A 72,089-nucleotide genomic window follows, 5' to 3' on the forward strand; every position below is an offset into this window, starting at 1 on the left:
ATTGTTAAAGACTATGGCACACAATAAACCGTTAATAGCCGGGAATTAAAGAAAATTTGTGTACAAGGGGGCACCCGTTGAGGGGTCTCACATGATTAATCTTGTCAGGGCTCTCACACAACAGCAATCAGTTGAGGCCGGTAAGAAGCTAAAAGATTGGGATGTGTTCACAGGGGCAATGGCCGAAATCAACGTACCGGGCACCTTGCTAGCCAATGCTGGTAACTGAGAGCTACTAAAACTCAAGTCTGCCCCACTGTGGTGTGCAGCGTCTGTCAAAACTTTAAAACCCCATGTGCCACCCCCTTTTCAACCAATGGTGTTGTTATAGGGTGGATGTCCCTCCTTCCCCCACAGAGCAGTAGTGTGATAGAGAGGTTTAACCAAACTATTAAAACAAAAATGTGGAGGTACCTGACACACAAAAACACCTTTCGATATATCGATCTGTCTGATCTTATTTACTTTTATAATCATAGTTACCACATGACTATTAAAGGACCCACGGCTTCTGTTACAACTGATAACTCCCTTGAGATGTGGAGAACCGTCTATGGCGAACACTTTAAGCGAAAACCGTCAAAGTTTTCATTTAATGTAGGTGATCATGTGCGGGTGTCCAAAATAAAAGGGAATGTTTGAGAAGGGGTATGAACAGACCTTCACAGATGAAATTTTCATTGTCAAAGAGCGGACCCCGGCTCTGAGACTATTACAAACTGCAGGACTACGCAGGTGATGACATTAAGGGCTCTTTCTACGCAGAACAGCTACAGAAGATAAACCCCAATTCTGAGAGCGTCTATCGCATCCAAAAGATTAAAGCAGCCAGGGGGCGTGAAAAAAACAAACAGATTTTGGTAAAGTGGCGCAAATAGAGCAATAAATTCAATAGTTGGGTAAAGGCTTCCGAGGTCAGAGAAATATATAGGTGCTGAAAAATGAACCCCGATGTCTTCTAGGTTACGCTGGCCAGTAATTCATCCTCAAAGATGTTTCCAAAGAACACCAGCGTGTGCTTCACAGAGCATCTGGCAAAGGCGATTGACCTGGACAGGAGCTGGGAAGTGGGTCTGGTCGAGCTGCACTATCCGCATACGCTAAACATGTTTGATCAAAATGAAGATTTTCTGTCCATATAGTCTAATCGCTGATGAACATGTACCTTACCTAGAGGGTACTACTGCAACATCGATCAGCTCATACATGAAATGAAACGTGCTGTGGAAAAAGTTCTGTTAAACCTCTCTATTACACTAACCTTCACATCACTGGCCATAATGAATTGTTCAATATTCTCACATTTGAGAAAATTTTGGAAGGTCCTGTTAAGAAATTATTTTCTGTCATCAGTTTGTAGCATTTTAGGAGTACGATCCTCTTGAAATATATTTCGGAAATCACTTGTCACGACACCTCCAGACTTTTCAGTGGCACAGCCCAGGCATATTTAGACAACATGTCTATATGTGAGGAGATGTAACAGAAACCATCATTGAACTCACTGTAGTCTCTCATGTTCACCAAGTCGGCCTGCCACTGCCAGTCCATTTCAGGTACCAGCGTCCTGCTTCTCTTAAAGCTCACACGTGCTGGCTTGTGTAGAATATAAGCCAGCTGGCCGGACAACCAGTCTGACACACAGCCGCGGCTGGCGCTCACACCCCAGGAAGTTGTGGCCCTCACCAGACTCCCCACCCTGCCGTAACTTAGTTGGCAAGACCTGGGTTCGAGCCTTTACAGTGAGGCACAAACTAGGGCGGGAGCGGCAAGTGCACAAGCCCTAGAACCTGAATCCATTACAATAACAAAAGGACAGAATTAAATGGGGTTAATTTCGAAATCGCAAATATGAGATACCATAGCGCGTTTTTTTTCCACTTCCTGGCGGAAACGGGCTTCCGTAGTTTTGTGTATTCTTGATGCATCACAAGGAGGTACAGATGCAGCCATTCAAAGTGCACGGTACAGACACGTACCGGAAGTAATTGGCTACGGCGTCGCGCATCGTGACGCATGATGATGCGGGGTACTGCGGTATGTGATTGGTTGACCGACAGGGGCACTCGTAGTCCGTTGGTCTGTCGTAGAAAGACTTACAGTACAGTAAACGTCTTTACTGTGCCCGTTGTAGATATTGAATTTTACCACTGAAGGGAAATCTTAGTAGCTGAGCATAAAAAGAATAGGAGCTCAGTCAATTCTTATGGAATGTGTTTTCTTTCTTCTTTTTTTCAGCATGGAATAAACCTGTTACTTGATTCATATGGATGCCTGGTTCCGCCGGGGATTCAAAACATTTTTTATTTAATTTTTTTAATCGGGTATCAAAGGGAATAGGCAGTATAACCCTGTTCATGCACAAACTGTGGCATGTTACATTGATTTGGGTGTCTCCTCTTGCCAGAGAGCTCTAAATTGCATTTTGAGCGCAGTTGTTGACTTTTTTTAAAATTGCATTTTGGGCACGGACAGCACATACAATGGTTAATGAACTGCGCCAAGAAATTTAAAATAGTATTCTTTAGGTGTGAGGGTAGGAGTGGACCGCAGCAGGCTTAATCAGCAAACCAGGAAAACAAAGAACAGGACAGGTGAGACGTGTATCCAGAAAGCGAGTGATCAGAAAAAGGAAATGGTGTTACGCCCAGGTTTTCAACCCAATTGTTTTAACTTGCTAATGCATCAGACACATTTCCTGGCATATTGTGTTTTAAATAAAATAGGAGTGTCTTTCCCTGGCATTAGCTCATCGGTATGGTGTAAGTTTTATCTGTACCATATCATACAGTATATAGGTACAGAATTCAAGCTGCACCACTGTATCGCTTTGGTAAGGAGACGGACAATGACCAAAATCACGAAGACTCTCTCACACCAAATAATGAAGATGAAAAGAAACGGGAAGTCAACACGGGACATTGTACAGCAGTTGGCTTCGATGGACATCTTCGTTTCTGAAAGCACAGTGAGACGGCATTATAAAGGGGAGAGGAGGCAAAGAGAATCTAAACCGAGGACGATTCAAAGGTAAATAAATTTCTAAAAATACCTTTCTTGCATGTAAATACAACTACGCACATTATTTTTAAAACTAACTGTTGATCTCTTTTTTTTCAAGTCCTATTGTGCGAGTTATCGACAAACTGACCGATGAAAATGATGAGCTACCGGCGATGCAAGTCCAAAGACGGCTCTGGGCTGACCTTGGTGCAACCATTAGCCCGACATCGATAAGAAGAGTACGCAGGAGGCTTGGATGGAGATACAGAAAAACCAACACATGCCCCATGATAAGACTAAAAAACAAAGAGGAAAGACTCAAGCAAGCGCTCCAATGGATTGAACAGGGGGAGGCATTTCAGGATGTACTTTTTACCGACGAAACAGTGGCTCTGGAACAGTTTTCAACAATGGCATTTTGCAAAAAGGGGAGACATGTGGACAAGCCAAAGCCCAAACATCCACTGAAGGTTCACGTCTGGGGGGGTATATCTAGAAGAGGCCCGGGACCACTTCTTATTTTCGAAGGAATTATGGACCGTGTATTCTTCGAGGAAGTCGTGGTCACACACCATGCCGCCCCATATATCAGGGAGCAGTTTGGATCAAGGCACCGTCTCTTTCAAGACAACGATCCGAAACACACAGCAGCAAGGGCGAGGCTTATAGCAGCAGGAGTGAACTGGGTGAAAACTCCAGCCGAATCACCAGATCTAAATCCGATAGAGATGGTTTGGCATTCGTTGAAAGACTACGTTCGGAAAACTGCTAAGCCCGTCACAAAGCAGGAACTGATCGATGCGATCTATAAATTCTGTGAGGAAGAACTGACCGAACAAAATTGTAACAATTTTATTAACAGGCTGTTTCGTGTTCTTCCTAGGATTGTTGACCAGGGCGGAGGACATTCGGGAATGTAAGTCTGAGAAAGAGTCTCACATTTGTGGACAGTCTGTCCACAAACAAAACATGTAAAAAAAATGTAAAAAAAACAATTACTTTTTGTCAATGAAAACCGGTGTGTGTGTGTCTCTCTCTGCTGGATGTCCCTCTCACTCTCTGCTGAATGAATAAATGCATTTTATTAAAAACGCATTTGCGTTTGTCTGGTATTTACTTTGGTCCCTTTTAACTGTTTTTCCATCTACTTTATTGCCTTGAGATGCCACTTTTAAAGGTGATATGTAAAATAAAGTTTTTTATTGTTATAGAGAAACATGATCAGGTTTTCCCTGGTTCAGAAAAAAGACGATTAAAATTTGTAATCTTTGCACTTGTATGTCATCGGAAAATACAATCAGTTTCTGCTTTGTGTTAGGATGGTTTGGTGAGAAGGTGAGAAAGTGGTGAGAAAGCTGTGCTCCTCAAAGCGCTTTACAGGATAAAAACAATAACAACAATAGTGGCTGGGCAAACGATTTTTTTTTATCGAAATACAAAATGAGATACTGTATAATGATGTGCATGAACAAAGTTATACTGCAATTTTCCTTAGATACGCGATTAAAAAAAATATTTTTTTTGAATCCCCGGTGGAACACATTCCATAAGAATCAGCGCTTTACAACCCTTACAGCGTGCGACTGGAAAAGAATTTGTGATCGGATCAACGAAATGCTTTGTAGAAGGAGGCGCTCTTTTCCTCTAGTCTAACCACAAACAAAACATTCCTGTTAGACAAGAGGAATTGGAAAAAAAGCAATTTTGTCAATGGAAACTGGTGTGTGTGTCTCTCTGCTGAATGAATAAAAGCATTTTATTAAAAACGCGTTTGCCTGGTATTTACTTTGGTCCCTTTTAACTGTTTTTCGATCTACTGTATTGCTTTGAGATGCCACTTTTAAAGGTGATATGTAAAATAAAGTTTTTTATTATTGTTATAGAGAAACATGATCAGATTTTCCCTGGTTCAGAAAAAAAGATCTAAAGTGCTACACATAACTTTCTTAATTCGATGTATTTAAAGCAGTGAACTACTGTAGGTGTAACATACCATTCAGACATACAATCGAGAATAGTTTTGTGGTGTTTGTTTAGATGAAACGTATAACGTAACAAAATTAAAGACGATTAAAATCTGTAATCTTTCCACTTGTACTGTATGTCATCGGAAAGTTTCTGCTTCGTGTAAGGATGGTATCAAAAAGCAATCTTAAGTGGTGAGAAAGCTGTGCTCAATGTATTTAAGGGACTTAAAAGTAAAAGGAGATGCTTCATATTGCTTGACTAATTTTAAAAACTAAGTTTTAAATGCAGACGCTCCCTCGGTGCCGCGCCGGGTGTAAATATCAAAATATACATTCGCCCCAGGCAGAGGCCGAAGAGCGCCCGGCTGGGGTGCGTGGGGAAGAGCATTACAGGAATGAAAGGTGGGGTATAGGAAGGCGTTCAGTCTGGGCAGGTATAGATAACACTTTTCTAAAACGTACTTGAAAAATAAAAATGATTACAATCTAATCCTTCCACGTTTGATCCCAAAATCCCAAGAGATATAAATCTAAACGGGTAGAAAGTTATGCTGAAAGTTTATTAAGATACTTAGAAGACAAAAATACTGTATCAATTTATGTTGCATTAGCCTGATTATGATAAAAAAAACACATAATTAAACACACGTTTGCGATTTAAATCAATATAAATGTTTATATTGTAACACATACTGTCCAGCCTCCATTTCTCTATAAAAATTTACTCTATTACACACACACACAATAGAACCAGGAAGCAGAAGCAGGGACCGTTGTCAGAAGGCAAGAAGGTGACTATTCATTGTTATCAAAAATGACTTAGAATCGATCATGTTGTGATATTTTGAAATAAAAAAGTCAATTGACTGTCCATACTATCACTATTCTATTTTTTCGAAGAAATGTTTAAGAGAAAAGTCCAGCACCAGCTGGATTTGAACACACAACCCGTGAGTTGGTAATCGGGCACGTAGACCAGTAGGCTACAAGGGAAGTCACATGAAGAGAGAGGCGAAACAGCCCTACACAGCCCTGTCGCAGTACACGAATATAATCATATCATTATTCAATTTTTTAGATACGCGATTCCATATTATATTAGCAGAAAAGCTTAAAACTACCACTTTTTCACATGCTATTTCACATGCTAGTTAAATACTTGGATGCTTAAAATCGTTAGGGAGAAATGGAATACCAGTGTGTATTTTTCCCGATTCCTGGAATCTGACTGGCTGACACCCTTCTGAAGTGATTCCATAAAATCTGGTATACGGAAAAGAAAGCGTTGATACATACAAGTATCTTTTAATACAGTCTTTGCTGTGCTCTTGAGGATCATTGTGATATTTTGAGCTCTAGTTGAATGATAGGTGTCGCATTTTAAATCATTTTCGTAATTAGAAATTATGAAACGCCCTGTTAAAAGCAAGGGAGTTTTTATGCCCGTTGAAGTAAAACTAAATGCCTGACAAAGTATGGCTTGGACAGATTCCAAGTGCTTGTACAAATGTGCTAAAGAAATTATACTTTGAGCATACAGCTTGTCCAAAGTCATTCATTATTAATACTATTAGTAATATCTTCAGTAAAGGCTTTGATGCATACATATTTCTGATAAAGGTAGGTTGTGTACTTTTGTCCAACTGAGCAATCTTGCTTTCATGAAATATACCAACATTTTAATGACTGATGATTTTTACAAGGTGACGCGGATAGTTTCCGGCATGGCATCAAATGACGCGATTAACCACGTGATACTGCGTGACACCGCGACACGCCCACCGGGGTATGCTGCGGAATACCCCACCCATTTTGAATGGCTGCATCTGTACTCTTCTCTTTACCGCACGTATGGAGTTTGGGTCTGATCGAGCTCGTTACTCGTCACTCACGCAATCTACTACTTTCATCTAATATAGCCCTTTATTTGGCTTTTAACTCCACCTGTTACCCCTCACACTCAATGTTTCAGAAAAAGGGTTTTAATTTAAACTTTGCCCAGCAGTGTTTGAGCAGACAGAAGAAATAGAAGCGCCATTCGCGCCAGTTTAGCATAGTAACCACTAACTCCAATAATCCACTTATAATAATAATAATAATAATAATAATAATAATAATAATAATAATAATAATAATAGAATCCCAGCTTCTGCATAAAAAAAACTATTGATATAGTGCATCCCCAACACTGGCTGGAGACGCTGTGTGTGTCCGGGCTTAGCGGTTATATAGGACAGGACTCGGCGAGCTGCAGGTGAAACTCATTGCTCTGCGCTCCCCGTGCGGAATGCGCGTCTCCTCCCTCCAGACTCGTCACACCGCCTTCTACAGCGGGGAAAAAAAAACTTCCCTTTACTGTCTTAATACATCCCTCTTAAATCCCAGGAACACAGAAACTGCGGGGCGTTTCTGTGAGTCAGTACTGGGTTTCTCTGTTCGAGATTACAAGCGGAAACAATTAAAGCGCTGAAAGCAGGAAGTTATTTCTGCTCGTAGGCATAAACGTGTAAAAATACATTTTCTGATTCCTAAAACCTAATAAAATCCATGTAAGTCTCCCTTTTGTTCCCAATGCACATAACTGAATATAAACCAGTCAAGTTCAGGTACTTTACTGATAGTTCAGGTACTGATGTATATGAATACACTAGTTCTGGCGCAGCTGTTACAACAAAGATACTTACGAACTATTTTTTTCATACGAGCTCTTGCCGTTTTAAAATTGAATATTTTTTCATTTCGCTAAATCACACGAAACACCAACAACACTCATCATAAGCATCTGACCAATCACATTCCTGAATTTTAAAAGTATTTAGTATTTATTTTTAACTTGTTTTATTTTTAAAAAAATGTATACACCTGTTTTACATATCCTTGCCATTTTTGGCATATTGTAAGTGGATTGTAACTTCAAATTGATAATTCCTGATCTTTATAACTGTGTATCATTTCTTTTTACCTTGTTTTAATATGTTTTAATTATTTTTGCATTTTATAGAAATTTTAAAATAGGACTATCAATGCTCCTGACTTCTAAAACCTGTATTTATTCTGACATTTTTCTCTCCAACTGCAGATGAGGAGGGATGCATTTGATTTTAAATTGGTTGATTTTAGGGGAAAATGTACATTAATTTCTTTGTACGTATCATCAGTGGGAAACTTGGCATTTTGGGATGAATTGCAATCTTTACTGCAAGACTGATATAGAAATGACGGGAGATTTAAATGACACATTTGATAAATCAGACAGGCACAGTACAACATCTAAAATGGCAGAACCCTCTAAAGTACTGAAATATTTTAGGCACATTCATAATCTACGAGATGTTTGGTGGTTATTGTGTCCTGCTACCCTTTCATATTTTTTAATGTGCATGAATCTGTCCCACTTCTTTTACTAGTTTTTAAGGAAGATTCTGAAATATCTGATTACGAGATCAAGCCAGAAAAAAAATGATGACAATTAGTAAGAAGAAAGATACAATGTATTGACAATGTAATATGCTTTAAAGGATTAAAAGGAAAATAAATACTTTATCTATGCAAACTAATTCAACTGATCTCCTCTTAACACTATAGCCTGAAGAATTGCCAAAGCACAATGTATCACTTTAGGTGACACTAAGGGAAGAGGAACACAACACTCAAAACCACAAACCACTTATTTTCAACAGCAAAAATATGCTTGAAAATATTTGACAAAAAAAAAGAAACCTTACACGCATGGAAACCAATATTTATCTGCTAGGGTAGAATGCAGCAGAGAACAGTAGGGCAGAAGGTTAGTGTAACTCTATAGTGCATCACAGAGGCCGGTCTCTTCCCCTCATTATGCAGGCTGACTTGTTCACAGTTAACTGTCCTCCAGCGATAGTCAGCTGCAATCACTGACATCAGACATGATGTTAATACTCTGACAGCACTTTGGCTGATTTGGTTAATGCGTTTTCCTATTAAACAGGAGATCTTGAGTTCAAATCCCAGTGGTGCCTTTCTTCCTGTCTTGTCTTATAGAATGTATCACTATGGATGATCATGTGCGGCTTGATTTTGTTAAATGCAAGTTTTCATTTTCTTTTTAGAACAACTTGCTTTTCATGAAATTCATACAGCTTGCGAAAGATGAAACACAGATCTTGCTTATCAGTGCAAAACAAATATCACAGGCCGGCAAGAATAAAGTCTTTTTTTTTACAAAAAGCTTGCAAATGGAGAAAAGGGATGCACGTGAGTCTCTGGGAGCTGTTAATTGAAAGGTTAGTGGTTCGAGCCCATTTCTCATTATTCTACTTAATTGGATTTCTTAGTAAAACCTTAACCCACTTGATATTTGCATGAAATGCAGTTTTTTTGTGTGATGAACTACAACAAGTAAACAAGTGAGTACATTAGTCATTATCACTGGGAATGACCAGTCATGGCCAACATTCAAGGGAATCGTATTCAGTCACGGACTTTGACCTTCAAATGGTTGGCGGGAGAATTCATTTATACTCTCGTTGCACCCTTAGTTAAAATATTTAAAATTACAACACAGATTTGTTGGAGAACTTGAAAAGCAAAAAAGACAGTTGGACAGCATGATTATGTTAGGACTGTACATTTGTATTTCAATACTTTTGTATATTTATCTTAATTTTAATATACATGTAACCATAAATGCTGTTCTATATATATATATAAAGATTGTTGTATTTTATAATATTTTAGCAGAGGGCACAAGGGGGTCTATTATACCTTGCGAAACATCCAAGACAACTATAATAGAGGCTCATATTTTAATAAAATTTGCTTTAAAAGAAAACCAAAATTTGTATGAAATCATCCCTCAATATCGACGTTCAGTTGAAGGATTTGAAGAAGCAACAGCGATAGGTGAGTACATTGATTTTGGACCCATGTTTGCATCTGAATAATCTTTCCTCCTGGAAAGAATTAAAAACAGGTCTGTTTTGAGTCTCATGATGATTCTCTTCTGGATCTGAAAAAAAAAAACAGTGCAAATTTGTTTCCGATGTATTTTTCAATTTTATCAGATTTTTTCAGGTGAATGCAGTCGATACGTTCAAGTTTTTATATGATGACAGGACCTACACTTAGGGCTCAGTACTGATAACACTGCTGATATTGATGGAGTAGAAATAAGTGATGTATTGGCAGCTTTATCTGAGGCGAGAAGTCCTAGAACACCTACAAAAATGTTAGGATTCAGAGGAAGAAATATTTTTCTACCTCACCCAATCCTGCTGCATTAACGAGGCTGAAGTTGGCTGCTTATTCGCCAGCTTCTTATTCGCGTTTTTCGTTCCACCTTAAGTGCTGCTGTGATGTTATGCCGCCTTTCGCCTGTAGATGGCTCTCTATAGTCATTTTTAAAAATACTAATCCGAGTTGATTACTGCACATATCCTCAGTAAAGGGGAATATGTAAGTAATGATTATCCAAATTGCATTTTTGTATGAAACACATTTCAGAAAATCGAAAACCAATTTTCAAAACTCACAATAACACAAACTGGCATGTTAGACAACAAGTAAATAAGACAAAGGCAAAACGTGAATTCTCAAAGTCTCAAAATCTTGCATTTTGCAAGAAATGTTATTATAGCAGTTACAATGGGACATTTAGAACATGACATATGAGAATATATGGTTAACGGAGGATGAGCAAAGAGTGATGGCACTTTCTGCTTATTGCTATGACCCTCCCTCCTGATTATAAAATCGTCTCACAATTCTGCCACTGAGGTGTGAGACACAATGTAACAGACTCTCAAAATCCTGAACTTCAGGAAATGTTGCTGTACCATTTTTAAAATATGACCCTCTGAATGTGGCATGAGAGAATTTATAGGGAAAAGCTAATTGCTCTTTTTGTTGTATTGCGATGGCCCCTGTTTAGAAAAAAACATCTCAGAATTCTGACACAAAGGTGTGAGACAGAATGTAACAAATTATGAAAATCATGAAGCATAAGAAAATTTACTGTACCATTTTTTTAATATGACCCTCTGAACATGGCATGTGAGGATTTATAGTCAACAAAATAGCACCCCTTCTGCTGAATTACTTTTTCCCTCCTTCCTCGTTACCAAAACATCTTAGTATTCTGACACTAAGGTAAGAGAGACAAAATCACTCATCACGAACATTTGTAATTTACAAAACTTCACTGTTGCATTTCTGCGTTGTGACATTCTGAACATGGCATGTTAAAGTATATAGAAAACCTAGATCAGAACAGGTTAAATGTAATTCATAGTGATTTATATTTTTTTAATTCTTTCTAAATGAAAAAATATGTTTTTCAGTGATTATGACACTTCAGTATTACATAAAATATGCTTCAATGCCAAAATAAATAATAATGGAAAAAATACCCACAGTGGACATTCATAGTTGTGATTATAGGAATGTTATATATCAGGTGGGTAGCTGTGTCAGCATGCGTAGGCTGCATAGGAAAAAGTAAAGGATTATTCCATGCTGAAAACAGAAGAATGGAAACATAATGTGTTGGCCGTGGAGCCTTCTTCAGGTGTGAGAAAGACAGGGCTGTAAGCAAAGATAATTTCCTTTATCTTTGCTTACTGCAGTTTAAAGACTTTAGGAAGTTTTACGGCTAACAGCTCCACATCAACTTCCTTTTATAACTAACCTCATCAGATCCCTCAACTCCCAACTCTTCCAATTTCTCACTTCAGAGAAGGATAAAAAACTCAATCATCCTCTACAGAGAAAAACCATCAACACCCCTACCACCAATCCTAACCTTGTTTTTACTATACCTTCTGACCTTTCCCTTTCACCCCTTTACATCCTCAGCTAACATATTTTAAAATTACAATAGACTGTATAGTATGTATGTTTAAAATTAAGGTAAATATGTCAAAATATCAAAATCCAACTGCACAGTGCTATCGTAACAATGCTTGTCAAGTTATCAAACAAACCTGCATTGTATTTTTAAAATATTTCAGCAGAGGATTCAACTGGAGTATAAATGAAGATTCGACGATATTTTTTTCTGGGGAGTTGCAATGTTGGGCATTATTGGACATTTCCCGGTGACCCTGACACGTGTTAAACACTCGCATTTCCTGCATATATTAAAATGGTTATGGTTTCGCTGAGAAATGCAATTGACTTAAGACAACGTTTATACTGCAGAAGAATCCCATCCCTGGGTGGACTCGAACCACCAACCTTTCAGTTAAAAGCCAAATGCGCTAACCGATTGCGCCAAGTTTTGGGTTAAACAAAACTCTCTTACCGTTTATTTTGCCAGACGGTAATATTTCTTCTGCACTGATAACCAAGAATTGAATTTCATTTTTCGCAAGCTGTGTGAATTTAATCAAAAACAAGTTTTCCAGAAAGGAAATGAATACATGCATTTAACGAAATCAAGCCCTTTGTGATTGCCCGTAATGATACGTTCTGTACTACAAGATAGGAAGAAAGACACGGCTGGGATTTGAATCCCGGTTCTTTTGTTTAATAGAGAAGCGCTTTAACCAACTAGGCTACGGTGACAGGACAACTATCCCCTTTTACAGCCGCTTGGACACACCGCTCTGAGACATCTGCGTTCAGTAAGCGCTGAACCTGCGCTCAGAGCAACTTGCCTCTTTTACATAGCAGCCCCGACACTGAGAAACGAAGAGAACTGGCTTCTATCTGGCATTCTCATGTCCAATGCGTTTGATATCTCCCAAGGGCGACAGAGTTCTTTTGCGACACTTCTTTTTTATTTCTGTAGCTTTGATAAAAAAACGAGAAATCGTGCAAGGGAAAAATGTCTTTTTTTTCATAGAGAAAACGTGCACCAGGAAATGTTGTGTTGAGAAGAAATGATTTAACATGATACGTGACCTAATTTATCGGAGCAATTGCTCAACCAGCAAGGTCTGGAGAGGTTGGAGAGTCTGGTGGATGTGATAATTATACGGTGTTGTGAAAGAAAACAGTCTTTCTTTGAATTCTCAGTCAATCGGAATTTCAGTGCAAAACATAAACCCCTTGTCTGATTTAAAGAGATTATATTTTAAAACTCATAAAAAATCAGAAAACACATGTTTCTCACTTTGAAATTTTAGACGGAGTGGTGCATTACTAGTAGCGACGCTGAGCACACTATGGGGAAATTCAGGGTATGTGAAATCCCAGCGGTTTAATAAACAACGCGTCTGATTTCGGATCATAAGATTGTAGGTTCGACTTCTACCTGGCTCGTGTAAATTTTATTCAAGCTCCTCAGTAATAGATGTATATTATGTAATGAACCGCACCTGAAAGCAAACGTTGGGTCTGTTTCCTTTGTTTTCCAGCATGAAATAGCAAATCGTTACAAAAAGCACCTGCTAATGTCCAATAACGGTTTTTTTTTTTATTAAATTACATTTTCAGGCTTCAGGCACTTTTTAATAAAACAAAAGTGTCCGGAAACTCATTAACTTTCAGGTTTGCTTGAACCTGTATTAAAAAAAGTTATCTGAAACTTCCGGGATTCCATTATCTGATGTAGCTGTCTCTAAAGTTGGACGTGATGTTAAGCAGATGTGAACTGTGCCTTTTCTCTTAAAAAAAAAACAAGTTCTTTTTTCCCTCTTCACTCCAATGCTGGAGACTGTAAGCCTCTGTGAGCTCTACACTGCGTGTCCTGTACTGCTCTATTTTGTTTAGATTATCTATGTGGTGTACAGATAGAACTCAACTGCATGGTGTGAATTCCGTGTTCAGGACCAGCAGAACCTGAAAAAGTAACAGCTGGCCTCGAAGTGATTTGAACACGCAGCCTTCTGATCTGGAGTCAGACGCGCTACCGTTGCGCCACGAAGTCACGGCTGTCCGTGCCTTTGAATTCCCCAAAGGAGACAAATCAGCTTCACAAAAAAAAATCTCATGTGAAGTGTGCAGCTCTTCCGAAGAGAGTCTCTTCTTACCACATTTTATTCTTCCTGCGCAGCTCTTGTGCAGGTGTTGTTCTCAATTACAGATCCAGGAACACTGATTGTTTTTTCTATTTTTTTAAATTAAGTACCCCATGGTGCAACGGTAGCACGTCTGACTCTAAATCCCCAAGTTCATTTTCAAAGTATATCGGAGTCAACTGATACTGATCAGGTTCTGCTGCTACTGAACCCGCAGTCTTCACCTTAAAGTTCAATTCCCCAAGCCTTTTGACCTTATATGTCCATCCCTTCTCGTCAAAACTCGTATTTTCACAGGGTACCCTTCAGAAATCGCAGTATAGAATGAAAAAACTCCAGTAGATCTCGGCCGCTGTTGGTGATTTTCCTTTTAAAATAAATGAATCTCTGGAAATTTTACGGAGTGTATCACTTTCACTGAGACCTAGAAGTGTTAAGCTGTACATGCGTCTTTGTGGCTCAGTTGTTAACCAAAAGGGTGGTGGTTTGAGCCCTTCCAGGGACGCTACGAGCCTTTTAACGTACACACCCTCCTCACTTCATTTCTCCACGGCCGGTCTTGTACCGCTAACAAATACAGAGCCCGTAGGAGGCAGTAAGCTCGTACTAGACCTCGTGAAACCCGACTGCTGCTAGTTGAATTTGTAATTTAATTTATTTAAACTTTTCTTTTCTGTCACTGACTTTTAGCAGGAAAGTCTACATCATACGTTTTGTGTGCAATTTATAAATGTGGTTCTATATTTTCCTTTTTCGCGTAGGCGCTAGCATTGCAGATTTGAATGCGAAAGTACAAAAAATAGTCATGCTCCACTTTCTTGTGATAACGGTAAGTTTTCGGTCTCTTTGCTTAATCCTTTTCGCTCAAACACTACAACTATCAAATAGGCAAACGTATCAAACTGTTGGCTAATTTATCACAGCCAGTCTGTTTTGCTCCACGATGCGCTGTAGCGAACGTGGGGTTCGTGAGGCAATAACCAAGAGAAAGTTCTTGGGCAGCACACACACAACAACTTATTTACGGAGCTCCTGTAGCCTTTTTTTCAGTGAGCCAGCACTCAGGGAAGATACTTTTACAACCCGTTCGACAAGGGTTAAACACACAAGGGCAGTAAAATGTATGACATCACATGCACAGATCTGAATGAATGTTTAGGCTGTTGGAAAAAAAAAGTAAATACTCAAATAGCCCATTTGTTTTTTGCCATGGTTACAAACCGGGGTAAAGTTAGCTCGAAGTTCGAAAACGATTTTGGCACGCCTGTAGCGCTTTCACGAAACCTCTTAGAGTTGCGAGAATGCTTGTTTTGTGTATAAAATACATTGTGGATGCTTTCTCAGCCTTTACTTTTTCGATTTTATGACATTTTTTTGACCATGCACGAATATTCTTTTGTCCATATCTTCGCAATGGAAGCACAGAACGCCGTCAAACCAAATGCATTTTAAAGACCACGACTTGTGGATATTTCCACAGCCTTTACATCAAACTATCAGTGAGCTAATTATCTTTTTTTAAACCTCCGGTTTTTCATCGATGCGTAATTACGCACGAACTGGAACCCGGGTGACCGCTGTGTGCACACGTTCACAATGCGAGAAATACTGTTCAATACGGCTTCATGCGAAAAACCCGTATATGACCATAGGAAGCAGAACAGCGCAGTCTCCCATTACCCAGACTGTAAGCACGGGAATAAAGCTTTGTTTGATTTCTGAAACCCTTCCTTTACGCCCTGTTTTCATTCAGGTAAGGGTCAACTATATTCACAATACTACTGACAGCAGGAAGATTAAAATATTCTTTTCTCAGCAGCTTATTAAAAACAGCTCCCATGATGTTCAAACCGATTTTTTACACAGAACACTGACACAGCTTTGCATTCTGAATCTCTTTATCTCATGCTTTTATTTAATATGGCACAATGCACTGGGATAGGGGTATTCTGTTCACAAACCAATAGCATTTAAACCACAGCACCCACAATGCAGCAAGTGTTTTGCACACTAAGCAGGTCCTCTGACTTTTCCCAGCTTTGTTTTGGGTTGTGGAACCTTTCTTTATATTTTTTAGGATTTTCTGAAGATAACACTACAGGTAATACACTGGGATAGGTGGGTCATCTTCATGGCTCAATAGCATTTCAAATACAGCACCCACACTGTTGAAACCAAGTGTTTTACACACCAGACAGGCCCCCTAACTTTATATAACCTTGCTGTGGCTGTGGCTCCTTTCTTTATTTTGTAATGAGTTTCTGAAGATTACACTACAGGTAATACACTGGGACAGGTGGGTCGTCTTCATGGCTCAATAGCATTTCAAATACAGCACCCACTCTGCTGAAACCAAGTGTTTTACACACCAGACAGGCCCCAGAACCTCGTACAACCTTACTGTGGCTGTGGCTCCTTTCTTTATTTTGTAATGAGTTTCTGAAGATAACACTACAGGTAATACACTGGGAGATTTCGTGAAAGCGCTACAGGCGTGCCAAAATCGTTTTCAAACTTCGAGCTAACTTTACCCCGGTGAAAAACCCAAAAGTTCGTTTCTACCAGCAAGAGAACTAAAATCTGCAGTGTTCTGCTCGCTTTGAGTCCGTCAAGCACTCATCTCTCGTCGCCATAAATGTTGTGTATCTTAATAAAGAGACGTTTTAATATTATTTTAACTATTTTGTTAACTACACAGATCATGCCCTTACACCTTATATTCCTGCTTTCTACTCTCGTTCTGTTGTCTCGCGATGTCTACTCACTAAACTACATTTAGCATGACTTCTTGTTGCAGTTGAGCTCAAAGCTGGAGATGATCTCCATATTCTACCGCACTAACTAGTCCGAAACGTAGTACACAGTACACACTTTTTAAGTGAAGTCAGGTTGTTAAAAAATTAAACCAGCGCCCTGTCACAGAAACGTACCCCAGTCTCCCGCGCAACAAGCGGGGGTACTCAGCACTATACTGTACTAACGAGGAGCGCTTGTCTGCAGCTGAGCGTCAGCTCTGTTTGCTGTCGGCAGTCATTTCCTCATTTCCAAAGACTTTTTCACCTGCTCTCAACTTTTAAAGACGGTCATAAACGCTCAAGAAGTAATTAATGTCAGTTGGAAGTCTGTTTCTGTTGTCTCAGCTCTTGATAAAGACAAGCCGTGCGTGGGAGACTCCCTCCCTGAAGACGTTTGCCGTCACCCTGCGAGGGAGAAGAGCCATCAATCACCAAAGCAACCACTGAGACAGTTAACATTAAACACGTGAAATGCGAGATGTTGTGATTTTTTCCCCCGCTTAAGGCTTCTATCGTTTCTACTCTAACGAGAAAGACCTCTTTATTAGAAGTGAGATTTTAACAAACGTCTCCAGGGGTAACTGCGACCTGAACGCAACGCCATCTTGCCCGTGGCACTTATAATGAAGTATATATTTTATTTCTTTCTACTCGTTGATAAGAAAAAAAGTGAAATCATGTAATTAGGGATATGTCTTTTTTTCATGGGGAAAACGGGAAAACGAAAACCCGAGCAAATGTAAAGTTTAGAGCAGCGCTCAATAAAAATGATCAGAACCCGAAAGCGCTTCTTATGCGGATCAGTATATTCCGATACCACTGGTTCTGCAGAAGAAATAAGAAAAGCCGAACTCAAAGCAGAAACGTGTTGCCATTACGGGTACTCTGTCTGCAGCTGCTTTAAGATCTACTCACACCGCGATGCCATTAAGGCTACCTAGTTAAAAAAAAACATCGTCACCTTTTTAAACGTGATTATTAGACACCCGTTAAATCTCAACCGAGGTTTCTTGAGAGATCGTTCAGCGAGCGAGTAATAAAAAACTACTTCGCTTCCAACCTCTGCTGTCACTGTAAACTCGGACGTGATGTTCTGCAGATGTGCAGTGTGCCTTTCCTCTTGTCGTATTCAAGAGTACTCACTGTGTGAGCCTCTCACTGCGTGTCCTGTACTCTACTGTGATTTAATTTAGATAATGACGTGGAGTAGAGTGACAAGATCTACTTGAACATTTTCGGTTTGTGAAATGAAACACTAAATACACTACTGTAAATACAAGTAATGGACATTTAAAATAACCACAGTACAGCTAGAAGAGTGAAAGATAAAAGACTATTTAGAATGACATTCACAATAGATTTAAGAATAGCACATCAGCCCGAACAGGGACTTGAACCCTGGGCCCTCAGATTAAAAGTCTGATGCTCTACCGACTGAGCTATCCAGGCTCTGAAAGAAAGGCAACACTGTCGGGATCCTCGCAAGTCACGTGTACCATTCCCAGTAGAATGAGTGAGAAATACAGCATGACATGGGTAGTTAAGGGGCTCCCACAGTCCATCTTTCCTCACATTACTGATTTTTTTCAATAGCATTTTGACCTTTTTTCACATTCAGATTTTTTTCACATTTAATAAAATCTTTTAATCAACAACATTAAAAAGAAAACAAATGGAACATTTTTTGGAACAATAATTAAAAAAAAAACTTTCAATGCCTTGGTTGTATACGTGTGCACACCCTTTATAAAGGGAGTTGCAACAGTGCTGAAATTTAAAGAGCATTTCTGTAGAGAAAACAACCTTGATGTTAAGCTTAGGGAGCCTGTCTTTTAGAAATTCTATTTCTTAACACCTTGCACAGCCTCCCGCCAGACTAACAAATATTGTTTTGGAGAAATTGACTCACACACCGGAAGACACTAACGTTTATTTACGTTAGAGCATGTGAATAACAGTTTAACCGAAAAAGGTTGTAATTGTGATTTTGTTAAAATTCAATAAATCGTCTATCAACAGAATTCATTTAGAAATTGTTTTATTTCATAAACTATAAGACAATTAAGAGAGTTTATAGGTCATATCCGTCGCTTATGTTCTTTTAACTCTAGCGTTCAGGATCCAAACCCAGGTGCGGACGATTGTGTTTCTTGAATCTCTTGTAATAATCAAAAGTCGATGTGTAGTCCTTCAGTACTTTCTCGAGTTGTGCCATGGATATTTTATACGATCAATACTTGTCATGCTCTTTTGCATTTTCCTTAACAAACGGAAAAAGTTCAAGGTGTGTTTACGGCTGTGCTTCACATCTACACGAGAGCAGTACAGGACACGGAGTGAGGAGTTCGTGAAGCTTTCAATTTAGTGCTGAGTTCAGAAGGAGGATTCGCTCGCTGAATGATCAATCAAGAAATCCCGGGTGAGATTCAACAGGTGTTTTCTGCAACAGCCACGACAAGTGTGAAGCAATCTCTGGATTTCCTGACTTTAAACTAAATTATTAGTTCAAATAATTTAGGATTTAACAGAACTTAAAGAGGTACATTTAAAATAGCAGCGCAACCCTGCAGCACGTCGAGTTTAATTGTGTAAACTGCATTTAATTGTGTAAACCTGGCTCTCTCTGAACACGAGCAAAGAGTTCTCACTCAACAGAAGATTGGGATGCGAGTACTCTAATATAAAAGCACCTGGAGATACCAGGGATTGAACCCGAGACCTCATACATGCGAAGCATGCGCTCTACCACTGAGCTACATCCCCGATGACGAAGTTTATGGAACAGACTTAGAGATGTGCAAATGCTCACTGATCACACCACTCACGAAGAATGCCTGCAGTTTCCCACTTTCGCGTTTCTTCTACTACAGAGTAAATTCATAGGAATGAAGAAATAAGGAAGGAAAAATAATCGCATCGAAGCTTCAAGAGACTGGGCACAAATTAATCTGTTATTTTTGTATCCAGTTACATGGGCGACGGTGGTTGATTCCCAGACGGGGGAGTGCTTTTTTTCTACCTCCTTACTCGACTGTCTTTCAATTCTATTTTATTTGAAAGCTTTTTGCATCTTTTAAGTGCTCTTGATTAAACTATCCATAGAAAAACAGCAGTACTGATGATTTAACGCAAAAGGGTGAAACAACGCCCCAACCACAGGAATGGTAACAGGAAGGATCGTGTTCTTATTTAATATGTCCTTTTGAGATGTCTTGTCAATGCTCACAGGCGGTAGAGCTGAATAATTTACTTTTAGTGGTGTTTTTAAACAAAGATGGAACACGTTCTTTCTATACCAGGAGAAAAGGAGCAGACTTTACCTTTAAGTGGCAAAAATGACACCTTATCAAAGCTAATATTAATTAAAATGATATCACAACAAAGGATTTGAGCCTTGAGCTTTCATTGGACGTCTGTGTCTCCATAACTTTGCAGGTGAGAGAGAGGATTGTGATAATTTGTAGGTGCTTCTCGGAAGTGCGTTGGTGGTACAGGCACCTTCCAAATAATTGAGTCAGGTTTGAATCCCAGCCAGTGCAAACCCAAATCTTTTCAAGATAATCTGTGGTCCGCTAACACATCTTTTGAAACACTACAACAGGTAACACCCCGTGTGAAACATCGTGAGCATCTGTTAAACCTCTCTACCTACCCGTTCCTCACAGAGACATGACGAGGGTCTAAAGGGACATTTTGAGCCGTAGAAACATTTTATCATTCTGTACTTTCCTGTGCGGTCAGGCCAGTTCCACTTTAACTGCGCCCGACAACGGAGGTCGTTTTGAAAACAACGAGAGTAAAGGGACACTGCACGTCTGCAGAACATCACGTCCGAGTTTAAGGACAGCAAGAGATTGGAAGCTAGGGAGTTTCGGGTCTGTGTTTTTATTATAGGTTCAAGAAAATCTGAAGACCTTTTCAAGAAGTATTTCAGAATCCCAGTCAAATCCAAACATGCCTTATGAAGCATTTCTAAAACAGGAGAGATCGTTAGGGAATGCGTCTTCCTGTAAAAATAAAATGACTTCAAGGGCACTATAAGCAGAGGTGCTCTACAGGAAAAACTATAGCCAGAGATGCCAAAGAGGTCGAGATTTCACCACATGAGAGAAAGCATCTCAGAAAATGAAGTTGCGGTCGTTTCCACGCGTTATAAAACCACTAGGTCAAACAACAAGAGCTGAAGAGCCGCTGTTGAGAGTAACACGGCCGAGCGCTCTAAGGAGCTGGCTTAAACCTCCAGTCTCTTCAGGAGCATCTGTTGGAGTCGCACTGCTACAGCGCATCTCCTTGTTAAGTATCCCTTTTATTGTTGTTGCTGCCTCCAGGCGATGTAATCCTGTTAATTTGAAGGCGCGGTGGCCAAGTGGTAAGGCGTCGGTCTCGTAAACCAAAGATTGTGGGTTCAATCCCCACCCGTACCTCTTTCGTTTGTCTCCGCTTACCTTTAGTTTCAAAGTCTTCAAAAAAAATGTAGGAGTCTCAATAGTAAGAGAGCATAACTGTCGCCAGTGATTAGTATTCATGCTTATCCTGCCTTGTTTTTTAGTCGACAAAGCTTGTCTCTCTTCACACCCATCTTCCAAATGATCGCCTCAGCATTGGGAAGGAACCTACGCTTGGTACAGTCCCCCACTCCATGGTCTGATCACAAACAGATCTGGTGAGCTGTCAGTCCAGGTTGGAAGTAACGTTCGAAAGCACTAAAAATCTGACTTAGGAACGAGAAGACCATGTTTTTTTATACGAGTAAACGATAAAATAATATACTGCCTGCAAGACTATGTCAAGTTCAAGTTCAAATTCAAGTTAAAAGTTCAAGTTCAAGTTTATTGTCATTATACTCATACGCAGGTATATGGAATAACGAAATGGTATTTAGCTAGCTCTCGGACATAAGTAGTACAAAGAAAAAAACACAACAACAATACAATTGTATAACAAAAGAAAGAGACAACAGCCGATGTGCAAAAAACAACAACAGGCAGTGTGCAAAACAACAAAAAGGTAACAGGTTATGTGCAAAAACATGCATCAAAAGAATGAAATAAAGGGATAGAAATGATGGGGAGTGAGCTTTTGACATGTAAGGGAGAGGTAGATTTTCAATGTGTGTTTGGGTTTTTGGTAAGAAAGAAGGCACCGTGAGGTTCAGATCATAGGTGAGAGGTGAGGAGAGAGTGAGAGAGGCTGGGAGTTTAATAGTTTGATAGTGCGGGGCAAAAACAGTTTCTGAGTCTGGCAGTCCGGACCCGAATGCAACGGTACCATTTTCCATATCGAACTTGAACTTGAACTTTATTGCCATATGTAACCGGTACTGGTACAATGGAATTCTTACTTACAGAAAGTCTTTCGATTATAAAACAAGTGTAAAAAACAAAACAAAGTGCAAACAGTGCATCGACACAATGTACAAACAAACAATAGAAAATGTGCAAGTAAACATGCAGACAGTTTGAATGTAAACAATACAGACGTGTAAACAATGACTGGAGACGTACAATTAATAAATTACAATGAGGTAGATGGTGATGGTGTAGGTGTGGTCCGAGGGGGATGACTAAATGTGTTCGCCAGTCTCACTGCTTGTGGATAGAAGCTATTGAAGAATCTAGTGGTAATTGTCCGTATGCTCTTATATCTCTTGCCTGAGGGCAGTGGGGTGAAGAGCTCATGCCCTGGGTGGTGACTGTCCTCTGTGATGGGCAGAATTCTACCACGGCAGCGGTCCTCATAGAGCTGTTTAATCTCGGTGTTTAATCTTCTGGGCCATATTGACCATTCTCTGCAGTGCCTTTCTTTCTCGCGAAGAGGTGTTGCCATACCACACGGTGATCCCGTTGGTGAGGACGCTCTTGATAGTGCAGCGGTAGAAGTTCACCAACACATGTATTGGCATCCCCCATCGCTTGAGGCACCTCAAGAAATAAAGGCGCTGCTGAGCCTTCTTCATTATAGAGTCAGTGTTCACAGTCCAGGTTAGATCTTTAGAGATGTGAATTCCCAAAAACCTAAAGCTGGTGACTGTTTCCACTTCCGTTCCATCAATACTGAGTGGGCTGTGAGTGTGTGGCCTGTGTCTCCGAAAGTCCTATCATGCTAAACGCCACAAATTGTGTTCGTCCAGTCGTATCAATCATCCTAAAGTTACGGAAAATCGCATGCAACTAGTGCAAGCAGCACCCATTTTTTCAGGATAGGCGAGCGGTTAACAACAGCAAATTCAGATTCGTGTCTTTTAAGCTTTGTGTTTCGCTCTCCAAATAGAGGCACGGGTTCAAATCCCACTCCCGACAGTCAGGCGTTTTACCCTGTCTTTTTTACCTGCCTTTACACTGTTTCAGTCTTGTTGTGCTCGCTGACAATCACAGTACGAGGGAAACGGAGAAACTATTTAGCAAAAACATAACGGACAGAAAAAAGCTTTGTAAACACGTGAATGTGGTTAGCAGCAGTAAGGTATGCATTCAAATGTTTTAGGCTGATTTATAAAAGCAGCAGAATAAAGGTGCAGCCTTTGTGAGAATTCGCGGGTTTTTATGCTGCTTGGACTTCTTTCAAGCCTATGAGGTGACCCCCGTTTTATTTTCATTTTCAAACTTCAGAACCGAATAACAAAAAGGTTTCATGTGTGACAGCATTCGGTTGCAAATACCGTTTCCACGATATATTCAGCGACGGGAATGAAATATTTTAGTGCTGGCTCAAATGCGAGGAATTTCAGAAAAACCCGGAAAAGCAACGCTTGCAGTAAATGACAAATTTAAAGCGTGTAGTCAGCATGAACAGAACAACGCAATGCTCTGTAAAAACGATCTGAAGCAGCAACTCTTTTTTCTCGGGCAGTTCATTCCGATACGATGTTTCCGCAGAATAAATGAAATGCCGAACTCCAAACATGTTGTTGCCATTATTGTTACTCCTGCTGCTGTAGTTTTAAGCTTTAATCAGTGGGTAGGTAATGTTGTAAAGGGGCTGGACTACTTTGTTCCGTCAAAATTCCATTATGTGAATTTATGCTTTTTTAATATAAGCATTAACAATACAATGCGTGCTCAAAAACCGTTACTTATTAGCTTAAGAAGCGGCAGTGTTTTGACAAAGTGTGGTATTCGAACAGTAAATGCTGAAGTGTTTAATACTTGCTTGTGAGCAGATCTCCCTCGATTTAGACAAACTCTTGTTCGGCCGATGTGGAAAGAAAGCTGAATTTCGCTGGGTACTGGGTATCACTGTTACGCCATCAGGTCATGCTAGAAGGATTGGGGGATCAAATTGACACAGAGGGACCCGATGTGGGGGCTGAACCCACAGTTCTGAGATTAAGAGATTCTTGCTCTATGGACTGCGCCTATATAACTCTTATGCTCCAGCAGTAATGTTTCTGGGTGTGGATGAACATGACATAATAGACTGACAGTAGGAACACGTGGCCCACAGGCAGTGACAGTATCGCTATATTTGGCTGCAGTATATTGTGTTGAGAGCAGCAATAACTTTCCTGCAGAGATGGGAGTGCCTTTAATACAGCTCTTTCAATCAGACAGAGTAACAGGAATTGACCTAAAGTTTCTGCTGTGGATCCATCTCCACATGGGGGAAAGAGACAGTAAAATAGCGATGAAGAAACAAAAAGATTTGTGCTCGCTGCAAAGTAGGAAAGAGGTGGTCAGACACATAAAACAGCTTGGTGATAATTTGCAGCGACAGTTTTATGTTATTTAGTACACGGATTTCTCTTCATGTTCCTTAAGATGTGTAATTTGTATGTTGGTTGTATGAGAACAGTTTCTTCTAAAGTCCTGTCAATTGACAGTGGAGAGCTAGCTGGTGCACATCTTCAAGAAGACTCTCTTTAAGGCGATTACAAGTTTCTCGAACAAATCTGTGTCATATTTTTAAAATAGTTTAGCTAATGAGCAACGAGAGTATAAATGAATTCTCCCACCCTCCATTCGAAGATAAAACTCCATGTGTGAGTCTAAGTTTCCTTGAAGCTACTGATGTTCGTCATTATTGGACATTCCCGGTGATATTGACTAAGAAGCTCAATTTTTACGTGTTGTAGATCAACATGTGCAAAACATTCGTATCCCCTGCAAATATCGGCAAGGTCAGTGATATTCTCAACAATTTGTGCCATTGCAATTCGTGCAATTCGTGCCATACTTTTTCGAAATGTATCCTGACATCCCAGGATCAGAGGGTCATATTTAAAAAACTGGTGCATTAAAATTTCTTGTACTTCAGGATTTTGATAGTCTGTTACATTGTCTTTCACACATCGGTGTCAGAACTGTGAGACATTTTCATAATCGGGGGGAAGGCCGTAGCAATAAGCAGAAAGTACAGTCACCTTTTCCCAGTGTAAGTCCGTGTTGTGGTGAGTTTTTAAAATTGGTTTGCGATTTTCTGAAATCTATTCCATACAAAAATATAATTTGGACAGTCGCTATTTATTTGGATATTCCTTTTCAGTGAAGATGTCTACAGTATTCCAGCCGGATTAGTACTGATCGAAGAGAGCCATCTACAGGCGAAAGGTGACATAACATCACAGCAGCACCATTTAAGGTGGAACGAAAAACACGCATAAGAAGCTGGCGAATAAGAAGCCAACTTAAGCCTCGTAGCAGACCCTTGGAGGCACGCTCAAAATAATCATCTTTCCCAGTACTTCAGAGTCATATTTAGATCGCTTTACTGCAATTTTATTTGATTGATGGGAGATGTGAAGCCATCGAGCCTGTACTGCACTTTCACATTGAAACTGAAGCCATTTCTCATGCTTTCTCTCAGTTTCGGGGCTGCAATTGAGTGTAAAGGAGGCGACTTGAAATTGAAACGTGTAATCACCTTACAGAGGGTCTTCACGACGGGGTGCGTCAGCTAGTTCTCCATTATTGTCAGTTTACCGGACTTCTGAAGAAACCTATCTACAGCGAAGATACAAACTGCACAGTTTAAGGCACATGAAGAGAAATCTGTTTGCTGATTGACTCAAAAACTGTCGATACAAATAATCTGCCAGGCTGATTTACTTGTCTGACCACCTCCCTCCGTCCCCCTTTGCTGTTAGCACAATTCTTTCAGTTTCTTTTCTTGTATTTTCCTTGCTATTTTAGTGTTCCCCATGTATAGATGGATCCACAACCGAAACCGTTTTCACCCTGTGTTTCTGCAGCGTCAGTCTGTATGAAGAACACAAGTTGCACAGCTCCAGTGGCGCAATTGGTCAGTGCGTGGTAATTATACAGCAGTACACAGCAGAGTCATGCCAAGGTTGTGAGTTCAAGCCTCACCTGTAGCAGTGTCTTTAGCTACTGAGAGCAACTGTCGAGTTTAGATACTCTTAGGTATTTGATGGAGATAAATTAACATCAAACGAACAAGTAAAGATTTATTTCGAGTCACAATCAAAGAAGGCTCCACAGCTGAAACGTTGTGTTTACTTCTATTTTCAGCATGGAATAAACCTATACTTTTCCATTTGCAGCCCACGCATGCTGTGATGCAGCTCCCTACTTAAATTACAGCTGTGTACCTCCAGTTGACCTGTACACAAATATATGAGAGAGGTCTACTTAGACAAGAGGAGCACTGAAGACTTGATAAAGTTCTGCATTAGATTCTGTGTTTATGTTGTTCCCCAGATTTGTTTTTAATGTTCTTTCTCTTTTGAAGTTGTTGCGTTTGGTTTTTTTTCTGATTGGTAGCTACAACGGGTCAGTTGCAACAAACTGGCTGCTGAAATTTGTCAGCAGCTCTGTAGCAAACCTGTTCTCAATTGCAACAAACCTAAAATAACAGCTGCTCCCCATTAGATGTTACTAAAGTAGGAGACTAAGCAGACGAAGTGGAACAATAGATTACATTGGAACTGTCCTGAATGTAGTGGAAATAATATCGTCATTAAGTAATGAACAATTGCTTTCCAGACACTACAATTATTCACAAGGAATTTTATCAATACTTATTTTATTAATAAAAGTGTAATATCTTAATAATGAAGTTTAAAGTTATCTATATCAGTAGCTGTATTACAGGTAATGCATGCACAGACTTTATTATACTATAATGAATTTTCAGGTATCCCGGGGAGAGAACTGAAATGAAGGAAATACATATTTAAAAGGGGTGTAAGTCTTAAATGTGTTCTGTCACATAGGGGTGTTAATTGAATAGATTTGTTGTAATATTATTTGACTCTACACTTCTGTTTCTCAGGAGACAGCATTAATATTGGGGATTTGTGGATACAGATAATAAGTTGTACAATACAGGCAAATGTATGGTTACCTTAATGAAAAAAACTCTTATCATTAACCTTTTCAACATTATTATTTAAGACAGTCTTTCAGAACAGTATTCTCGTATTAGTGGCTATAGTCTAATGATAACGGTGGTGAAACAGGTGAAATGTGCGGAAAGAATTGGAGATGGAACAGGAGACTCATCCAGTCGATAGAAAGCTTGGGTAGGACTGCACAAACACCGTGCCAGTGCTTAGTAGCGTCATTTAAAAATAATACGTGGTTTAACAATATCAACTGCTCTTCTGTGAGCTCAGCTCCACTACTAGTAATACATTGCCCAAATTTTCAAATTAGATACATGTGTTTTCTACATGTATGTAATTGGTACTTTTTTTGTTTTAACTGATTTAAAATATAATCTTTATAAAACAGACAAAGGGTTTATGTGTCGCGCTGAAATTCACACACAAGTAAGGAAAGATATCGCGCTTAGGAAGAAATCCAGAGTGGAGACACCGGCAATTGAAAACAACCACATACAGCCTGTATGTGCTCTACCACTGAACTAAACTTCTGACAACTACTGTATCTTTATCTGCAGCACTTTCTTTTAGGAAGAGTGAGGAGTCTACAAGCCTAGAAAATAAGACAACTAAGTGAAAGATACATTTTCACTTTTTGATTAAAGAACATAAAAAACACCTTTCTTCCAGCCAGATTCAAACCAGAGAGCAAAGAGTTTCCAGCTGTTTCCACTATATTCCTCCGCTCGTACAACTGAGTTATCGAAAACACAGGAAGCCCACCTTTTGTCTTACATAAAGCACAATGTAGTGCAGTGGTCCTATTTATTTAAATCCCAGTTCGAAATCAAATCTCATTCCCATAGTCCTGTTTAGTTTGAATTTAAGCAGTTGTAGCAGCAATACTTGGTAATAAGACAGAATTAAGCGTTGCTGTGCTTTCCTAAATGAGGCCCCATCTCACTCTCCATCTCTGTGGTGCAGCCACAGAGAAAGTATTCATGCAGGCTGATTTAAGATATTTTCTTTTGATAAGGGACAGCTCCCAAACGGGGATGCACTTAGCTTAGCCTGGCTATCATGATCAATGGTCATCCATTGGTGCCTATCTGTCTAGGGAGTGCCGAATGGACATCTGGACTGCATTCCTAAGTGTCAAGAGTAAGTGACTCATATCTCACCTTGATCAACCAATCAGGGATTGGCAGGGCGTGGTAACACCACGTGGGTCTCCAATGCCCGCCAAAATCTCAACCAATCAGCACACATCTGTGTCTTGGTTAAAAAGGGAGCGCAACCTCAGATCGGGGCTCTCCTTGGCCATTTTCGCGCATCCTCAGAGACAATCACATGATAACTGCTGTTGTCTGCACTGGGACTTGGACTTTGTTCTAAGTGCGAGGCCGAGGATCCCGTACGTACTCAGAATTCTACCAACGTGAATGCTCCGCTTGATCAACGGCAGCCTACAGTTGGACCCTCGTCGACAACCTGAATAGCTTATTCAGTAGCAGCGCTGGTCCGGGAACGAACCAGCTTCTTCCCGGGCAAAAGAGTGACTTGTGCGGACTTGCGGTCACACTCTGTGCATAGATACTTTCTACTAGCCAGCCGGACTGCTGGTAGATCCCCTCGGAGCAACGACTGCCCTGCGCATCGCAGTTAGATTCCTCCGCCCGTCCAACTCCGAGCTGCACCTCTACTGGTTGGCCGGTAGCCAGAGGATGCCGAGACAACGCCCATTGGACAACCACTGGAACCAAGGCTGCAACAGAGCCTGTCAGCTGGTTTGGTGTTCGTGCCGGGAAATTCCAAATCCATACACAGTGGATAAGTAAACCCCATGTCCTACATTGCGTCTCGAGAATTCAATTGTACCTCAACACAAGTTGTTATCAATTTAATTCACGAGTATTGCATTTACTTCCGAGTTTAGAGTAACAGTGGGAAATAACACTGATTAGCGATTTGGTAACCGAACGATATATATTGACATATATTCTCTGATGTGTATCTCTTTGTGTTTGCATCTCTTCGAGATTATATTCCTTGTATATTGATAATCCTCACAGTAAGGTCTGCCGCTTGTATCCAGGCAGACTGGTATATGTTTGGTGCACAATTTATATTAATAACTGTATCTCGTGTATTGAACATGTATGTGTGCGTTGTTAGTTGTTCTGACGATTGATTTTCTAAAAACCACAGCGAACCACCTCGTGATTACTGCTACAATGAATAATTGTCTCAGTAAACCCATCAAACCTCTACACAGCTAAGGAAGAGTAGCTCGGAAAATACCCAACTCAACAAGCGAGCGCGTTGGTTGCTCTTGCTCTTAGTGCAAGGAGCTGTTTTTTATTTCGCATTCATCATTATTAACCAGAAACAGCTGCACAACTGGTCGCATTTGTGATTATGTCACTTCTCTGCTTCAGCAAGGTCAATAAAAGACTCTGAAAGTAGTAGAGAAAAACTGAATTAAAATCATATTAGCAATTCTGAGCGATATCTGCATACAGGCAATCCAACAAGAACGTTGAAATCTTTGAATATCATCTCTCTATATAGTGCGCTGCTTTTCACTTGGAGTAAAACTATTGGATTGAAGGGTTAAAATGTATTGTTGTTATTTGGAGAAATCAATGAACTCGTGATTTTATATGTTTTAAAAGGCGGTCATGCGCACAGAAAAAAGACAGTGCTGATTATTTTTCTGGAGACGGAGCACTGATGACCTATCCGAGCCACTTGATAAAGCCCACCCAGTGGATACTCTAGCAGAACGTGGAAGAACGTTCACCATTGTAACCAAGGCAACCACAGGCACAACATCAAGAAGCACAATCAATTCCCCATTTAAATCTTTCGTGTAAGGTATGCCATGTGAAAGCATGAAGTAAATCCCCTGATCTCTTTTGAACATGGACAAGGTATTTCTGATGGAGCGCAATGAGCAAAGATTTAATAAGCTACTCCTGCCGATGATTCAGCTTAAAGAAGTAAAAGCTTCACAAACAAAAGCAGCTCGCTACCACAGCCAATATTAAATGTACTTGGTGGCACATTACCATTTGCACTGGCTCAAAAGTGGTCTCGGCAGACGTTCCCTACGTAAAGCTGAAAGCGCCAAAGAGCATTTCCATTGAGAAAAAAAAATCTTTCTTGATGTTAAACATAGAGAGCCTGCCTTTTAGAAGTTCTCCCTCTAAACACCTTGTGCAGCCTCCCGACAGACTAACAAAAAGCGCCTTTTCACCAACTCAATTTATAATACGCCCCTCAAAACTCACAACCGAACAACAATCCATCCGTATATTTGATTTCCAAGATCCATTCAAGGCAACTTGGCTCTTCGCAAGCAAATAATTTCAGGGAAGAAACTCAGTTTAGTCAACTACTGGTGCATTCAGCACACCACTTGCTTTCACTTGTCAGGGTGGCCGAGTGGTCTAAGGCGCCAGACTCAAGGATATGTGTCTTTCCAGCTGGCTTGGGTGTTCTGGTCTCCCAATGGAGGCGTGGGTTCAAATCCCACTCCTGACAGCTTCCATTTTTACCTCTCTTGAATTGTTCCAGTGCTAGCTGACAGTGAATGACTGAAATATAAAAGCAGCAGAAGAAAGCAAGCAACTCAGTGCAATTTGTGAGTATTCTGCACTGTTAAAATGCACAGGTTTTCATACTTTTTGGAATTCGTAGCTCAAGAAGTGACTCCTGTTTCATTTTCTATTCACCAACTCGATTTGCATTCCGCCCCTCACACCTCACAACAGAATAACAAACGGCTACATGTGGCACAGCTTTCCCCTGTAGATTCGGTTTGCACTATGAATTAGGCGACCCCGAATGAAATATTTTAGTGTTGGCTCAAATGTGAGGAATTTCATGAACCCTCAACAAGGAACGCTTGCAGAAAATGCCAGCAATTCAAAGCGTGTAGGCAGCATGAACAGACCAATTCTGCAATTTCTTTTATCGCGGGCGGTGCTTTCCGAGTCGATGGCTCTGCATTAGAAATGAGAAGTGCTGAACTCTAAACACGTTCTTGCCATTACTGCTACTCCTGCTGCTACTCCTTTGTCCTCGAAAAAAGAAAAGACAGGCATGTTTTGAGTCTCAAAATGATCTTCTGGATCCACAAGAAACATGTACATTTGATTGATTCCGCAGTATTTTGGATGTACTGTACTTATAACTTCCATCGAAGAGAGATTTCATCAGTTGCATGAAATTGAAACTTTCGACTTTTTGTCTGGTATTGAAAATATGTTTAAAAAAAAACATAAACAATTTTCTAACAAACAACTCATGAATTATTGCCAGGATCTATATTTAGCGTTCGGTAGTGATAACACTGCTGATATTGATTGAGTAGAAATCTATGATGTATTGACAGCTTTATCTGAAGCGAGAAGTCCTAGAACGCCATCTATGAAGTTTAAGGATTCATACCAAGAAATGCCTTTTGTTTCCCACCCCAACTGCTGCTTTTGCATTACACATTATGTGAACATTACCAGTTTTGGTAGCTTCTGGGCACAATTTTCCTAAACTGAAACTTATTACAAAATTCTTTAAGATGAACCATGTCCAAAATTGTAAATCAGGACTAATTTTAATATCAAATGAAATTACTACAGAGGAAAAGGCTTAACTGAAATATGAATAAGACTATGCAAGCCTGAAAAATAGAACAATTCAATTTATAGAACTTATTTTTTTATTTTTTGAGAGATGGGCTCACACACCGGAAGACACTAACGTTTCTCTTCGTTAGAGTATGTGAATAACAGTTTAACCCCATTTGTTTGTAATTATGATTCTGTTAAAATTAAAAAAAGCATCTATCAATAGTAAGAAATTATCAAGAAAGTAAGAAATTGTCTTATTTCATAAACTGTAAGACATGAAGACATTTACAGGTTATATCCTTTGCTTTGTCTTTTAACGCAAGCGGTCAGGATCCAAGCCCATGTTCGGACGGTTGTGTTTCTCTTGTAATCATCAAATGTCATTGTTTTGTCCTTCAGTTCTTTCTCGAGTTGTACCATGGATATTTTATACCATCGATACTTTTCATGCTCTTTTGCATTTTCCTTCACATACGGAAAAAAACTCAAGGCGTTCTTGTCACTGTGCTACACAGTACAGGACACGCAGTGAGTAATTCGCGTAGCTTTCAGAGGAATCCAGAGGGAGGACTCTTAATGCAAGGAGCTGTTTTTTTTTTCGCATTAATCATTATTAACCAGAAACAGCTGCACAACTGGTTGCATTTGTGATTATGTCACTTCTCTGCTTCAGCAAGGTCAATAAAAGACTCTGAAAGTAGTAGAGAAAAACTGAATTAAAATCATATTAGCAATTCTGAGCGATATCTGCATACAGGCAATCCAATAAGAACGTTGAAATCTTTTAATGTCATCTCTCTATATATTGCGCTGCTTTTTACTTGGAGTAAAACTATTGGATTGAAGGGTTAAAATGTATTGTTGTTATTTGGAGAAATCAATGAACTCGTGATTTTATATGTTTTAAAAGACGGTCATGCGCACAGAAAAAAGACAGTGCTGATTATTTTTCTGGAGACGGAGCACTGATGACCTATCCGAGCCAATTGATAAAGCCCACCCAGTGGATACTCTAGCAGAACGTGGAAGAACGTTCACCATTGTAACCAAGGCAACCACAGGAACAACATCAAGAAGCACAATCAATTCCCCATTTAAATCTTTCGTGTAAGGTATGCCATGTGAAAGCATGAAGTAAATCCCCTGATCTCTTTTGAACATGGACAAGGTATTTCTGATGGAGCGCAATGAGCAAAGATTTAATAAGCTACTCCTGCCGATGATTCAGCTTAAAGAAGTAAAAGCTTCACAAACAAAAGCAGCTCGCTACCACAGCCAATATTAAATGTACTTGGTGGCACATTACCATTTGCACTGGCTCAAAAGTGGTCTCGGCAGACGTTCCCTACGTAAAGCTGAAAGCGCCAAAGAGCATTTCCATTGAGAAAAAAAAATCTTTCTTGATGTTAAACATAGAGAGCCTGCCTTTTAGAAGTTCTCCCTCTAAACACCTTGTGCAGCCTCCCGACAGACTAACAAAAAGCGCCTTTTCACCAACTCAATTTATAATACGCCCCTCAAAACTCACAACCGAACAACAATCCATCCGTATATTTGATTTCCAAGATCCATTCAAGGCAACTTGGCTCTTCGCAAGCAAATAATTTCAGGGAAGAAACTCAGTTTAGTCAACTACTGGTGCATTCAGCACACCACTTGCTTTCACTTGTCAGGGTGGCCGAGTGGTCTAAGGCGCCAGACTCAAGGATATGTGTCTTTCCAGCTGGCTTGGGTGTTCTGGTCTCCCAATGGAGGCGTGGGTTCAAATCCCACTCCTGACAGCTTCCATTTTTACCTCTCTTGAATTGTTCCAGTGCTAGCTGACAGTGAATGACTGAAATATAAAAGCAGCAGAAGAAAGCAAGCAACTCAGTGCAATTTGTGAGTATTCTGCACTGTTAAAATGCACAGGTTTTCATACTTTTTGGAATTCGTAGCTCAAGAAGTGACTCCTGTTTCATTTTCTATTCACCAACTCGATTTGCATTCCGCCCCTCACACCTCACAACAGAATAACAAACGGCTACATGTGGCACAGCTTTCCCCTGTAGATTCGGTTTGCACTATGAATTAGGCGACCCCGAATGAAATATTTTAGTGTTGGCTCAAATGTGAGGAATTTCATGAACCCTCAACAAGGAACGCTTGCAGAAAATGCCAGCAATTCAAAGCGTGTAGGCAGCATGAACAGACCAATTCTGCAATTTCTTTTATCGCGGGCGGTGCTTTCCGAGTCGATGGCTCTGCATTAGAAATGAGAAGTGCTGAACTCTAAACACGTTCTTGCATTACTGCTACTCCTGCTGCTACTCCTTTGTCCTCGAAAAAAGAAAAGACAGGCATGTTTTGAGTCTCAAAATGATCTTCTGGATCCACAAGAAACATGTACATTTGATTGATTCCGCAGTATTTTGGATGTACTGTACTTATAACTTCCATCGAAGAGAGATTTCATCAGTTGCATGAAATTGAAACTTTCGACTTTTTGTCTGGTATTGAAAATATGTTTAAAAAAAAACATAAACAATTTTCTAACAAACAACTCATGAATTATTGCCAGGATCTATATTTAGCGTTCGGTAGTGATAACACTGCTGATATTGATTGAGTAGAAATCTATGATGTATTGACAGCTTTATCTGAAGCGAGAAGTCCTAGAACGCCATCTATGAAGTTTAAGGATTCATACCAAGAAATGCCTTTTGTTTCCCACCCCAACTGCTGCTTTTGCATTACACATTATGTGAACATTACCAGTTTTGGTAGCTTCTGGGCACAATTTTCCTAAACTGAAACTTATTACAAAATTCTTTAAGATGAACCATGTCCAAAATTGTAAATCAGGACTAATTTTAATATCAAATGAAATTACTACAGAGGAAAAGGCTTAACTGAAATATGAATAAGACTATGCAAGCCTGAAAAATAGAACAATTCAATTTATAGAACTTATTTTTTTATTTTTTGAGAGATGGGCTCACACACCGGAAGACACTAACGTTTCTCTTCGTTAGAGTATGTGAATAACAGTTTAACCCCATTTGTTTGTAATTGTGATTCTGTTAAAATTAAAAAAAGCATCTATCAATAGTAATATATTATCAAGAAAGTAAGAAATTGCCTTATTTCATAAACTGTAAGACATGAAGACATTTACAGGTTATATCCTTTGCTTTGTCTTTTAACGCAAGCGGTCAGGATCCAAGCCCATGTTCGGACGGTTGTGTTTCTCTTGTAATCATCAAATGTCATTGTTTTGTCCTTCAGTTCTTTCTCGAGTTGTACCATGGATATTTTATACCATCAATACTTTTCATGCTCTTTTGCATTTTCCTTCACATACGGAAAAAAACCCAAGGCGTTCTTGTCACTGTGCTACACAGTACAGGACACGCAGTGAGTAATTCGCGTAGCTTTCAGAGGAATCCAGAGGGAGGACTCTTAATGCAAGGAGCTGTTTTTTTTTCGCATTAATCATTATTAACCAGAAACAGCTGCACAACTGGTCGCATTTGTGATTATGTCACTTCTCTGCTTCAGCAAGGTCAATAAAAGACTCTGAAAGTAGTAGAGAAAAACTGAATTAAAATCATATTAGCAATTCTGAGCGATATCTGCATACAGGCAATCCAATAAGAACGTTGAAATCTTTGAATGTCATCTCTTTATATATTGCGCTGCTTTTTACTTGGAGTAAAACTATTGGATTGAAGGGTTAAAATGTATTGTTGTTATTTGGAGAAATCAATGAACTCGTGATTTTATATGTTTTAAAAGACGGTCATGCGCACAGAAAAAAGACAGTGCTGATTATTTTTCTGGAGACAGAGCACTGATGACCTATCCGAGCCAATTGATAAAGCCCACCCAGTGGATACTCTAGCAGAACGTGGAAGAACGTTCACCATTGTAACCAAGGCAACCACAGGAACAACATCAAGAAGCACAATCAATTCCCCATTTAAATCTTTCGTGTAAGGTATGCCATGTGAAAGCATGAAGTAAATCCCCTGATCTCTTTTGAACATGGACAAGGTATTTCTGATGGAGCGCAATGAGCAAAGATTTAATAAGCTACTCCTGCCGATGATTCAGCTTAAAGAAGTAAAAGCTTCACAAACAAAAGCAGCTCGCTACCACAGCCAATATTAAATGTACTTGGTGGCACATTACCATTTGCACTGGCTCAAAAGTGGTCTCAGCAGACGTTCCCTACGTAAAGCTGAAAGCGCCAAAGAGCATTTCCATTGAGAAAAAAAAATCTTTCTTGATGTTAAACATAGAGAGCCTGCCTTTTAGAAGTTCTCCCTCTAAACACCTTGTGCAGCCTCCCGACAGACTAACAAAAAGCGCCTTTTCACCAACTCAATTTATAATACGCCCCTCAAAACTCACAACCGAACAACAATCCATCCGTATATTTGATTTCCAAGATCCATTCAAGGCAACTTGGCTCTTCGCAAGCAAATAATTTCAGGGAAGAAACTCAGTTTAGTCAACTACTGGTGCATTCAGCACACCACTTGCTTTCACTTGTCAGGGTGGCCGAGTGGTCTAAGGCGCCAGACTCAAGGACATGTGTCTTTCCAGCTGGCTTGGGTGTTCTGGTCTCCAAATGGAGGCGTGGGTTCAAATCCCACTCCTGACAGCGTCTGTTTTTACCTCTCTTGAATTGTTCCAGTGCTAGCTGACAGTGAATGACTGAAATATAAAAGCAGCAGAAGAAAGCAAGCAACTCGTGCAATTTGTGAGTATTCTGCACTGTTAAAATGCACAGGTTTTCATACTTTTTGGAATTCGTAGCTCAAGAAGTGACTCCTGTTTCATTTTCTATTCACCAACTCGATTTGCATTCCGCCCCTCACACCTCACAACAGAATAACAAACGGCTTCATGTGCCACAGCATTCCCCTGTAGATTCGGTTTGCACTATGAATTAGGCGACCCCGAATGAAATATTTTAGTGTTGGCTCAAATGTGAGGAATTTCATGCACCCTCAAAAAGGAACGCTTGCAGAAAATGCCAGCAATTCAAAGCGTGTAGGCACCATGAACAGACCAATTCTGCAATTTCTTTTATCACTGGCGGTGCTTTTCGATGGCTCTCCATTAGAAATGAGAAGTGCTGAACTCTAAACACGTTCTTGCCATAACTTCTACTACTGCTGCTACTTCTTCGTCCTCGAAAAAAGAAAAGACAGGCATGTTTTAAATCTCAAAATGATCTTCTGGATCCACAAGAAACATGTAAATCTGATTGATTCCGCAGTATTTTGGATGTACTGTACTTATAACTTCCATCGAAGAGAGATTTCATCAGTTGCATGAAATTGAAACTTTCGACTTTTTGTCTGGTATTGAAAATATGTTTAAAAAAAACCATAAACAATTTTCTAACAAACAACTCATGAATTATTGCCAGGATCTATATTTAGCGTTCGGTAGTGATAACACTGCTGATATTGATTGAGTAGAAATCTATGATGTATTGACAGCTTTATCTGAAGCGAGAAGTCCTAGAACGCCATCTATGAAGTTTAAGGATTCATACCAAGAAATGCCTTTTGTTTCCCACCCCAACTGCTGCTTTTGCATTACACATTATGTGAACATTACCAGTTTTGGTAGCTTCTGGGCACGATTTTCCTAAACTGAAACTTATTACAAAATTCTTTAAGATGAACCATGTCCAAAATTGTAAATCAGGACTAATTTTAATATCAAATGAAATTACTACAGAGGAAAAGGCTTAACTGAAATATGAATAAGACTATGCAAGCCTGAAAAATAGAACAATTCAATTTATAGAACTTATTTTTTTATTTTTTGAGAGATGGGCTCACACACCGGAAGACACTAACGTTTCTCTTCGTTAGAGTATGTGAATAACAGTTTAACCCCATTTGTTTGTAATTGTGATTCTGTTAAAATTAAAAAAAGCATCTATCAATAGTAAGAAATTATCAAGAAAGTAAGAAATTATCTTATTTCATAAACTGTAAGACATGAAGACATTTACAGGTTATATCCTTTGCTTTGTCTTTTAACGCAAGCGGTCAGGATCCAAGCCCATGTTCGGACGGTTGTGTTTCTCTTGTAATCATCAAATGTCATTGTTTTGTCCTTCAGTTCTTTCTCGAGTTGTACCATGGATATTTTATACCATCAATACTTTTCATGCTCTTTTGCATTTTCCTTCACATACGGAAAAAAACCCAAGGCGTTCTTGTCACTGTGCTACACAGTACAGGACACGCAGTGAGTAATTCGCGTAGCTTTCAGAGGAATCCAGAGGGAGGACTCTTAATGCAAGGAGCTGTTTTTTTTTCGCATTAATCATTATTAACCAGAAACAGCTGCACAACTGGTCGCATTTGTGATTATGTCACTTCTCTGCTTCAGCAAGGTCAATAAAAGACTCTGAAAGTAGTAGAGAAAAACTGAATTAAAATCATATTAGCAATTCTGATAGATATCTGCATACAGGCAATCCAATAAGAACGTTGAAATCTTTGAATGTCATCTCTCTATATATTGCGCTGCTTTTTACTTGGAGTAAAACTATTGGATTGAAGGGTTAAAATGTATTGTTGTTATTTGGAGAAATCAATGAACTCGTGATTTTATATGTTTTAAAAGACGGTCATGCGCACAGAAAAAAGACAGTGCTGATTATTTTTCTGGAGACGGAGCACTGATGACCTATCCGAGCCAATTGATAAAGCCCACCCAGTGGATACTCTAGCAGAACGTGGAAGAACGTTCACCATTGTAACCAAGGCAACCACAGGAACAACATCAAGAAGCACAATCAATTCCCCATTTAAATCTTTCGTGTAAGGTATGCCATGTGAAAGCATGAAGTAAATCCCCTGATCTCTTTTGAACATGGACAAGGTATTTCTGATGGAGCGCAATGAGCAAAGATTTAATAAGCTACTCCTGCCGATGATTCAGCTTAAAGAAGTAAAAGCTTCACAAACAAAAGCAGCTTGCTACCACAGCCAATATTAAATGTACTTGGTGGCACATTACCATTTGCACTGGCTCAAAAGTGGTCTCGGCAGACGTTGTTCCCTACGTAAAGCTGAAAGCGCCAAAGAGCATTTCCATTGAGAAAAAAAATCTTTCTTGATGTTAAACATAGAGAGCCTGCCTTTTAGAAGTTCTCCCTCTAAACACCTTGTGCAGCCTCCCGACAGACTAACAAAAAGCGCCTTTTCACCAACTCAATTTATAATACGCCCCTCAAAACTCACAACCGAATAACAATCCATCCGTATCTTTGATTTCCAAGATCCATTCAAGGCAACTTGGGACTTCGCAAGCAAATAATTTCAGGGAAGAAACTCAGTTTAGTCAACTACTGGTGCATTCAGCACATCACTTGCTTTTGCTTGTCAGGGTGGCCGAGTGGTCTAAGGCACCAGACTCAAGGAGATGTGGCTTTCCAGCTGGCTTGGGTGTTCTGGTCTCCAAACGGAGGTGTGGGTTCAAATCCCACTCCTGACAGCTTCCGTTTTTACCTCTCTTGAATTGTTCCAGTGCTAGCTGACAGTGAATGACTGAAATATAAAAGCAGCAGAAGAAAGCAAGCAACTCAGTGCAATTTGTGAGTATTCTGCACTGTTAAAATGCACAGGTTTTCATACTTTTTGGAATTCGTAGCTCAAGAAGTGACTCCTGTTTCATTTTCTATTCACCAACTCGATTTGCATTCCGCCCCTCACACCTCACAACAGAATAACAAACGGCTTCATGTGCCACAGCATTCCCCTGTAGATTCGGTTTGCACTATGAATTAGGCGACCCCGAATGAAATATTTTAGTGTTGGCTCAAATGTGAGGAATTTCATGAACCCTCAAAAAGGAACGCTTGCAGAAAATGCCAGCAATTCAAAGCGTGTAGGCACCATGAACAGACCAATTCTGTAATTTCTTTTATCACTGGCGGTGCTTTTCGATGGCTCTGCATTAGAAATGAGAAGTGCTGAACTCTAAACACGTTCTTGCCATAACTTCTACTACTGCTGCTACTTCTTCGTCCTCGAAAAAAGAAAAGACAGGCATGTTTTAAATCTCAAAATGATCTTCTGGATCCACAAGAAACATGTAAATCTGATTGATTCCGCAGTATTTTGGATGTACTGTACTTATAACTTCCATCGAAGAGAGATTTCATCAGTTGCATGAAATTGAAACTTTCGACTTTTTGTCTGGTATTGAAAATATGTTAAAAAAAAACATAAACAATTTTCTAACGAACAACTCATGAATTATTGCCAGGATCTATATTTAGCGTTTGGTAGTGATAACACTGCAGATATTGATTGAGTAGAAATTTATGATGTATTGACAGCTTTATCTGAAGCGAGAAGTCCTAGAACGCCATCTATGAAGTTTAAGGATTCATACCAAGAAATGCCTTTTGTTTCCCACCCCAACTGCTGCTTTTGCATTACACATTATGTGAACATTACCAGTTTTGGTAGCTTCTGGTCACGATTTTTCTAAATTGAAACTTATTACAAAATTCTTGTAAATCAGGACTAATTTTAATATCAAATGAAATTACTACAGAAGAAAAGGCTTAACTGAAATATGAATAAGACTATGCAAGCCTAAAAAGTAGAACAATTCAATTTCTATTTTTTTTAGAAATTGGCTCACACACTGGAAGAGACTAACGTTTCTCTTTGTTAGAGTATGTGAATAACAGTTTAACCCCAAATGTTTGTAGTTGTGATTCTGTTAAAATTCAATAAATCGTCTATCAACAGTAAGAAATTATAAAGAAAGAAAAAAAAATGTTTTATTACATAAACTATAAGACAATGAAGAGAGTTTACTTCGCTTTTTTTCTTTTGACTTATGCGTTCAGGATCCGAACCCATCTGTGGACGGTTGTGTTTCTTGAATCTCTTGTAATCATCAAAAGTCGTTGTTTTGTGCTTCAGTTTTTTCTCGAGTTGTACCATGGATATTTTATATGATCAATACTTTACATGCTCTTTTGCATTTTTCTTCACATACAGAAAAAGTTCAAGTTGTTCATATCACTGTGCTGCACATTTACGCTGGACCACCTGTAACAGTAGAGGACACGCAGTGAGGAATTCGTGCAGCTTTCAGCTCAGTGCGGAGTCCAGAGGGAGGGCTCGCTCGCTGAATGATCTCTCAGGAAATCCCGGGTGAGATTCAAAAGGTAAACCTGGCTCTCTATGAACACGAGCAAAGAGTTCTCACTCAACAGAAGATTGCGATGTGAGTACAGTAATATAAAACACCTGAAGATGCCAGGGATTGAACCCCGGACCTGTGGAGCAGTAAGTGACTTGTAACGCTGACATAAGAAATACTTACATAAAGTGCTTTTACTGACCATATTACAAATCACAGGAAGTAAGGTCTTAAAACATTGGGCAGTAGTGGGATTTAAACCCACGCCCCTGAGAGAGTGGAGCCTAAAATCCAGCATATTAGACAATTCAGCCACACTACCTCTGGCCCCTTCTCCTTTCCTCTCGTTGCTGAGTATAGGTGCCTTCATGCAATTGAGCCAGTTTTGAATCCCAGCCAATACATCTCCAAATCTTTTCAAATGAATCTGTGATCTTATAGCACATCCTCTGAAACAAGCAATCGAAATTGGAAACGTCTTCTTTAACACTGAAAAGCTCAATTAGGACGAAGCAGTTGTACACAGGACAGCAGTACCGTATATGTTCTTGATTGATTCAGACTCGTTCTCAGTGGTTCTTGCTCACCAAATAACTTAAAAGCTGAGGAAGAACGCTACGAAAAATACTAATCAAAATACAAAATAATAATCATTATTAACCAGAAACAGCAGAAAAACTGGTCACATCTGTGATTATGTCGCTTCTCTGCTTCAGCAAGGTCAATAAAGGACTCTCTGAAAGTAGTAAAACACTGAAGAACTGCAAAACTGAATTCAAAATCATATTAGGAATTCTGAGTGATGCCTGCTGACATGCAATCCAATACGGATGTTGTCTTTAAATAAGAATTCTCTATGTTTCCCTGCCTTTTCCCTGGAGTGAAACTATTGGATTGAAGGAATTCTTATCACAGGTTTACAAGGTGCCGTTGATATTTGGATAAATCTATGAACTCGTGATTTTTATATACTTTAAATATCGGCCATATGCACAGAATAAAATGACAGTACTAATGATTTTTCCTGAGACGAAGCACAGCTTATCTTTCCAAGACAGCTGATAAAGGCAAGCCAGTGGATACTCTAGCAGAACATGGAAAAACGTTCAGCTTTGTAACCAACAAATTCCCCATTTAGATCTGACATGTGAGGTATGCTTTATGATTGCTTGAAGTGAAACCCACAATCTCTTTGGAACTTAGACAAGTTATTTCTGATGGAGCGCTATGCGGAAAGACTTAATCAGCTCTACCCCTGAGGATGACTCGACTTGAAAATGCAGAACATTAACGTTTCACAGATAAAAGGAGCACAACCGACATTAAAATTGAGGGCGCATTGTGATTTGCACTGACTCAAAAGTGATCTTGGTAGACAAACTTCCCTGCTGAAGGTGGAAAAAAGAATTTGTGTTGAGAAGAAGAAACACTTTTTTCTCCCTGCTTTGATGTTAAGCTGATAAAGTAGCTTTTAACACATTGCTCCACTTGGTGGTTGTAACACAAAAACTCTTAGCAGCAGTGGGATTCAAACACACACCTCCAACAAGACTGGAGCCTTAATCCAGTACCTTAGACCACTCAGCCACACTAACCACTGTGTCCTGTCTCTTTGTCTCATTACTTGCCCGGAGGAAGCCGGGTGGCTTTTGCTCTTGTCCGACAGTGGCGTTATGACTATGGAACCGACTGCACCTGCTTTTTCTGAGATGCTTCCCCTCTCATGGTGAGATCTCGAATTCTTAAACACCTCTGGATAAAGTTCTTCTGTGGAGCAGGCTACAGACCTCTGCGTACAGCACCCTTGATGTTGTTTTATTTCTATAGCAGCACCCATCCGGAATTTGTTTTTGTTTTACTTTTTATTTGAACAACAAAATAGATTCAATATAAACAAGAGCACATATAACGTATTAATAGACTCGTGAGGGGCACATAAATAATACAATCAGACTTTATGGAAAAAAAAGTTAAACAAAGTAAATAAAAACAAGGTCCACACAGCTTTCATGTTCCTACATTTCGAAAGAGTCTGTAAATATCCATTTACGTCTATTTAGAACTATTCAAACGTAGAACTCTTTGCTGATTTAGGTGGTATATTTCCTCAATTACAGGACAGCACAAACAGTTCTTAATGCAGAAATGGAAGCCTGTCTAAATTTTCCTTTCTGTTAAAGACATTTCGGGAAGCACTTTTTTTGGGACACTGATTTTTCTCCTTTGGGGAGCTAAAGAAGACTATAGGGTGTGGCACAGTGGTAGTGTAGTTGATTCTAGCTCAGAAAGTTGCGCGTTCAAATTAGGTTGGGGTCAGCTAAGAGTTTTTCACCATCTGCTGGTGCTGAACCCAGACTTCTCACCATGTAGTTGAGTTCTTCTCAATATCTCAGCATCTCCAAAACATCATGTCCAACTTTAGAGACAGCTACATCAGACAATGAAAGTTTGAGACCACTTTATTATTACAGGTTCTAGCAAACCTGAAAGCTAAGGCGTTTCAGGTCACTTTTTTAATTAAAAAAGTGTCTGAAGCCTCTAAATAAAATTAGGCTTTTTTAATTGTGTATGAAATTCACTCCCATGGGCTCTGAAAGGGGAAATATACTGTTGGGATCCTCGCAAGTGAGGTGTCTCTTCTTGTCCAATTCTGCAATTTCTTGCCAATTTCATACCTGACTTGTCCGGAATGACCCAAGACAGACTTTATCCAGAAGCGACGGCACCACTCCAAGTAGAATGAGAGAGAAACACAGCACGACACGGGGAGTCAAGAGGCTCCCACAATTCACCTTTCCTCACATTACTGATTTCTTCACTAACATTTTGACCGTTTTACAATCACAATGACCGTTTCACATTAAATAAGTTTTTAAACCATCAATATTTAAGAAAAAAAATAGTACATTTTTTTCCAATTATTAAAAAAAACATTAAATGCCTTGATTGCATAAAGTTTCACAGACAGAAGCAGCACGCCAGCACAACCAACATTAAAATGGAGGGCACACTACGATTTGCATTGACTCAAAAGTGATCTCAGCAGACGTCATTCCCTGCATAACGCAAAAGGTGGCAAACCGCATTTGGTTTGAGTGGACGCAAGAAAGTTTTTGTTTTCTGCCTTGATGTCAAGCTGACAAAGTATCTTTAAACACTTTGCTTAGTTTCTCGAGAGACTGCCAAAAAGCAGCTCCCTCCCCTTTGAAGTCAGTTGGAAGAGGGTCGGTTACCACTGTACTGTGTCTCTTTGTCACATTACTTGCTCAGAGAAAGCCAGGTGGCTTTCGCTCTTCTGGTCCGACTTAGTGGCATTACGACTGTGTAACGAACTGCACCTGCTTTTTTTGAGATGCTGCCATTCTCGTAGTGAGATCTAGACTTCTTTAACACCTCTGGATATAGTTCTTAAATGAAACAGGCTTCAGACCTCTGCATACAGCACCCTTGATGTCATTTTATTTTTACAGCAGCCGCATCCGGAAAGTTGTGTCTTTTACGTTTTATTTGAACAACAAAACTACATACAATACAAACAAGAGCACATATAACGTATCAAGAAAATCTTCAGGGGCACATGCTATAATACAATTACACTCTATGAAAAACGTTTACACGACATTAATAAAGATAAGGTCTGCACAGCTTGTTCTTACATTTCGAAAGAGTCCGTATATACCCCTTTACGTCTATTTTGAACTGTTCAAACGTAGGACTCTTCCCAGACCATTTCACTTTATACCACATTCCTAAATGAGGATGCATCTCCCGTTTTAGAACTATTTTGGGCGGTATGGCTTATACAACACACCCACAGTATTCTAATGGTGGACTGCAGATCTGTGCTATAGTTCAGTCGAATTCGAAGGATCCAGCAATCGTACTGGATTTGACTAGGATTCTGAAATGTCACTTGCAAAAGTATTCAGGTTTGCTTGAACCTTTGATAAAAAAAGTGATCTAATCTGAAACTACCCAGCTTACAATCTCTGAGGTAGTTGTCACTAAACTCGGACGTGATGTGGCACACATGTGCCGTGTGCCTTTACTTTTCTAAAAAACTGGTATCGGGAAAAGTTTCTTAATATTTCTTTTGATTAGCATGCAAGAAAATGTGATCATTACCTATGGAATTTCCCGCCAGCGTGGAGCTTGAATTCACAACCTTGAGATTTAGTGTTCAAGAGTCACAGAAGAGGTCGGCCTGGTCTTCAGTTTGCCAACGATAAGCTCCGGCAGTGCTCCTCTGTAAAGCAGCTTGTTTGGATCGGTTATGTGGGACGGCATTTCGATACTAAGATCATTTGCAGTGCACTCAAAAAACATAGATGAAGAAGGTGTCACAGTAAGGTGAACCCAAGGGCGAGGGATGTTCCTGCTTCGTGTACATCTACACCACCTAGCAATACAAACGGGGTGCTAGGGCCCCTCTACCACAGGCTCTGTTTGTCTCCCAGAATCACCAATGCACACACAGACCAGCGACAAGCATTTGTATTGTATAAGTGCCCTTTTTATTTTCCAACTACATTCACATTCACTGTCACCCAAAAACACAACGAAAACAGAATTCACAGCAGCAAAAGGTCCTTCCCAGGGTCAAAATGAATACAGAGGGGCAGCAGTCTTTTCTGTAAAATACATAAGAGAGGTTACTCGATCGTCTCTACTTAGTACCTGTAGTCTCTGATGGCCCACTTTGAGGAGAGGGGTATCGCCCAGTCCTATTTCCCCAGTCTCTGTTCAGGTAACAATAGAAATCCTCTGCGACTATATTACATTCCTCTCAGTTTGAATCGGCTAACTGTGCCAGTTTCCTTGTTCCTCACCTTCAGGTGTTAAAAGTCTCTGTACTGTACCTCTGTTCCAATGCCAATGTCTCTCGTTGTCGTCAGTTACTGAACCAGTAGATCCTTGCCTCCAGGTATTAGAAGTCTCTGCAGAGTTCCTCCGGGGTCTTGCACTCTGCAGCGGGGTCTTGCACCCTGCAGCTTCCTTGTGCTGCCTGTGTCGTCTCCAGGATCCAGTGGGAATCGGGAGCCCCCTCTGTTCTGTCTCAGGTCTTTTTTATCCCTCTCCTTAGCCAATCCCTTTCAGGGGGGTTTCCACTGTCCCTGTCAGAATCAGGTCTGCCCAGTATTTTTCCAGGAGGAAGCTTGTGTTGTTTGAGGGGTGTGGGAGTGCTGAGCTAGGTGTCATGGAACCTTATCAGTTCACCCCTTGGTCTGGCTAAAACTGGCTCAGCGACTCCTCACACCTCCAAGTCTCGATACCTAATTGCTCCCTGAACGACTTGGGTTTGACTGTTTTTACTGACTGTTCCTGTATTACTTGGGACAACTGCAGTCACCCCCTTGAGTGAGAGGCAACATTGACACCATCCTGGAATTCAACATAACCTAATCAATCACAGCCTGTTTCTGCCTCAATGACCCACACCCTGTAACACAAATCAACATAACCCAATCAATCCCAGCCCGTGACTGCCTCAATGACCCACATCCTGCGACACAAGCTTCACCTGGAGCACAATGGCTGTGTTTTCAGCTACGGAAACTTCCTGTTGACAAGTCGGTGTTTGTGTTGCTTTTTCTGCTCAATGGAGCTGTATTAATGCAGGCACACGTGCTTCCACGGCAAGTTATTTTATTAGTGCTCACAAACCAACACACTGCAGACACCTCTGATACTGTCACTGCTTGTGGGCCACGTGTTCCTGCCGTCAGCCTACTATACCATGTTCATGCACATCTAGAAATATTACTGCTGTAGTACAGGAGCAAAAGACGAAACGAAAGCACACCCAGTTTAAAAAGGCACATCTGTCAACTGCTGAACTTCACAAGGATGGGATTCACACCCACATGTGCAGAGCACAATGGATTAGTAGTCCATTGCCTTACCACTCCACCACCTCATCCCAGAAGTTAGCCTCCTGACATGAGTTAGTGCTCAAGATGGTCGTCTTTCCTCTACTCAAGGATCATTTTCCTCTTCCACCTGCGATTTCACCATTTTCCTTGAAGATGTCAAACATAAAAAGCATATTGAGCTCCTTGGACTTGAAATTACCAGATAAAAGCCATTTCTCAACACTTGCTCAGCGAGCAGGCTCAGCGCACACGGAACACAGGTATCTCAGAGCGGTGTGTCTAAGAGGCTGTAAAAGGATAGTGTTCTGTCGGTGCTGTGGCTTAGCTGGTTAACGTGCATGTCTAGTAAATAAGCTTCTGGGTTCAAATCACCACAGTGCTTTTCTTCCTCTCTTGCCATGCAGAGTTGGTCGTTGTGGACAGCAACAGGTGTCTGCCTTAACTTTAATGGAAGTGTTCATTTCTGGAACAACTTTTTTAAAAACAAATTCCACACATATTGTGATAGATAAAATACTAATCTTCCCTGTCAGTGCAGAATAATTAGTGCCAGCTGGCATGAAAACGACAAAAAAAAAATTTTTGTCTTTAGCGTAAAACCTGTGAATGTAGAAGAAAAGATGACGAGTGTCAATTTTTATGGCACCGTGAGCTTGTCCTTCAGTCAAACACGTAGGTAATTCAAACACACCCAGAGATGCACTTTGAATTAGCTTTGACCTAAATACTATCTACTCCAGATGTGATTGGGCCTCTTTCCACATCCTGGTATATGCAGAGAACACAAGCTTTTGGCACGAGTGAATATAAATGTAAACATAAATACTATTCAATATATCGGAATTTTGTTTACCTGGGGATCCTCAAATCAGGAGTGTAGAAAAGAACACCGTTAAACACCGGGAGTGCAGAACGTGATAAAAGTGTTCTTTAAACAAAAAGTGAAAATAGTGAATATGTCTTTCACTTAGATGTTCATTGAATGCTCAGTAAACGATAAAGCAGAGGCTCGTTTTGTGAATTCTCCTCGCATCAGATTGTCTTGCTTCGACCTTTAAATTGTACACTGTGTAGACCCTTCACTCTCCCTAACTCAATTAAAGAGCTGCAGGCAAAAGTGCCTATCAGTTTAGTTCAGTGGTAGAGCACTTGCATCTCGTGTATAAGGCTTTGTTTTCTACTGCCACTCTGGATTTCTTTTTAAATGCAACATCTTATCTGTGATTGTCTTTCATGTGACATCGTGTGTGAATTTCAGCATGACACATAAAATCGTTTGAGATGCTATTTTTAAAACAGACCAAACGAAAGACCTAGTAGCTAAATACAAGTAGAAAACACATGAATCTAATTGAGAAAATTTGGACTGGAGCGATGTATAGTATTGTAATGGTTGGGGGTTCAGGTGGGCACCCTTGCCATTGCCACTTAAGTCAGCCCCCCACCGTCGGGGACTCAAACCTGCGACCGCCACCATAGCTCAACAGGGACCCAGCCGCTTGAGCTTAGGGACGGTCTCCCTTTAGTTCAACAGGCTGGGTCCCTGTTAAGTGATGCCAGAGGTCTGGGTTTGAGTCCCTGACGGTGGGGGACTGACCTGATGTGGCAGTGGCGAGGATGCCCATGTGAACCCTGGAGCGTTACATTGGTGTCAGCAGTGGGATGGGCTAGCCCTTTGCTGAGGTTGGTGAGTTAAGCGGGGGAGAGTGTAACGCATACGGCCACCATTGAGTGTGTAAGAGCCGGCTTACCAGAGCGGTGATGTCACTGCCCTTCCCTGTAATAGCAGGGCCACAGCCGCAGGACTGAAGGGAGATTGCTCTTTAGCTCAACAGGCTAGGTCCCTGTTGAGTGATGCAGGAGGCCTGGGTTTGAGTTCCTGGTGGTGGGGGGCTGTTGTGAACACCGGAGTGCTACAGTATTACTAATAGCAGCACAAAGCTCACAGTGGTGGCTTTAGGGTATCAGAGCCAGTGGTGCAATGGATAATGTGTTTGACTTTGGCTCAGAAGATTGCAGGTTTGACTCCTCCCTGGCTCGTTAAGCTTTTAAACTACACTTCTCAGCGTACACAACCCTTCTATCGACTGGATGAGTCTCCCGTTACGTCTCCAATTCTTTCCGCACATTCTGCTTGTTTCACCACCGTTACTGTTGGACCACAGCCACAGAATCGAGGAGAGATACGGTTCCGATAAACTGTCTTAAATAATCATGTTGAAAAAGGTGACAAAGTTTATTTTTCTTTAACATAACCTTACATTTGCCTGTTCAGTTCAAGTTATTTTCTGTACCTGCAAATTCCTCAATTTTTCTGCTGTCTCCTGAGACAGACATGTGTCAAATCACAATAAGTAATACAATCTATTCAGTTAACACCCAGATGTAACAGAACACATTTAAGACTTACACCCCCTTTAAATATGTATTTCCTTCATTTCAGTTTTCTTACCTCCCCAGGATACCTGAAAGTTCACTATCCCATATTAAGGACTGTACATGCATTACCGGTAATACAGCTACTAATAAAGATATACATTAATCTTAATTATTAATAAATTACACTTTTATTAATAAAGACATGTATTCATCAAATTCATTGTGAATAGTTGTGGTGTCTAGAAAACAATTTTAGCTACAGTAAATATTTCAAGCAAGTGGTGCGTATGTTCGTTACTTTGTGACTATATTATTTCCACTACATTCAGAACAGTTCAAATGCGATCGACTGTTCCTCTACTGAACTACATAAACCCTGTGAAGAGGTGGTTTAAGTTAGTCTCCTACATCGGTAACATCTAATGGGCAGCATATGTTATTTTAGGTTTGTTGCAATTGAGAACAGGTTTAGTATGGAGCTGCTGACAAATTTCAGCAGCCACGTTCGTTGCAATGACCCGTTGTAGGGTCATTGCCAATCAGCTGCAAGAAAAAAAAAACATCATTTGTGCCTTTATTTAAAAAAAAGAAAAACAGAGTAGTAGTTTATGTGGTAATTTCAGGTACAATGTAAGAACTTAAGTTAACTAGTCCCACAGTAATGCGTGGGGTCCTATCAATAGAAAAAAAATACTTGTAACCCAAAAACACAACAACCACGATGCGAGAAGCCTTCTGGGAACCTAGGTAAATCACTGTAGTAGTCTAACGACTACAGAAAATAAAATAAACAAATACTTAAAGGAACAACTTCAAAACAAAAAGAACATTAAAAACAAATCTGGGAAACAACAAAAACAGAATCTAATGCGAGAGCTTTTTCAAGTCTTCGGTACCCCATCGTGCTCCCTTAGTCCCAGTAGACCTCTCGTCTAAGAAGATATCTCTCATCTATCTGTGTAGAGATCAGCTGGGGGTCCACAGCTGATGGGAATTTAAGTAGTGACCTGCGTCAGCTGCAAAGGAAAAAGTATAGGTTTATTCCATGCTGAAAGGAGAAGGAAACACAACGTGGACCCTTCTTCGGGTGTGACGTGGAATAAACCTTTACCTGTTCCTTTGATGTTAATTTAGACTGGATCTCCAGCAAACACCTAACAAGCTACAATCCCGTTAGATAAGGTGTTAAGGACGACCTATAAGTAACAGTATCTAAAGTGGACGGTTGCTTTCGGTAGCTAAAGACAGGCCACACTGCTCCAGGTGAGGCTCGAACTCACAACCTCGGCATGACTCCGCTGTGCACTGCTGTATAAGTACCGCGCGCTGACCGATTGCGCCACTGGAGCCACGTAGATTGCTTTCCCTTCACACACTGACGTTGCACAAACACAGGGTGAAAACGATTTCGGCATGTTTTCCGTCTCTCCGTGGGAGAAAGGGACAGTAAAAGAGCGAGGAAACTACAAGGGAAGAAAATGAAAAAATAGTGCTCACTGCCGAAGAGGGAGGAGAGAGATGGTCAGACACGTAAATCAGCCCGGCGGATTTACACTACAAATTTGTCATTTGTAGTGACATTTATGAGTCTTCATGTGTCTGAAACTGTCCAGTTTGTATTTTCGTTTCACAAATCCAGTAAACTTGAATAAGACAAGAAGGCACACTGCACATCTGCGGAACATCACGTCCGAGTTTACAGTAACACCAGAGATTGAAAGCGAAGTAGTTTTTTATTAAAGTTCAAGGAAACCTGAATATGTTTGCTAGAAGTATTTCAGAATCACAGTGAAATGTAGTATGATTGCTGCACAGATCTGCAGTCTGCAATTAGAATACGGTTTGTGCGTTGTATAAAATATACCATTCAAAACTTTTCTAAAACTGCAGAGATACATTTCGGAATGCGTCTTCCTGTAAAAATAAAATATCTATTTTATTTGACGGGCGCTATAAGCAGAGTCTGAAGCCAGCTCCACAGAAGAACTATATTCTTTACTTCTCCTGCCATTGCAATTTGCGCACAGATTTTTTTTTTCAAAATGTATTAGCCTTGATGGGAAAAAAAACTAAACCGTGTGCACGGTGGCCAAGTGGTAAGGCATCGGTTTCGTAAACCAAAGAGCGCGGGTTCAAACCCCGTCCGTGCCTGGTTTGCGTGCCACGATATACCTTTATCTAAATCGTCAATTGTCTTGCAATGTAGAAATCTCTGTAATAATAAGAAAAGAAAAGTAGTTAATAATCCTTTGACAAAGTAACGGGCATCCTCCACTGCTTGTCAGGATGGCTGAGTTGTCTTAGGTGCCAGCCTCAAGAACTCAATCGTGTGTAGTGACAGTTGTTATTCACAACCCGGATTTCTATGGAAGCCCGTTTCCGCCAGGGAGTAAAAAAAAAACCCGCTATGGTATCTCAGAATTCCGACTTAGCAACTCAGAATTGCGACTTAGTAACTCAGAATTCCTACTTTATATCTCACATTTGCGACTTCGAAATAGCCCATATTTCAATGTCTGTCCTTTTGTTATTGTAACGGATTCGGGTTGTAGGGCTTGTGCCCTCGCAGCTCCCACCCTAGTTCATGCCTCACTGCATTGGCTCGAACCCAGGTCTTGCCAGCTGAGCTAAAGAAGACCTTTTTTAAGTAAAAAAGGACATACAATGAGATACCATAGCGCGTTTTTGTATGTTGCTTATATAAGAACAGTTTCTTCAAAAGTTCTGTCAATTAACAGTGGAGAGCTACCCGATGTACGTTTTCATGAAAACTCTCTTTAAGGCGATTACAAGCATCTTGAGCAAATCTGCGTCATATTTTTTTAAAAAAAGTTTAGCTCAAGATGCAACAGGAGTATAAATGAATTCTCCCGCCCTACATTCCAAGATATGGAATCTTATTTTTCTTGAAGTGTCTGATGTTGGTCGTTATTGGAAATTGCCCGGTGATATCGACTCAGGTACTCAGTTGTTACGTGCTGTAATTCGATACATGCAAAGCATTTATATTCCCTCAAATTATTAATAAGGCCAATAATGTATTAAACATTACATGCCACTTTTTCTCTAGATGATGTTCACGATGGAACAGTGAGAAAGGCATGCCTAGATGTGCTTGAACCAGCACCTTACTATCGTTTTAGTCCCGACCTGACCGCACTGAGCAATGGTACGACAGAGACTCCAACAGGTCGGTTTTCTCCTTTTACAGTTTTTGGGAAAAAAATAATCTGCACTTTTAAGCAAGTATTTTATTTCAAATTTTGCAAAGTGTAAGTTTTTCTTGGAAAACGTTGTTTCAGAAAGAAACTGAGTTGATGGGAATAGCCCTGTCAGTAGAATATCGAACGTTTCATCTCAGCTAGTTCTTCTGTGGAACAGGCTTCAGAACTCTACGTACAACGCCTTTGATGTCATTTTATTTCTACAGCAGACGCATCCGGAATGTTTTTTTTTTACTTTTTATTTGAACAACAAAATAGATTCAATATAAACAAGAGCACTTATAACATCAGTAGAATCGTCAAGGGTACATAAAATAATAAAATTACACTTTCTGAAAACGATTAAACTAGGTAAATCAAGATAAGGTCCGCACAGCTTTAATGTTCTTACATTTCGAAAGAGTCTGTAATTACCCTTTTTCGTCTATTTTGAACTATTCAAACTTAGGACTCGTACCAGACCATTTCACTCTACGTACAGTATATCTCTTTTCGTAACGAAAATGTATTTCCTGTCTTAGAAATGCTCTGGGCGGTATGTCTTGCACAACGTGGACTGCAGATCTGTGATATTGTCGAATTCGAGGGATCCAGCAATCATACTGGATTTGACTGGGATTCTGAAATGTCTCTTGCAAAGGTATTTGGGTTTGCTTGAACATTTAATAAAAAATTGATCTGAGACTTCCTAGCTTCCAGTCTATAATCTCACTGTAACTAAACTAGGATGTGATGTTTCGCAGATGTGCAGTGTGCCTTTACGCTTGGCATGTTCAAGACTATTCGTTGCGTGAGCTCCTCACTGCGTGTCCTGTACTGTATTGTGATTTCGTTGAGATTATCTACGAGGAGTACAGCGATTAGAACGCCTTGAACCTTTTTGTCGGTATATAAAAGAAAACGCTAAAGCACATACAAAGTAACTAACATTTCCTATATGTAGGTTTTCTGATTATATCTCTACTTTACTTAAATACCTTAGTGACAGGCTATTCTTTCCGATATTTGTTCAGGCGCGGTTATTGATCCCATACTAAAGATTATTTTTATAAAGAACATGTCACCTGCAAACTCGTATCGAGAAAGTTTTATAATATTACTTTTTATTTAAAAAAGTAAATTTATCATAACCTATATGATTTCTTACCAGCGTGGAGCTCGAATTCACAACCCAGAGATTACGTGTTTGGTACTAGCTGCGCCACAGAAAAAAAAATGAAATCTCTTATTTACATTAAATACTGCGGCTCCTCACCTTTTCTTCTCGTCAGAGAAGAGGTCGGTCTGGTCTCCAGATTATCAACTATAAGATCAGACCGTGGTCCTTTGTAAAGCAGTGTTGGTTCACATTGCTTATATGGGGCAACACATCAACTCGAAGATCGCTCGCTGTACACGCATGCCCCCCCTTCACTGAAATAACATAGACGAAGGAAACTCTCTTGTCTTCGGCTGCTGTCACCCGGATTCAAAGCGCAGGTAGTGCGGTCACAGCACAAAGTACTGACCACTATACCATCGCAGCGAGCTGGGACAGACTATCCTTAATTTTATTCAAATGCTCACAGTGTCTTTAATATGATGGATTCATATACCGTGCTCATGAGAAAGTCACAAACCTGTCATCTACACACTGTTCCCAGATACAGTACTTATAATGAAGTATATATTTTATTTCTTTCTACTCGTTGATAAGAAAAAAGTGAAATTATGTAATTAGGGATATGTCTTTTTTTTCATGGGGAAAACTAGCCCGAGCAAATGTAAAGTTTAGAGTAGCGCTCAATAAAAATGATCAGAACCCAAAAGCGCTTCTTATGCGCATCAGTATATTCCGAAACCACTGGTTCTGCAGAAGAAATAAGAAAAGCCGAACTCAAAGCACTGCGGTGCCATTACAGGTACTCTGTCTGCTGCTGCTTTAAGATCTACTCACACCGTGTTGCCATTAAGGCTACCTAGTTAAAAAAAAAAACTTATCGTCACCTTTTTGAACGTGATTATTAGACACCCGTTAAATCTCCACCGAGGTTTCTTGAGAGATCGTTCAGCGAGCGAGTAATAAAAAAACTACTTTGCTTCCAACCTCTGCTGTCACTGTAAACTCGGACGTGATGTTCTGCAGATGTGCAGTGTGCCTTTCCTCTTGTCGTATTCAAGAGTACTCACTGTGTGAGCTCCTCGCTGCGTGTTCTGTACTCTACTGTGATTTAATTTAGATGATTACGTGGAGTAGAGTGACAAGATCTACTTGAACATTTTCGGTTTGTGAAATGAAACACTAAATACACTACTGTAAATACAAGTAATGGACATTTAAAATAACCACAGTACAGCTAGAAGAGTGAAAGATAAAAGACTATTTAGAATGACATTCACAATAGAATTAAGAACGGCACAGCCGCCCGAACAGGGACTTGAACCCTGGGCCCTCAGATTAAGAGTCTGATGCTCTACCGACTGAGCTATCCGGGCTCTGAAAAAAAACCGACACTGGCGGGATCCTGGCAAGTCACGTGTCTCTTGTGCCGAAGAGCAGTCATACCTGACCCGTCTGGAATGACCACTGACAGACTTTATCCAGAAGCGACGGCACCACTCCCAGTAGAATGAGTGAGAAATACAGCATGACATGGGTAGTTAAGCGGCTCCTACAATCCATCTTTCCTCACATTACTGATTTTTTTCAATAGCATTTGGACCTTTTTTCACATTCAGATTTTTTTCACATTTAATAAAATCTTTTAATCAACAACATTAAAAAGAAAACAAATGGAACATTTTTTGGAACAATTATTAAAAAAAAACTTTCAATGCCTTGGTTGTATACGTGTGCACACCCTTTATAAAGGGAGTTGCAACAGTGCTGAAATTTAAAGAGCATTTCCGTAGAGAAAACAGCATTTTTTCTGCCTTGATGTTAAGCTTAGGGAGCCTGTCTTTTAGAAATTCTATTTCTTAACACCCTGCACAGCCTCCCGACAGACTAACGAATATTTTTGGGAGAAATTGGCTCACACACCGGAAGACACTAACGTTTATTTATGTTAGAGTATGTGAATAACAGTTTAACCGAAAAAGTTTGTAATTGTGATTTTGTAAAAAATCAATAAATCGTCTATCAACAGTACGTGATTATTAAGAAATTGTTTTATTTCATAAACTATAAGACAATTAAGAGAGTTTATAGGTCATAAACGTGGCTTATGTTCTTTTAACTCTGGCGTTCAGGATCCAAACCCAGGTGCGGACGATTGTGTTTCTTGAATCTCTTGTAATCATCAAAAGTCGATGTGTAGTCCTTCAGTACTTTCTCGAGTTGTGCCATGGATATTTCATACGATCAATACTTGTCATGCTCTTTTGCATTTTCCTTAAACGGAAAAAGTTCAAAGTGTGTTTATGGCTGTGCTTCACATCTACACGAGAGCAGTACAGGACACGCAGTGAGGAGCTCGTGAAGCTTTCAGTTTAGTGCGGAGTTCAGAAGGAGGATTCGCTCGCTGAATAATCTCTCAGGAAATCCCGGGCGAGATTCAACAGGTGTTTTCTGCAACAGCCACGACAAGTGTGAAGCAATCTCTGGATTTCCTGAATTTGAACTAAATTATTAGTTCAAATAATTTAAGGTTTAACAGAACTAAATGAGGTACATTTAAAACAGCAGCGCAACTCTGCAGCAAGTCGAGTGTGCCTGCGCACTCGCAACACAAGCAAAGAGTTCTCACTCAACAGAAGATTGCGATGTAAGTAATGTAATACAAAGCACCTGGAGATGCCAGGGATTGAACCAGGGACCTCATACATGCGAAGCATGCGCTCTACCACTGAGCTACATCCCCGATGGCAAAGGTAATGGAACAGACTTGTCCAGATGCTCACTGATCACAATCCACCACTCACGAGGAATGTCTCCAGTTTCCCACTTTCGCGTTTCCTTTACTACAGAGTAAATTAATGGGAATGAAGAAATAAGGAAGGAAAAATAATCGCATTGAAGCTTCAAGAGACTGGGCACAAATAAATCTATTATTTTTGTATCCAGTCACACGTGCGACAGTGGTTAATTCCCAGACGGGGGAGTGCTTTTTTTCTACCTCCTTACTCGACTGTCTTTCAATTCTGTTTTATTTGAAAGCTTTTTGCACCTTTTAAGTGCTCTTGATTAAACTATGCATAGAAAAACAGCACTACTGATGATTTTCATGGACCGATGCACACTTGTTCTGTACAACTCGAGTGATAAAGCCCTGTCTGCAAATATTGTAGAAGAAAATAAAAGGGTGAAACAACGCCCCAACCACAGGAATGGTAATAGGAAGGATCGTGTTCTTATTTGATAAGTCCTTTTGAGATGTCTTGGCAATGCACACAGTCGTTAGAGCTGAAAAATTTACTTTTAGTGGTGTTTTTAAACAAAGATGGAACATGTTATTTCTATACCAGGAAGAAAGGAGCAGACTTTAACTTTAAGAGGCAAAAACGACACCTTATCAAAGCTAATATTAATTAAAATGACATCACAACAAAAGAGTGGAGCCTTCAGTGAATAAAATTAGTTTTCATTGGACGTGTGTGTCTCCATAACTTTGTAGGTGAGAGAGAGGATTGTGTTAATTTGCAGGTGCTTCTCGGAAGTGCGTTGGTGGTACAGGCGCCTTCCAAATAATTGAGTCGGGTATGAATCCCAGCCAGTACAAACACAAATCTTTTCAAGATAATTTATGGTCCGCTAACATCTTTTGAAACACTACAACAGGTAACACCCCGTGTGAAACATCATGAACATCTGTTAAAGCCTGAGTTTTACATACTCTAACGTAAATAAACGTTAGTATTTTCCGGTGTGTGCTCTTCGGCACAAGAGACACGTGACTTGCCCCTGTTCGGGCGGCTGTGCCGTTCTTAAGTCTATTGTGAATGTCATTCTAAGTAGTCTTTTATCTTTCACTCTTCTAGCTGTACTGTGGTTATTTTAAATGTCCATTACTTGTATTTACAGTAGTGTATTTAGTGTTTCATTTCACAAACTGAAAATGTTCAAGTAGATCTTGTCACTCTACTCCACGTAATCATCTAAATTAAATCACAGTAGAGTACAGAACGCGCAGCGAGGAGCTCACACAGTGAGTACTCTTGAATACGACAAGAGGAAAGGCACACTGCATATCATCACGTCCGAGTTTACAGAGACAGCAGAGGTTGGAAGCAAAATAGTTTTTTTATTACTCGCTCGCTGAACGATCTCTCAAGAAACCTCGGTGGAGATTTAACGGGTGTCTAATAATCACGTTCAAAAAGGTGACGATAAGTTTTTTTTTTTAACTAGGTAGCCTTAATGGCAACACGGTGTGAGTAGATCTTAAAGCAGCAGCAGACAGAGTACCCGTAATGCCACCGCAGTGCTTTGAGTTCGGCTTTTCTTATTTCTTCTGCAGAACCAGTGGTATCGGAATATACTGATGCGCATAAGAAGCGCTTTTGGGTTCTGATCATTTTTATTGAGCGCTACTCTAAACTTTACATTTGCTCGGGCTAGTTTTCCCCATGAAAAAAAGACATATCCCTAATAACACAAGTCCAAAACCAAGTATAAAGTCCAAAACCAGAAGATCCATCAGAGCAAGAATTAAAAACCACGAAGGCCGGGTTGGAACCGGCGGACGGGGAACAGGAACAGGAACCGAGGTTAAAACCTTAACGGGACCAGGCGCTTCCAGGTCCCGGACTCGCACGATATGGAAATCAGATGCAGAGATAGATGAGCGTCAGCGCCTGGCTTTTAAGGTGGGCTGGGAATGGGAAACAGGTGCACAGAATAAAGTCTTAAGTGAAAGGGCTGGAGCACCCTTAAGGAGGGGGAACTAATATCGTGACATGTGCTCTAGGAACCCTGCAGGGGGCGGTGCAGCGGTGGAGCATGCCTGACCCTCGGCTGAGTGGTCATCTGGAGCACCTGAGTGATCTGGGATTGTTATCCCATTCTCACTGTTCAGGTCCACCCTGCACACTTCCTGATTGAGGAATCCCTCTATCGGCATGTTTACAATCGTTCGCCGGGCGTGGGTGTAGGACACCTGCTCGCTCCCCCCTTCCCTCGCTAAGGGTTCAGGGAGCTGCCCCAGCAGTGGGATAGCTAGTTCACTGCCTTCGAACTCGCTATCACCCACCAGGCCCATGTCAGTGCGGGCGGGGATTCTGACACCCCCCTTTGCGATGTCCTGCACTGGCAGGCGGGTGACTTGACCATCCAGCTCCAGTCTGGCTGAACCACTGTTGGTCAGACTCAGACTGACAGACTGAGCTGGTGGCTGTAAGAAAACCGGGTCGGCTTTCATTCCCTGTCCCTTCTGGGGGACTGGGTGTGTTGGCAACCCTGCCGTTGAGGCAGGAACAATCAGGTCAGTCTCACTCACTACCTGGTAGTTGTGAGAAATAATGTTACCTGACTGCAGGTTCCCTGGGTCACAGCAGAGGGAATCGGCATCTGGGATCAGGTGTGTCCACAGCGCAGTAGTCTCAGCGTCCAGCTGGACCTCCTGTCTAACCTGTGAATGTTGCACCAGGGGCACCTGGCGGTGGACCTGTGACAGCTGCTCAAGCAGATCCTCACTAATAGAGGACCTCTCAGGGCTAAGGGTGAGGGCTACATCACCAACCTGCTCTCCTGCCATCTTGATCCCTTCCACCACTGCAGGGTGGTGTTCCTGACCCCTCTTGGGTGCCAGGGTGCACAGGGAAAGCTCCTTTTCATCGCCAGGTGGGGAGATCTGCTCCTCTTTAGGGATGTAAAAGGGGTGTGCTTTACCTGGTGGATCAGGCGGCTGCTTGGAGCACCTCTCCTGTGGCATGGAGGCTGTTGGGACCTAGGCCGGGACACGACTTCCCTGTATATCTGGGAAACAAGGAAATATTTTTATTTCTTGTCCAGAGGGAACAGAAGGAATCTCCACATAGGCTTCTGTGTTCGGTGGGCACTGTGTGAGCACAGTCTGCCTTTTGGACCCCCTTTCCTTCTGTACAGAAGGCTTAGGAGCCTTGACCTGTTTCCACACCTTGCCTTTCTGGTGATCCACCAACAGTTCCTCTCTGAGTCGCATGCCCTTTTCTTTTTCTACCCGTTTGAGCTTGCCGTATGACATCAAACACCTTTCAACCTCAGTGTCAATCAGTGTCTCACTGGGTAAGACATCTCCCATGGCAGCCTCGAGGTAAAAGCTTCTTGCTTTTCCTATGTGTTTTACTGCCTGCTCGCTTGGGAGTGGCTGACCTTATCCAGGCAGGAACCCTTCCGCTCAATCAGATAGACTGAGGGAGGGAGAGGGGGCGGGTCTCCGCCTCCTCCAGTGGAGAGTATCAGCTCATTCACGCTTCCGGCAGCCTTGGGGAGCGGTTGTCCCTGTCCTAATAAAGCTTGTTCAAGCCTGGCCAGGCGGGCGGCTACTGAATCCTTTTGTTCAGCTTTATCTAGCCCTTTCCCTCCCCCGGTGTTCTCATGGCACTTAGGACGCTGGGTGCGGTCCTGTGTGAGTGCTTTGGAACGGGGCTTAGCCAGCTCAGGAGCCTGTGCTCCTTCGAGCAGGAGGGAGTTAACCCTGCTGGCTCTGACGGCGAACACAGTCGCTTTAACAGCTTTTTGCTCAGAGCGACTTTGGACATCATACTTCCAGGCTTTCTGCACGAATCTCTTAATATCAATCATTTTCATGGTCTGTGCATCTGTATGCATTAAGATCATCTTTCTGACTGATGGGTGGAGATTCGCGATGAATAAACCCTTGAAATGTGTGTTCTCTTCGCAACCCTCATCATTTCGCCCTGCAAATTAAGTTTGTCTAAGTCTCTCGTAATATTCGCGAGGGGACTCTGCTCTCTCGTGCTTAATGTTAAGGGTGGTGGCTATCGCGGCAGACGGGTCAATAAAATCACTGTATTCTTCGATAAGTGTTTGACACAGCTGCTCAAAATCATTACAGACTTTTTTTATCTGCCTAGCCATCCACTCATGTACAGCTCTGCTGGTAGTTTTCCTGACCAGAAACACTTTCTCCTGTTCTGTGGCGTTTGGCAGGTACTGCAGGGTATACCTGAGGTCTTGAATATAACTCTCGATGCTAGAGATATAGAAGAACAGGGGACGTCTGACATTACATGTTACAGGTGCGGACTAACAACGCACAAAGCAGATGAATGCGGAGCGCGAACAGCAAAATGTCTACACTGTAAGAAAACAGGACATCATGCATGAGTGTGTAGAAAGAAAGACGGTTCCCATCAGGAAAATAAATTTAATACAAATGTAGTGTGCTCTCTGAAGGCACCAGTTCTGTCGGGTTTGGGCATTTACTGGGACAATTATTAATTGTAGCAGTAAATCACAAAATTGATTCTTTTCATGGCTTGATCGTGGTCAAACCTGTCGCTGGTAGAGAGAGTGCTTAATAGCGACTCGAATTCAGACCTTTTAGCAACCATCGTTAAACTTAATATTACTTTTAAGTACGAAATCACAGTTTTACCACAGAAAACCACAAGATCAAGTATGCAATCAGCCTGGTAGATCGCAAAAGATCACAAAACAATCAAGCACTGCTTAAAGAGCAAGGGGAACTTTTTTTCCTTTCGACTTTCAGCACACTGTATTGTCGTGTATGAAACCCGCGGTGTTTTATATTGAATTATTACGCTTGGTTGACTCATTTCAGTCTTGCCACGCCCACCCAGGGACGCCAAATACGTAATTTTGCCATATTAAATGTAGTGTGCTCTCTGAAGGCACCAGTTCTGTAGGGTTTGGGCATTTACTGGGACAATTATTAATTGTAGCAGTAAATCACAAAATTGATTCTTTTGATGGCTTTAGAACCCAACCATGCGACATAACTCACACAACGCACACACACAGGTACTAATACACGAGGATACATTTATTAATACATAGAATATGCATATAGACCTAACAGCTCTTATCGAGAGGGTTATCAGAATACAAAAGGTATATATTCAGTCAGTTACAAAGTGTTACACATATCAAGAGGACATACGTTCAGTATATCATTCATTAAGACCGTTTCGTAATCGAACTTGGTTACAACTTCTACATTAGATACTCAAAACAAGTACATAACTCTTAAGAATTAAATTGATATCAACTGGTTGGGATAACAATTGAATTCTCGAGCTGTAATGCATTGAAGTTGAATACTCATCCAATCTCTGGGGATTCAGATCTCCTGCGGGCACAAAGAAACAGTTGCAGGCTGTTGCTTTCCAATCCGCGCTCTCTGGCTTGGTGCCAGGCTGTGCTGTGCGGCTTGCGACGGTGTGCTGCTGATGCTCCCTGACCAGCTAGTTAGTGTTGGCTTTAACTAGCAAAGTTTGCGCACAGGAGAAAAGATGACTGTGGGTCCCAGCAAGTCAGGAAGAGGACCGGTTCGTTCCTGATGAAGAGCTAGTTCTGAATAGTGATTCAGCTGTCCACAGTTCTGACCTGTTCACGAGGCCTGCTGCTGGTGCTAACCTCGGGTGGATCCTCTGGTTACTCTTTGGCAACCTCCAGTCTAGACTCTTAGAACAAAGGAAAGTTCTGGCACTCGGACACACTGGCCATTCCGTGGTTGTCCGGGCTGAGTCTCAAGATGGTCAGGAGGCGCGCTGCGAGAATGTCCTGCCCTTGGGAGCCTTCTGCTCCTGGGCCGTCCTGCCATGGAATTCTCCTTTGAATTCCCTTTAGAATTGTCCACAATTCTTCCACTGAATCTTACTGAATCTCTCAGGCTCTCTGTGTTGCCTGTTTTTACCTGGAGGAACCTTAGCTCATTGATTGGCTGAAAGTTCCATGGGCATCAGAGTCCCACGTGAGATATAAGTCACTTACTCCTGACACTTAGGAATGCAGTCCAGATGTCCAACTGGCACTCCCTAGACAGATAGGCACCAATGGATGACCATTGATCATGATAGCCAGGCTTAGCTAAGTGCATCCCCCTTTGGGAGCTGTCCTAGGAAACCTTATCATAGGAACCTTAAATCAGCCTGCATGAATATTTTCTCTGTGGCTGCACCACAGAGATGAACAGAGAAATGGGGCCTCATTTGGGAAAGCGCAGAACACTTAATTCTTTCATATTAATAAGCCTCGCCGCTACACACCATACACATTTATACACACAATCAGACACATACATGCACAAATACAAACTAGCACACATTCACAGACACACACATACTGTAGACACTACACTCAGAGATACACACCCACACACTGATACGCACACATTTACAGAATCACACATAGACAGTACACATACTCACAGACACAAACTCACACAGTGACGGACACCACATACACTCTTACCTACAGTTACACTATAACAAACACTAACAAAAATACCACTAATATTACAACAGTAACACTATCACTATGACTAACACTATCATTATTACTAACAATAACACAAAATTACTACTACACTACTAATACTAATAATAACAGTAATGCTATCACTAAAACTAACATGACTACTAGTGTAAATAGTCTAACAGTAAATCTATAATAAGCACTAATATTACATGAATACTAGTGTTGTAACAGAAGAAATAAGGTTCTTGATCCCGAGATGAAGTAAAACAGATGAGTTTATTGCATGCAAGGAACAATAAAGCCGAAGTCTTGTTTCCCGCAAGAAACAACAAAACCGAAGTATTGTTCAACGTACTGGTACAAACTTTTGGGTTATATAGTGTTTTCTTCTCCGTTTCTGACGTCACTTGGTCTGATGGTAAAGAGGGGGGTTCATGGTATTTGGCCAGTTTATGATGTTCTAGACAAATGGTCAGTTTAAGATTACACCCAGGGGGGTTCCTAGCTTGCATCTGCAATCCTTATCAGTTAACCCCCTTTCCTGCCATAAACCCCAGCTTGTGACTTAGAAGTCTAAACCCCCTACAGAAAGGATTAAATTCAAACCCCCGTCTTCACATCTTTCTTCACTAGCATTAAAACTATCAGTAGCGCTATCATCATTAATACTCACATGAACACTAGCATTAATATTAAAACTACCAGTTGTACTCTCACTAATACTAACAGGAAGACACTAGCATTAGTATTAGTAGCTGTCCGTGACGTCACACCGCTCTTTGTGACGAAGGCGAGACGCCTAGCCGGGAACAGTGACATGGCGTGTGTCGCCGTGGTTACCATACTTATGATTTGTAAACAAATGGAAAATGCATTTCAACTGTTACTTAAACAAATTTATCAACTTGGAATTCTCTAGCTCTAGGATTAAATTCCTAAATAATAATTTGAATAACCATTCTTTAATTTCGGATTGAACATTATTAACACTAAACGTACTATGGTACTGTAATTGATCGATTCAGGCGGTATTGACCGTTTTCTAGATATTTAAAACAGGGTCAAGAACGGGAAAAGAATCAGTACTCACCAATCGGTAAAAGTTAATGGTTAATTCTACGGTTCTTCAGTTGAATTAATAGGTTGTCGATAGATAAGTGATCAATAACTCCCGCGGTCTCGCTCGCTAATCCCGGCGCTCTGGCTAGTGTGTCTGACGTCACAGTGCTCTTTCTAAAATATATAACAAGAGAGGTGAACAGCTGGAGAAGGTGTAATATTTGTGTGCGTCAGCAGTGAAACTGCATGTTAATTGATGGAGGGCTGAGCGGGGAATAACGGTTGCTCAGGGTCACAGGTCATAGTGAATTTTGGAGCTAACTGGTTCGGAGTTACGGGTGAAATAAAGAGTTTGTTCGATTGTCACATCTTCGTCCTGGGTTCTTAATTTTTACACTATACGTGTAGGAGAAACAAGACAGTGTGTGTGTGTGCCCAGGTAATTCTGGGAGACAGATCGAATCTGGGCTAAAAGGGAGGGGGCTTAGCCCTCTTACATTTGCTAGTTCAAAGTTGTACAACCCATTTGTATCTGCTAGGCCCTGGTGAATTGCTGCGTACTGCTGAAATAACCTCTCGGCTCCTTGGTTGTCATTTCGTCAAACGTGCGTTTGGTACAAGAGTGCACGAAGGCACCGGAAATACATTGGGAACAAATAACCGGTCGCTCAAGACCTCTGTGAAGTACAGGAGCGTACAAATCGAGGCTGTTTCCGCCCGGTCTCGAACCGGGGACCTTTCACGTGTGAGGCAAACGTGATAGCCGCTACACTACGGAAACCTGCAGGGACCGCTGCTGGTGTCTCGCTTGCGTTTCGGGCTGAGAAAGGGACGCGTCACTTTAGGCAGGGGGCGCTGGAGAGAGGAACAAAGGGCGCGATGAAACAAAATGCCGAAACCAGGGATCGAACCAGGGACCTTTAGATCTTCAGTCTAACGCTCTCCCAAATGAGCTATTTCGGCGGTGCCCACAGCCACCTGCTCCAGCCTTCCTGTGTTGCGGCATGAGCGCACCAAGAGTAGCGGGAGAGTGTTGCAGGAACGTCACACAGAAGGAAAGCCACCCAGGTGCGCCCTCTGAGCTCTGTCCAGCGCATCTTCCTCGCATGGACTCCTGCCTGCGACGGGCAGGAAACAATTAGCAAGAACAGAACGACACCCCATGGGTGTCTCATGACCGCACCTTAGGTTGTGACACGTGCAGGTGTGAGGGGTTGCCGGGCTACTTTGGAGCAGAGCTTGGGCGGAGGGGGGGCGGGAAAGCAGACAAAGAGGTGACCCCTCAAGGTCTGCACGATCACAGCTCTCCGCCGCCCCAGGCTTCCGCTCGATAAGCTACTGGACACACCCGCCCCTCCTCACACAGATCGTGGAAAAGCCCCCGAGTGGGAGGGCTCTCTCTTCCTCCCAGGAGCTCTTGGACACGACGCACAGACAGGGCGCGGAGAGCTGCCACCTGCAAACACGGCTCCAGGCATGACTCCACTCCGCAGGAGCCGCAGAGCAGGGGAGATGGGGGCAGCTTAGCTCCTGTGCAGAGACCTGAGCTGTTGTTGCTGCGGACGCTGTCTTTTCTGCACTCGGGGTAGGAGTGAATGTTGAATTGCCCTTAGAAATGAAGCAGAGCACTTCAACGGCACGGGTGTGTGTGTGTGCGTGCGCCCTGGTGATTCTGGGAGACAGATCGAACCTGGGCTAAAAGAGAGGGGGCTTAGCCCTCTTCCATTTGCTAGTTCAAAGTTGTACAACCCATTTGTATCTGCTAGGCGGCGCAATCGTCATCCACAAAGAAGACTTTGAAAAGCGTCAAAGGCAAGTCATTCCGAGTTGGTCGTTTGTGTTTTCCGTTCAGACGCGAAATGCTGAAATGATCTCTCGTCTCCTCGGTTGTCATTTCTGCTCCGTAAAGGAATCACAGCACACGTCGCCTTCCAGCACGCTGCGTCGGGACACGATGCCGGGGGTCGGAGGTCGGAGCACGTGATGTCTTCCTCGTTAGTATAGTGGCAAGTATCCCCGTCTATCACGCGGGAGACCGGGGTTCGATTCCCTGACGAGGAGTATAATTTCTTTCACCTCCATAGAGAAAGGACTGCCTTTCACTTCTCTGTTTTCTTTCACAGCGTCGTGCACCTTTTCATTGCTCTCGCTTTCAGAGCCTCCGCACGGCACACGACTCGACTTTAGGAAGCACATTGAAGTGAAAGCAGGAAGCGCTGCGACATGCACTGTGCAGATCCCTCCACACTAAGAGGTGAGTGGGTCTGTTCGATGCACAAAGAGCGCTTTGATAAGCATCAAAGGCAAGTCATTCCGAGTTGGTTGTTTGTGTTTTCCGTTCAGACGCGAAATGCTGAAATGATCTCTCGGCTCCTCGGTTGTCATTTCTGCTCTGTAAAGGAATCACAGCACGCATCGGCTTCCAGCACGGTTGGTCGGGACACGATGCCGGGGGTCGGAGAGAGCGATGTCTTCCTCGTTAGTATAGGACCTGTCACCTGTCCCCAGCTGTCACGCGGGAGACCGGGGTACATCAGGACGCGCATTGAAGTGAAAGCAGGATGCGCTGCGACATGCACTGTGCAGATCCCGCCACACTAAGAGGTGAGTGGGTCTGTTCGATCACAGCGCTAGGCAAATCCCCTATCCCCTTTTGTGCCTGGCGACAAAAGAGGTCTGTTTCCACCCGGGGACCTTGCGCGTGTGTGAGGCAAACGTGATGACCACTTCACTACGGAAACGGTGGTAAGACGTGCCCAGTGGCCCAGCGCTGAGCTTCGCCAATGAGATTCAGCTGCTTCCAGTGCCTTTATTGGAGTGCGCTGATGGACCGTGCTCTCTCTCCAGAGACCAGCACGCCTGTCATGGACGGAGCAGGAAAGGCGGCGCCACATTCTACAGCCCTCTCCATGCAATCGACGAAATCGGGCTACTGAAGTGGAGGAAATCGCCCCTCCAGAAAGTGCAAATATCATCTTGGAGAGTATAAATCCTATTGCCGAAGGTCAGCCCTGTCTACCAGAGTAACCCTCCCACCTCACACGCGAGAAGTTTCGGCTGGAAACAAGCGCCCCCTCTTCTTGCACGTTTTGCACGTTTGAGTGGTTTTAATGCGGCTCCTTCATACACGGTGCTGATCTTTTGGAAAGCAGGAGGCAAAACTGACACGTTCCCATACCAGGAGTCGAACCCGGGCCGCCTGGGTGAAAACCAGGAATCCTAACCGCGAGACCATATGGGAACGCACAACCCCGTTGTTCCGGGCATCATGCAAGCAAACTACATAAATATGAGAAAACACGCAAGAGAGTTGTCACTCAGTGTTGAAGGGTAGATGTATACTGGGGCTCAGTTGAAATGCAACGTCAGGACTTTTCCGAATTATGTCACACGAAGAGAGCACAGCCTTTTCCGCCGTGCCACGTGTGTATCGGTAACTCGCTGTGATCGTATAGTACTTTGCGTTGTGGCCGCAACAACCCCCGTTCGAATCCGGGTCATGGCAGAATAGGGGCGTCTGCTTTTACTACTTGCACAAATGAAGGCAAAAAAAAGCCAATCAATGTGAACGAACGGAGCTTTACAGAGGAGTACTGCCTGACTGGATCGTTAATGAACGACAGAGGCCACTCCGACCTCTTCTCGGTTTTCTTCAATGACTTACTAAGGATCTTCTTCACATTCGCCCATGCAGGGGAAGCCAGTTACACCAAAGCAAACACAGGAAAGTGCAATTCAAGCAGAGACCAGGAGGGACTTGTTTACACCGAGAGTGGTCGGAGAACGGAACAATGCGCCCAGCCCTGTTGCTGGAGCCGATTCTTGATGAGATCTTGGGTTCACTAAGAAGCCCCCGCTGGATGTTAATCTTTGTTGTTCTTGCAGGTCCTGCGCTGCTTTTGAGCTGACAGAGCTCGTCCTGGTCTGTCGGCACAGCCCAATTGCAAATGATCGGCTCCACGTACAGAAGGACTGTGCATTTGGTACAAGAGTGCATGAAGGCACTGGAAATACATTGGGAACAAATGACCGGTTGCTCAATAACTCTGTGAAGTACAGGAGCGTGCAAAGCGAAGCTGTTCCCGCCCGGTCTCGAACCAGGGACCTTTCGCATGTGAAGCAAACATGATAACCGCTACACTACGGAAACGGTGAGAATACAAGCCCACCGGCAGTGAGTATTCAACTTCCTTGCATTACTGCTCCCAACCAGTTGATATCAATTTAATTCCTAAGGGTTATGTACTTGTTTTGAGTTTCTAATGTAGAAGTTGTAAACAAGTTCAATTACGAAACGGTCTAAATGAATGATATACCGAACTTATGTCCTCTTGATATGTGTAATTCTTTGTAACTGAATGAATTTATATCTTTTGTATTCTGATAACCCTTACGATAAGATCTGTTAGGTTTACATGCATATTCTATATTTTAATAAACGTATCCTCGTGTATTAGTACCTGTGTGTGCGTTGTTTGAGTTATGTCGCATGGTTGGATTCTAAGACCATTAAAAGAATCAATTCTGTGATTTACTGCCACAAATAATAATTGTCCCAGTAAATGCCCAAACCCCTACAGAACTGGTGCCTCGTGAGAGCACACTACAACAGTGTGTGATTCCCTGCCCCAGCCAGAGGAACAGACAATGAGCATGTCTCTCAATAATAATAATAATAGAGTGTGATCTCCTGTCCCAGCGTGAGGAACAGTGAGCCTGTCTCTCAATAATAATAATACAGTTTGTGATCTCCTGTCCCAGCCTGAGGAACAGACAGTGAGCCTGTCTCTCAATAATAAAAGTACAGTGTGTGATCTCCTCTCCAAGCCTGAGGAACAGACAGTGAGCCTGTCTCTCAATAATAATAATAATAATAATAATAATAATAATAATAATAATAATAATAATAATACAGTCTGTGACATCCTGTCCCAGCCTGAGGAAGAGAGGCTGAGCCTGCCTCTCAATATTAATAATACAGTGTGTGATCTCCTTTCTTAGCCTGAGGAACAGATAGTGATCCTGTCTCTCAATAATAATAATCCAGTGTGGGATGTCCCGCCCCAGCCTGAGGAACAGACATTGAGCCTGTCTCTCAATAATAATAATACAGTGTGTGATTTCCTGTCCCAGCCTGGGGAACAGTGAGTCAGACTCTCAATAATTATAATACAGTGTGATCTACTGTCCCAGCCTGAGGTACAGACAGTCAGCCTGTATCTCAATAATAATAATACAGTGTGTGACCTCCTGTCCCAGCTTGGTGAGCAGTGAGCCAGACTCTCAATAATAATAATACAGTGTGATCTACTGTCCCAGCCTGTGGAACAGTGAGTTTATCTGTCAATAATAATAATACAGTGTGTGATCTCCTGTCCCAGCCTGAGGAACAGTGAGCTTGTGTCTCAATAATAATAATATAGTGTGATCTCCTGTCCCAGCCTGAGGAACAGTGAGCCTGTCTCTCAATAATAAATGTACAGTGTGTGATCTCCTGTCCCAGCCTGAGGAACAGACAGTGAGCCTGTCTCTCAATAACAATAATAATAATACAGTCTGTGACCTGCTGTCCCAGCCTGAGGAAGAGACACTGAGCCTGCCTCTCAATAATAATAATACAGTGTGTGATCTCCTTTCTTAGCCTGAGGAACAGACAGTGATCCTGTCTCTCAATAATAATTATCCAGTGTGTGATTTCCTGTCCCAGCCCGGGGAATAGTGAGCCAGACACTCAATAATAATAATACAGTGTGTGATCTCATGTCCCAGCCTGAAGGAATAGAAAGTGAACCTGTCTCTCAATAATAATAATAATAATAATAATAATAATAATAATAATAATAATAATAATAATAATAATAATACAGTGTGTGACCTCCTATCCCAGCATGAGGAAGAGACAGTGAGCCTCTCTCTCAATAATAATTTTACAGTGTGTCATATCCTGTCCAAGCCCAAAAGAAGAGTCAGTGAGCCTCTCTCTCAATAATAATAATACAGTGTGTGATTTCCTGTCCCAGCCTGAGGAACAATGAGCCAGACACTCAATAATAATAATAATACAGTGTGATCTCCTGTCCCAGCCTGAGGAACAATGAGCCAGACACTCAATAATAATAATAATACAGTGTGATCTACTGTCCCAGCCTGAGGAATAGACAGTGAGCCTGTATCTCAATAATAATAATACAGTGCGTGATCTCCTGTACTAGCCTGAGGAACACACAGCAAGCCTGTCTCTCAATAATAGTAATACAGTGTGTGACCTCCTGTCCCAGCTTGGGGAACAGTGAGCCAGACTCTCAATAATAATAATACAGTGTGATCTACTGTCCCAGCCTGAGGAACAGTGAGTTTATCTGCTAATAATAATAATACAGTGTGATCTCCTGTTCCAGCCTGAGGAACAGTGAGGTTGTCTCTTGTCGTGGAAATATAACTATCAAGGAAGCCACAAGAGAGAGTTCTCACCTGAGTAAGGTCTTTATTTCAATATTGCAAGACTGGGAGCCCTGCTGCCACTTCGCACAGTGCAACCAGAGACTCAATTTGTTACAAGCAGTACAGGGTTTTTATAAGATGTTGCGCTGTAAAAAAGCTCAGTGCTTTGTCCCTTCAAAACTTCCCCTTTCCCTAAGACAAAACAGATTACATCATAGAGCGAGAGAAGAAGCACTAGATTTGTTATTCAAAGCTAATCAGTTACTTTCAGCTAATTCTAACGACCCAGACAGCATATATTGTTTTGGTACATTGTCTTCTAAAGTAACCTAAACAGTACACTGTTTTCTAAAATTTTCACGTACTGTAGCACAGCATTTACATCCTTGAAATATAGTATCTTAAAGCACCAATATATTTTTTGCAAAGCTCTCTACATTTTAAAGATCAATTGACTTATTAGATTTCCACTTCAACACTTGTTCGGCGAGTAGCGTTTTTCAGAATTGTATTGAGATCGTTTTCCACAGAGCTCAGATGTCAAAGCACAGCAGCAGCTCTCCACAGCGATCCTCTATTGCGCCCTTTCTCCAGCAGCTCCGTCCTCATTGGAAGGAAGCAAGAGTGAAAGGCTGAAGTGAAATAGAGCGGGGACGAAGGCAGTGAAGAGAGAGAACGTGGGAAGAAGAGAAAAACGCAAGGGAAAAAAAGCAGCGTCGTAAAAGAGGTGACGGAGCTGTCCTCTCTATAAGAAGAGTGCCAGCGAGCCTTGCTCAAGCTTACGACCACACCCCCTTGAGCACGCCTGATCTCGTCTGATCTTGGAAGCTAAACAGGGATGGGCTTGGTTAGTACTTGGATGGGAGACCGCCTGGGAATACCAGGTGCTGTAAGCTTTTAAGCGCAGGAGGCGCCCTATCCCCGCTCGCTCGCTCATTCCCCTTTTCACACGTGCAGTGCGGCTTGTCCGTCTGTTTATTTGTCAGCTTTGGCGAGACACGGGTGCTTGTGTATTAGCGTGAGCGTTTTTTATTCTGATCATGAACAGTTTTACAAGTCCGCAAAGGATCGAGGAAAGGTTTATCGCCAGCTGAAAAGAGACACAGCGCTTCGGCTGTGGAGACTTGTTCGGCTGGCGTTCGGGGAGTCGCGTTTTTCAGAATTGTATTGAGATCGTTTTCCACAGAGCTCAGATGTCAAAGCACAGCAGCAGCTCTCCACAGCGATCCTCTATAGCGCCCTTTCTCCAGCAGCTCCGTCCTCATTGGAAGGAAGCATGAGTGAAAGGCTGAAGTGAAATACAGATGCAGCCATTCAAAATGAGCGTTAAAAACCCGCGGTACAGTAACCAACCCGCAGGGCACCGTAGGGCACCGCGGTAAGTGATTGGCTGGCCAAAATGACTGACAGGGGCACTCGTGGTGCATTGGTTGGTAGTGAATAGATTTAATCATTTATTGTCTTTACTGTGCACGTTTCAATCCGCTTAGGTTTGAATATTTATATGGAATATTACCACTAAAGGGAAATTTTAGTAACTGAGCATAAAAAGAAGAGGAGCATAACGCATCTGAAGGTCATAAATGATATTAATTTAGGACATGAACATTACTGTATGTACATAAACTGTACTGTGTATGGCTAGTCTTGATAGTTTAAAGAAAAAATACACACCAGTCTTCCATTTCTCCCTAAACATTTTAAGCATGAAAGTTTTATGAAACGGTACCCAAATATGTGATTGCTGTATAGAATGAATTTTAATTTTTAAAAATTATTTAACACGAAAATTAAGCTGTTTACATCTTCCGCCTGAGAACAGTCACCCGTTGCTACCCAACGCAGAAACACTGCCACTAACTAGCAAAGAGAGGACATTAGCTAGCCAATATAATAAAGAAATAAATGATTATTTTGTTTATTTCTTTTGAACATTTATTTGAACATTTC

General features: G+C 41.3%; 12 non-coding genes and 1 pseudogene across 12 annotated transcripts; 7 read left to right on the forward strand and 6 right to left on the reverse strand.

The window, feature by feature from the left end:
• Nucleotides 1-13,746: 13,746 nt before the first annotated feature.
• trnaw-cca (transfer RNA tryptophan (anticodon CCA)) lies at nucleotides 13,747-13,818 on the reverse strand. Its single transcript has one exon. It is a non-coding gene; the product is annotated as a tRNA-Trp (tRNA).
• Nucleotides 13,819-18,080: 4,262 nt separating this feature from the next.
• trnak-uuu (transfer RNA lysine (anticodon UUU)) lies at nucleotides 18,081-18,153 on the reverse strand. The gene has a single exon. It is a non-coding gene; the product is annotated as a tRNA-Lys (tRNA).
• Nucleotides 18,154-19,395: 1,242 nt separating this feature from the next.
• Nucleotides 19,396-19,467, reverse strand: trnaa-cgc (transfer RNA alanine (anticodon CGC)). The gene has a single exon. It is a non-coding gene; the product is annotated as a tRNA-Ala (tRNA).
• Nucleotides 19,468-21,056: 1,589 nt separating this feature from the next.
• trnat-cgu (transfer RNA threonine (anticodon CGU)) lies at nucleotides 21,057-21,128 on the forward strand. Its single transcript has one exon. It is a non-coding gene; the product is annotated as a tRNA-Thr (tRNA).
• A 9,291-nt stretch (nucleotides 21,129-30,419) lies between these two features.
• trnal-caa (transfer RNA leucine (anticodon CAA)) lies at nucleotides 30,420-30,532 on the forward strand. Its single transcript has 2 exons — nucleotides 30,420-30,457; nucleotides 30,487-30,532. It is a non-coding gene; the product is annotated as a tRNA-Leu (tRNA).
• A 2,756-nt stretch (nucleotides 30,533-33,288) lies between these two features.
• Nucleotides 33,289-33,401, forward strand: trnal-caa (transfer RNA leucine (anticodon CAA)). The gene is made up of 2 exons: nucleotides 33,289-33,326; nucleotides 33,356-33,401. It is a non-coding gene; the product is annotated as a tRNA-Leu (tRNA).
• Nucleotides 33,402-36,155: 2,754 nt separating this feature from the next.
• Nucleotides 36,156-36,268, forward strand: trnal-caa (transfer RNA leucine (anticodon CAA)). Its single transcript has 2 exons — nucleotides 36,156-36,193; nucleotides 36,223-36,268. It is a non-coding gene; the product is annotated as a tRNA-Leu (tRNA).
• Nucleotides 36,269-39,019: 2,751 nt separating this feature from the next.
• trnal-caa (transfer RNA leucine (anticodon CAA)) lies at nucleotides 39,020-39,132 on the forward strand. The gene is made up of 2 exons: nucleotides 39,020-39,057; nucleotides 39,087-39,132. It is a non-coding gene; the product is annotated as a tRNA-Leu (tRNA).
• Nucleotides 39,133-50,307: 11,175 nt separating this feature from the next.
• On the reverse strand, nucleotides 50,308-50,401 carry trnai-uau (transfer RNA isoleucine (anticodon UAU)). Its single transcript has 2 exons — nucleotides 50,364-50,401; nucleotides 50,308-50,343 (listed from the first exon to the last, which is right to left on the reverse strand). It is a non-coding gene; the product is annotated as a tRNA-Ile (tRNA).
• A 730-nt stretch (nucleotides 50,402-51,131) lies between these two features.
• On the forward strand, nucleotides 51,132-51,203 carry trnat-cgu (transfer RNA threonine (anticodon CGU)). Its single transcript has one exon. It is a non-coding gene; the product is annotated as a tRNA-Thr (tRNA).
• Nucleotides 51,204-54,678: 3,475 nt separating this feature from the next.
• trnak-cuu (transfer RNA lysine (anticodon CUU)) lies at nucleotides 54,679-54,751 on the reverse strand. The gene has a single exon. It is a non-coding gene; the product is annotated as a tRNA-Lys (tRNA).
• Nucleotides 54,752-56,046: 1,295 nt separating this feature from the next.
• On the reverse strand, nucleotides 56,047-56,118 carry trnaa-cgc (transfer RNA alanine (anticodon CGC)). Its single transcript has one exon. It is a non-coding gene; the product is annotated as a tRNA-Ala (tRNA).
• Nucleotides 56,119-70,916: 14,798 nt separating this feature from the next.
• LOC148668852 (5S ribosomal RNA) lies at nucleotides 70,917-71,035 on the forward strand (annotated as a pseudogene).
• Nucleotides 71,036-72,089: the final 1,054 nt, after the last annotated feature.

This window comes from Lepisosteus platostomus, chromosome 5, assembly GCF_059453375.1.
Source record: "Lepisosteus platostomus isolate fLepPlt1 chromosome 5, fLepPlt1.hap1, whole genome shotgun sequence".
Taxonomy (NCBI): Eukaryota; Metazoa; Chordata; class Actinopteri; order Semionotiformes; family Lepisosteidae; genus Lepisosteus; species Lepisosteus platostomus.